At 40.6% G+C, this 51943-nt stretch overlaps 1 protein-coding gene across 1 annotated transcript; it reads left to right on the top strand.

Moving 5' to 3' along the window:
• The first annotated feature begins 334 nt into the window (after positions 1-334).
• Positions 335-46986, top strand: LOC134351555 (F-actin-capping protein subunit alpha-2). The gene is made up of 10 exons (XM_063057855.1): positions 335-429; positions 24079-24142; positions 26650-26701; positions 27142-27205; positions 28984-29190; positions 36109-36188; positions 37726-37804; positions 41073-41144; positions 44072-44134; positions 46038-46986. The coding sequence occupies exons 1-10, from the start codon at positions 391-393 to the stop codon at positions 46176-46178; spliced, it is 861 nt and encodes a 286-aa protein (XP_062913925.1). The 5' UTR covers positions 335-390; the 3' UTR covers positions 46179-46986.
• Positions 46987-51943: the final 4957 nt, after the last annotated feature.

Genomic DNA, 51943 nt, shown 5'->3' with positions numbered 1-51943 from the left:
TATGTGTGGCGTTTGAGATATGGCCCACTTCTGTGGTATCTTGTGCAAAGTTGCAGATGGAGTTAAGAGCAAAATCTGGCACAGAGTGTACTCGGAGTAGAGTAGCATAGGGAATGAATAATTACTAATTGGAGTTAGATATAACGATTGTGACCATGGAAAAGTATACATAATTTCTTTTCGATTGCATTCCCACACCCATTGTGCTACTGGGGCAGTGACATCGAAAGTCTGTAGAGGGCGCGCATGCGCCTCGGCGCGCTCCCCCGCTCCCCCCTCCCAAGTCTGGGCGCGCCCCCGCACCTCCAAGCGCGCCCCCCACCCCCCGGTCTTTCGCCTTACCCATAATGCGCCGCGAGAAGCGTTCAGTTATTTACAGCCCGGCCCAAGATGGCGGATCATGAGGAGCAGGTCTCGGAGGAGGAGAAGGTGAGGGGTAATTTGCTTCATCGGGCTGCTCTAAGGGTCTAACTACGGGTGTAGGCACTGCGCTAGCTTTGCCGGCGTCTACCCTGCCGGTTGACGACCGGAACGTCGTGAGCGCCGGCTGTGCCCGGGGCGTCTCGGCCCTGCCCTGCCCGGTGCTAGTGCAGGGCCGCTTTATTTTTAGCTCGGTGCAAACCGCCCGCAGTCCTTGTAGGGTCGTCGAATGGCGGGTGCCCAAAAAGAGCCGAGCGTGCCGCCCGCACCCTCGGGCGGGGGGTGGGTGCCAGAGCTCGGGCGGGGCCAGGGCTGAGACTGGGGCGGGGTCCCGGACTCCCCTCGCCTCTCGTTCCCCTTTGGTTCCGGCTGCTTTCGCCGTTTCAGCTTCGGCCGACGACCTGACACTGCTGCTGGAGCCGGGGAGGACAGAGCGCGGAACAGTACAGCTCCCCACCGATGGCCGGTGTCCTCCTACCCGGTCGCCGCTGCCCTTTCCCTATGCCGCAACACTCACTTTGTAGGAATTGTGTATCCAAACACCTCCCCGAGGCTGCTATACCAGCTTCTATGTGTTAGTTTAAGCGTTGGGGAGAGAGAGAATATCCAGGCTGCATTTCTCATTATCTTTCTCCTCTATGTTTTAAGGCATTTCCTGTTGGTAAAGATGGCAAAGTTAGGATCTGTTCCCGAGTCTCTGTAGGTTTCGCGTCTTTTGTTCATTGCTGCTAGAAATAAATTGCTTAAAATCGTCTCCTTCAGTAAGCAGTCTACATTTGAATCATGTTAACTTTCTAAGGAGTGCCGTGCCAATCAGCCTGTAATCACACATTTCATTCTGTGAAAACAGAACTTTTGTAATTTTGTTTGAACTTGATATGAATTAGTGTTTTACTCAAAACTCGTCCTTGTAAGTTTCAAAACAACTAGGAGCACAAAGTAATTTTCGAAGGTTCTTTCTATTGGGTCCAGTGCATCAGTTATTTTGATTTTAAATACTTTGTGATTTCTTTTAGTTTTAACATTACCGTATACTTCGCTCTGCTGTCTACCGGGAAGTCATTTCAGTTCCATCTTCACTGTTTAACATTGATCACTACAGTAATATTTTCTTGGAATTTGATGCAAATTATTTCAGGCCTACACAAATATTGTCAGGGCAGCTAATACATTTTTTCTTAAGCTGCTCTCATAATTTAGAATTTTAATCAGTCTGTACTCTTATTCCTGTTACATGATGTAAAAGAGAATAATGAATTTCACATAACAGGCCTCCATTTTGTTCAAAGTAGATTGAGCGTACTAAAGTTAATTTATTATACGTCTGAAGAAGGTACAGTTTCATGACTTTTGATCTGCAAAGTGGGTTAATTTAATTGGCAGTTTTCTTGATAGTTTGGGAGGAAACTAGACAACAGTAGATGGACCAAGCTGTTTAAAAGGACTACTTGATTAACAGGTTGGCTAAGATAAATATTTGGCTGCTTTCAGTATGTTTTTGAAAATCATGAATGTTTAGGTGTTAATTGATTTGCTACTTTGTTAGACAAATCGAGGCAGGTGTAGTAATTGATTTTGATGTCTATTAATCAACGGTGTTGATTGAGTGTTGGAGTGCAAGAGTAAGGGAGCTGAGTTGCAGTTCTACATGGCTTTGCTGAAAATGCACGTGGAGTACTATTTGAACTTTCATTCTCTATCTTGAGGCTATTCATGATTTGGAGGTAGTGTAACAAAGATTCATTTAATTGGTTACTGCAGTTGTGCATTTTTATAACAGTACAGATATTGAACAAGATGGCAATGCAGTACTGGAGAGCAGGTCAGACAGCATCTTTGGAAAGGAATAAACAGTCGATATTTGGGACAAAGATCCTTCATTTGGACTGGGGGGTGGGGGGAAGATAAGTCAGAGTAAGAAGGTGGGGGGGAGGGGAGGAAGTAGTACAGAGTAGTAGGTGATGGGTGAACCGAGGGGATGAGGGGTGAAGTAAAGAGCTGGGAAATAGAATGGTGAAGGAGATAAAGGGGTAGAAGAGAGGGAATCTGATAGAGGGTAGAGCACCATGGAAGAAAGGGAAGGAGGAAGAGCACCAGAGGGGAGGTGATGAGCCCATAAGGAAATGGGTGAGATGGGGAAATGGGAATAGTGAGGGGAGGGGGAATTACCAGAAGTTTGAGAAATTGATGCTCATGCCATCTTGGCCTGAAACATCAACTGATTATTCATTTCTAGAGATGCTGCCTGACCTGCTGAGTTCTTCCAGCATTTTGTGTGTGTTGCCTTGGATTTCCAGCATCTGCAGATTTTCTCATGTTTGTGATTAAATTGCCTATTTCATGCAAATTGAGTCTTTGAGATCTTGTTGACATGTGCAGTTGAGGGATTAAATGGCTGTTATCCCTGTCTGCAAAGAACCTGGAAGCTGATGCAGGGTCAGCTATTTAGAGCACAAGTTTTGAGCTCTGATTTTCCCATGACTATATTCAAAGTTGAGGTGGATAGATTTCTAGACTTTCAAGGAAATCAGTGGAATAAAACTGAGTATTCTGAAAATACATCTTTGGATACGGAAAACATTTGCGGTTTCAGGTTAGTGTATTTGTTATCACTCATGGCAGTTGCGCAGGATTGGGGATCTCAATAAATGGTTGAACAACCTTAAGAGACTGTAGCTTGTTATTTCTCTTGTTCTTCTGAGATGCCACTTTACAACTTCATTGAGGTTTGTTACTTGTACCTCTAAATTTGTGACTCAGTACGATGTCGTCTACAGTGGAATTCTGGTTAACTGGGACACATTCAAACCAGTACATTTTAGTCCAATTAAGCAGCTGTCCCAATTAACCAAAGTTTCATGGAAATGGTTAAAAAGCCAAACTGCCATGTAACTAACAATTTGTGTGTTTAAAAGAATATAGAACATATCAGAACACTAATACCTCTACAGTACTATATAACTGTATTAGTTCCTAATAGTTATGGACAGAAGAATTCATCTGCCATGTTATTTTGATTGTAAATGAACAAATCAGCGCAGACACATAGTGCAGTTAACAGACTGCATCCTCCACATTTTCATTGTAACATTCAAGATGATTATCATGCCTTCAAATTCTTTGTAATTCCTAATTTGTTGAAGTAGTGAAATTGTTTCATTTTCACTCCCAGCTGTTTCTGGAATCTCCAAATTGAATGCTGAAACTTTAGTGAGCAAAATGGTTCCAAATTGTCTTCCTGTTTATTTCTCCAACTACCAGGGAATCCCAGTTATTCTCTCAATTTTTATTTTTCCTTAAGAGTTATGCAAATAAATGGCTGCCCCGGTTGAACAATTAACTGAAATCCACTGCATATGCCAAAAACCTGTAAAGGATGTTTGTTTTAATTAACATACGTATTCATAGGTTTGTTTTGTGATAGGAATGTAGTTATTTAGAAATTTTAAAATTAAATGCTAGTCTAGAGGTTATAACATTTGTGTGAATATTCAGGATGGGTTTTGAACAGAGTAGGTTATCCTGGAAATTTGGTAAACAGAAGCAACTGTTTATCAATTTAGAAGGTTTTATAGATGCCACTCATCCTCTTCAGTCTGAAATACACTTTTGTGCAAATGAAGTGAGTTTACTTGCATTCTCTAGCTATACTACATTTTAATCGTTACGTACGAGTTTTTCTGAATGACGTTGTAACTTCTGCCTCACCAAACTGTCACTACCGCTAGAAAGTTGCATTAATCTACAATTGTTATTTTTTAAGTCCGTCCGAGCATTTGTACTTTGTACCAAAGTTAGGTTTAATGCACAAATTAATCTGTGTAATGAATTCAGTAAGGTGATAAGATGATTAGCTGATTTGAAAGTGTATGGATATTTCATTTGTGTTTTAAATGTCAGATATTGTGGGTTTAGATGTCATCTGAATGAAAATGCTGGTATAGATGTTGGAATGGGATGCTACAAGATTATTTATAGACTTGAGGATAAAATAGCTTTAAGTTACATCTTTGTTTTCTTAGGCCCAGTTAGATCCTTCCATGTCATTTGCTACTCCAGTAAGCCTAGATTCCAACACAGCCTCTCCTAATATCCTTCACACACATTTTTCTCAAGGAAGCAAAAAGCTTTTGTTCTTGGTGATATTTTTATGGGAAGGGGAGGGGTGTGTGGAATTTTGCACTGCCTCACACCCAGAGTTTTCCATAGATTGATTTTTGTGTTTCAAGAGACAAATTAAATAAATCTTGTCTGCACTGAAGTTGATTTCCTACACACTGACCAAAATTAGGGTGGTCTGTGATTGCTGACAGGTAACTGTTTGGAATATAATACATTCATTCATTCATTCATTATTTTTAAAATCATTTGTTTTTAAAATGAAATAGTAACAGAATAATTGTTTTTTTTTAACCTCCATCCATCTATGTACTTTTCATAAAGACTAGCTTTAAAAAAATACTACTGTAATTAATTTGATAATTGCTATCGGGTTTGTAGTAGAAGTATTCTGTGTCTAGTCTGGTATATATCATGTGACATTTATAGTCCTTCTGAGCATAGTTGACCCAATTGCTGAAAAATATAGACATTTATTGTAAATTTCTAGATCTTATAGTCAATTATATATATCAAAACTAACAATATAATAATTGAATGGGCAGTATTTCTTTATAGCATGTCCTTTTTCAATTATTAACAATTACACCAGTGAACGAGAATAAGGATTAAATATTAGCGATGCAGCTAGAAATGCAGTAGTTAAGGAGGACTAGCTGTTTTTCTGGTACAGTCTGACCTGGATGCTTTGTTGTCTTTGTGCTTAGGAATAGACAAGTGGTGGGGGGGGGTGGAAATGTGGGGGTACAAGAGCATGTTGCTCATTATTACAGTAAAGTTTTCAGAAAAGCAAGTGGATCCTGTAAGATAAGAATTAAGTTTTGCCTCTGGTTGCATCTTAACTATTTGTTTTCAACAAAGCAGGACAGTTTAGAAATTGATCTATGGCTGTGGGTGGTGGCACCTGTTTTTTAACAGGAAATTGAACATTTTCTTTATGAAAGGAATTAACTAAGAATCTAAACTAAGTGGGATGGGGTTGCTAAATGAATACAACTATCCTATAGGTAACAGATTTAAGGATAATCATCCAGGATAATTTATCTGGCAGGAAAACCTGTCATAAATATAGGCAGTGAGATTATATGTGAGGAAAAGTCACTTGTAAAACACAGGGAAAGGAATACTTATAAAGTAAGAGGCTAAGATTTAACTCATGTGGCTCTGCACGTGGGCAGCTCTGGTCTTTAAGGGGACCTTCTCTTTCCCTAGTCACCCTCTTACATTCATATAACTGAAGAATCTCTTAGGATTTTTTTTAATCAAGTTTGCCAAATTCATTCTTGCCCTCTTGTTTTCCCTCTAAGCTTAGTCTTAAACTTTTTATATTCATCAAGGGATTCATTCATATCTAGCTGCCTAAGCATAATATAGGTTTCCTACTTTTTGCTTACCAGAGTCTCAATGTCTGCAGTCATTCAGGAGTCCCTGAATTTGGTGTGCCTACACAGTGACACTGTTAGTGGAGCTGTATCCTGAGGGCTTCAGCATTCTTCATTCAATATGCAACATTCTCCTGTGAGGAGTTTACTTTGGATTCTCCAATTTCCTCCTGAAGATATGGCCCTTGTGTTAATGAGAATGAGGGATGAATATAATAGGATTAATTTAGAAGGGTGCTTTATGGTCAGCCTGGACTAGTTGACCATGTTTGTTTCTTTGCTGTATAATTTGGCAGCTCTAAAACAGGTTGAGTACCCCTTATCTGAAATACAAAAATACAAAAATCGAAAAAAGTGAAATTCATTTTGTTTACTAATATGACATCATGAATGGGAAATTGTGTAAGGCGGTGGGAAGATCAGAATTGGGTTTGTTATCACTGGCAGCAGTTCAATGCTATACATTATATTGAAGAAGGAAAAAAGAAAAATAAATTGCATTATGTATAATGAATAGATTAAAATCGTGCAAAAACACAAAATATATATTTTAAAAAGTGGAGTAGTGTTCACGGGATCATTGTCCATTTAGGAATTGGATGGCAGAGTGGAAGAAGCTGTTCCTGAATTGCTGAATGTGTGCCTTGGGGCTTCTGTACCTCCTACCTGATAGTAACAGTTGCTGGGGGTCCTTTATAATGGACACTGCTCCTTGAAGATATCCTGGGTACTTTGTAGGTTAGTACCTGGGATGGAGCCGACTAAATTTACAACCCTCTGCAGCTTCTTTTGATCGTGTGCATTAGCCTGCCCACCTACCTCACCTACCCCCCCCCCCCATACCAGACAGTTTCTGCAGCCTGTCTGAATGCTCTCCATGGTACACCAATAGAAGTTTTCGAGTGTTTTTGTTGACATACCAAATCTCTTCAAACTCCTAAGGTCAAACTTCATTCTAGATGTTGTCTTGTTGACGTTGTAGCTGCATCGGTGTTGGGACCAGGTTAGGTCCTCAGATCTTGAAACCCAGGAACTTGAAACTGCTCAATCTCCACTTCTGATCCCTCTGAGGATTGGTATGTGTTCCTTCATCTTGTCCTTCCTGAAGTCCACAATCAGCTCTCTTCATCTTACTGATGTTGAGTGCAAGGTTGTTGCTGTAAAACCACTCCACTAGTTGGCATACCTCGCTCCTATGCGCCCTCTCATCTCTATCTGTGATTCTACCAACAATGGTATCATCAGCAATTTTATAGATGGTATTTGAGCTATGCCTAGCCACACAGTCATGGGTATAGAGAGTGTAGAGCAGTGGGCTAAGCACAAACGCTGAGGTGTACTAGTGTTGATCGTCAGTGAGGAGGATATGTTATCACTAATCCGCACAGATTGCAGGCAATATGCAGATCCTTGCACATCACGCTGTTCTGAGAAGTGACCTTGCATGTGTGTTGAATAGAAGTTAATGAAAAATACAAAACTGTTGTATAAAGTGAAAAATGAAGATCTCGATTGTGTATTGAAGGAATACATTTGTCTGTCGGAATGAACATATGCCACTTTAACAGTATGCTGATCATGAAACAAGGAAAGATTTATTCTGACAAACTGGAAATTGAAAGTAATTGTGAATATTCTGCAGACTGGTTGCAGAAATTTAAGAAAAGGCACTGCATTGCATTTTTTTTAAAGTAAAATACAAATGATGCACTGTAACCTTTTAGTCATAGCATGACATTGTAGGTGATACTGAAATCTGGTTTTTTTTAAATTGCTGTTCAACATCTGATTCAGGTATTCTTCTGATGCTGCTGTGCTGCTTTTACCCTGCACACATTATATTTCATTATAATAATGGTAAGTACAGGTCAGCCTTCACTAATCTAGCACCACTGGGACCTGAGGAGTGCCCAATTAGTGAAAATGCCGAATTACAGAATGATCACATTAAGCATAATCAGTGCCGGAGTATCGAAGGAACCGGATTATAGGTAGTCAGATTAGTGAAGGTCGACCTGTAATAATTTTTACTGTTAAATGCATACATGTGATGAACAAGTGTAAGACTAATACTGCTTACTGGTAGTACAAAAATTCAGAGTTGGGAATTATGGTGATCCCAAGCTATCTCATTACATATTCCAAAATCCAAAACATTTCTGGCCCCAAGCATTTAGGATAAGGGGTACTCAACCTGTAGCGGGAACATTGCAACAATGAAATGATAGAAGTAGACTTTGTGACTGTACTTTTGTAATATTGGGTAAGGTAGGATTTGAAACACAGAACCAGTGAAAGTTGTGTGGTCTATACCAAGTTTTGTACTACATTTCTGTGAAATATGGTGAATCACCAAAACCCATTGATGTAATGCCCACTTTATATATTTCTGGTAATTCTCTGGTCTGCCAGATAATTAAATATTAATCCTTCACTATGGTTGTCAAATTGTATTATTCCCAGAATCATTATTGGTGTTCCTTAAGATTATTTGTGTTATTGGTTCTGGATTGCACTTGCTATAGTGATCAAAATACAGTGGAGCATCTTCATTCAATTCCCTGCCCACCACTCAGTTTATTATTTTTAGTTACAGTTGAATTAGTAATTGAACTGCACAGTTGAATTACAGTTGAACTTCTAATACAAACTCTTTAAAAACTTGGGATGCATGGCAATAAGAATGAACTGATTTGATCATTGGAGCTGATGTCATGGGTAACTTCATGATTTGCCTCCTTGGACATTGTTTCCTTCCTTAAAACTGTATTGATAGAACTCAGACATAATGTGTTGGCTGTTACATTCTCAAGATTAGATTTTTTTCCTCATTTAAGTTATTAAACAGCATGAATCCTAGGATGGATATCATGTTGCAGTGAATATTTGGCAGAACTGTTCCTGCACACACAATTTTTGGGAATGGTGCCCAAGAAATGATAAATGACTAATGTGAACGTACATGTCCAAGGACCAGCAGCAAAAGACATGGAATGCTCTCTCAGATCATTTTATGAGGAAAGTACTTAAAAGGCTCAAATTCCAAGAGGACAACCCAGTCAACTTTATTAGTCTTTGTTGGAGTAATAGAGAATAAATCAAGGTAATATAATGTTATGTTTTTTTTCAAAAAATGTCTAATGAAGACTCCATAGAGTTGCAGTTGTAGCCAAAACCTGTGTAGTCAGAAAACCAATAGCAGAATGAATATGAAACTAACAGTATAGTTAAGATTAGCTGCAGATGACCCAGTGATGCTAAAGATCGGTACTGCAACCATACTTATTCTCCATTACATAAATGAGTGAAAGGTTAAGTGTAAGATTTACATCACGTGCTGGATGTGGTCAATAAGACAAACTTATGGAATGCAAGTGTAGTTGATAGCCTTCTGTTTCTCATTTGAGGTGTATTTTACTAAGAGGGAATCCATGCTATTCTTTACAATAATATGGGCTAGAAAGCAAAGGGACCTTGAATATTGGTACTCATGGTGAAGTGAAAACAGTTTAATAAAGCCATTCTTAAAAGAGCAACAAAGTAATACTGAAGCTGAAGTTCTAAAATTACAAGAGTTTGATACTGTAAACAAAGTTCTGTCAATAGGACATGAGATCTGTTGATAAATTTAATAGGGACTTGAGTAATATATTTATCCAAAGAAATTGGAATGTGGAACTGTGCCACAGGAAATAATTGAGCCAGATAAGATGTATTCAAGGTTAACTTAGGAAGGCATATGGAGAAAGAAGATGGTTTGCTAGTTAAATGAAAAAGTGTAGGTGTGTAAACACTCAGAACTGGTGTTTAGAATTTTATGTAACTTCAGATCAGTCGTTGACATCAGATTGTCTCAACAGAAATTTCATAGTTGACTGATTAAATAGAAATTGCCCTCAAGTATTCATCTTTTCTTTGGTTCATCTGCTTGGTAAAGGTTTTAATATATTACAACAGACTGGGCGGGGGAGGAAGAGTATCATCAAGATCATTTATTTCTGAAGATCTTGGCCGGAGTTAATGCTCCATGTCAACTTCTGTCTTTCATCAGCGCAACAAATTGTGATCCAGCTTCTCAAGTACCTTCATGTAATCCACCTCAACAACAACCTGTGACAGCAGTATGGAATGGAAGGGTTTACTTATGCTTTGTTTGTATTTAGAAATTGCCTTTGTATGAAACAAGGGAAGAGAGATGATGATCTTGGAAGGTCTCTTAATAAAGGGTACTAAATAGAGGTTAATGGAATGCTACAAGACTGAGCTTCATGGGGATCTACTGGATTGATAAGTAGATAAGTGTTGTCCTTCAAGCTGAAGAGGATTTTGTTCATTATAGAGATGTGGACTTGAAAATTAATTCTTTGCCTGAACAAAATAACAAATTATGCAGGAGCAATTTCATTATTTACCATCATTAATTAAAATATTGATCCTAAATCAGTTGGTTTGTTAGATATGTCGTATTGATTGAACAAGTATCATGCAGTCAACTCCCAGTATTCAGTAAGAATTCTCTATTTAATCTTCGGGTATGGCAATTATTCACCTCAGTAATAGAAAAAGTATTTTTTGAGATCATGGTCACACTCAATATTGGAAGATTTCTTTGAGTCAAACTTTGACAGAAGAGTTAGTGCAGTTTTGGCGAAGGTAGAATGTAGCTCATAAGTTGATTTTGATGAATTACAAATATGAAAATGAGAGTGCAAGGGCTTGAGTGACAGTTTTTTGGAGTTAGAACTAATGAAGGGGGCAAGAATGTGTTAGGAAATATAAAATGTTTTATAGGGCAATCAGTGGAAGTATTGGATAACTAGTAGATTAAAAAACTTCCACTCAAGTTATCAGGACATCATTGAATTTGTATGAGCAATATGGTCAGCAGTGTTCCTGGACTATGCATTGTATGTTGCTGATTAAATACTCTGATTGCATTGATGTAGTTAAATGAACTGAAATTGGAAGTATCTGTTTAGATTTTGCATGAAATGTCAAATAGATCCTTTCTACAACATCTAATGGGAAAAGGCAATTTAGTGAAGAGTTGGGGGGGGAACACTTGTCCATGTTCAGGGCAATTATTGTCTCAGGCATACCATTAGTTGTTTTCTCATTGCTGATTAAGGTCTTGTTGGGTGCAACTTATTCCATTTCCGCACATCAAAATTGTGACTGTGTTTCAAAATACTTGATGGAAACATTGAGGATACTGAACATGTTCTGTAATTTTAGATTCATTTTAACATCTGGCTGTGGGATATTTTAGAATTGGGTATATCCAAGTAATAAAAATGCTGGGTTTAGAAATGTTAAATTTAACCTGAACTTATTTACAGCTGTTTCCTTTTTAAGTTCTTAACCCCTTACAAATAAGCCGTGAGTAGACACATCCTGCTACGTTTGGTGAGCTAGATAGTTATAATTTCTTCAGTATCCTCAATTTTTTAATTGTAATAGCATAGGAGGTATCCTCCCAGGTTTTTCCTTGCTGGTTGACCTTTTTGAATTTTTTGTACTTGCGAAGCAAACTGATCTGGATTGATTGTTTTTTTTTCTAAAATTAATTTTATTTCTATACTTTTGAAGTGATAAGGCAACAAATACAAATAGTTTAAAGACAGTTGTAATGAAGGTGGTATAGGATTGTATACAAATTCAAGTATTGAGACTTAATTGAAAACAATCCCCTTGGACTAGAATTTAGATTAGATTATGAGGACACTCAGTCCTTGTTTATGGGCATTTAGAAATGCATGCAGTAAAAAATGATACAACATTCCTCCAAAATGATATCACAAGAAAACACAGGACAAACCAAGACTAAAACTGGCAAAACCACATAATTATAACATACAGTTACAACAGTGGAAAGCAATACTGTGGCGACCCACTTTCTGGCACCCACGAACCGGCTCACGAAACAGCGCGCGCAGGCAGAGGGCCGGCAGCAAAAAGGGCGCCAGGCCATCTTCACCAGCAGGGGGAAAATCCCGCGCACAGAAAGGGTCTGGAAATATGCATTCCCCACAGTAGTCCCGCCCAGGGAGGGCGGGAACAGGAAGGCTTTAAAGCGGGCCGCGAAGTTTGAATAAATCTCTTTCATCGCAACTCTAACTCACCGACTCCGTGTGGTTATTCTAACGCTGTGTGTAGCACATCGCTACAATTGGTGACCCCGACGGCCCAAACGATATTTGGACCAGAGATGACCGACGCTGCATCTGTTCACGCAGTTTCGTTAAAACTGCCAAGCTTCTGGACGCTGTGACTCCATTTATGGTTCGAACAAGCAGAAGCACAATTCCACATTCGGCAGATAACCTCGGAGTCCGCTCGCTACTACTACGTGCTGAGCTCCCTCGACCAGGAGACTGCTGCACAAGTTGAGGAGTTTATACAGTTGCCCCCGGAGGACGGCAAATACACAGCATTCAAAGCCCTGCTCATAAGGACTTTCGGACTCTCAGGGCGCGAGCGAGCACACCGCTTAATGCACCTGGATGGTTTGGGAGACAGGCCGCCGTCAGCATTAATGAACGAGGTGCTGGCCCTGGCTGAAGGACACAAACCCTGCCTCATGTTTGAGCAGGCATTCCTAGAGCAACTGCCCGAGGACATATGCCTGCTGCTGTCCGACGCAGATTTCAGCAACCCCTGGGAGGTGGCGGCCCGAGCAGATGTGCTGTGGAATGCCAGGAAAGAGAGAGGGGCATCCGTCGCACAGATCACCAAGCCGCGAGCCCAACGAACAATGGTGTTTCTACCACCAGCGGTGGGGCACGGAGGCCCGCCCTGCAAATTCCCGGGAAACGCCAGGGCCAGCCGCCGCTGATGGCTACGGCGGCTGGCCATCAGGACAGCCTCCTGTACGTCTGGGACAAGCAGTCGGGACGCCGCTTTTTGGTCGACACCGGAGCGGAGATCAGCGTCTTACCTCCAACGAGTTACGACACCCGCAACAGAGAACCGGGACTCACCCTGAGGGCCGCTAATGGCAGCACAATATGAACCTACGGCACCCGCACGGTGCGGCTACAGTTCAGCTCCAGCCGGTTCACGTGGGACTTCACACTGGCCGCCGTGGCCCAACCACTGCTGGGGGCAGATTTTCTACGAGCCCACAGCCTGCTGGTCGACTTGCAAGGGAAGCGATTAGTCCACGCCAAGACTTTTCAAACGTTCTCCCTGGGTGAAGCACAGTTGCCAGCCCCACACCTGGACTCCATCACGCTGTCCGACGATGAATTCGCCAGGGTCCTGGCGGATTTCCCATCAGTACTGACACCGCAGTTCACGGCAGCCATGCCCAGACACAGAGTTCAGCACCACATCCCGACCCAGGGATCACCCCTCCACGCCCGTGCTCGAAGGCTTCCCCCGGACAAGCTCCGACTGGCGAAGGAGGAGTTCAAGAAGATGGAGGAATTAGGGATCATATGACGGTCCGACAGCCCATGGGCCTCCCCCCTTCACATGGTGCCCAAGGCAACGGGGGGCTGAAGACCATGCGGTGACTACCGCAGACTGAACGAGGCTACAACGCCAGACCGCTACCCTGTGCCGCACATTCAAGACTTCGCAGCAAACCTACACGGCGCAAGGATCTTTTCCAAGGTAGACCTCGTCCAGGGATACCATCAAATCCCTGTACATCCGGACGACATCCCCAAAACAGCACTTATCACCCCGTTCGGACTTTTCGAATTCCTCCGAATGCCGTTTGGTCTAAAGAATGCCGCACAGACTTTCCAGCGGCTAATGGACGCGGTGAGATGCGACCTGGACTTTGCATTCATCTATTTGGACGACATCCTCATAGCCAGCAGTAGTCGGCAGGAGCATCTGTCCCACCTCCGCCAGCTCTACTCCCGCCTGAGTGAATTCGGCCTTACAATCAATCCAGCCAAATGCCAGTTCGGACTCGACACCATCGACTTCCTGGGCCACAGGATTACTAAAGATGGGTCAACCCCGCTGCCCGCCAAGGTAGACGCGGTCCGCCATTTCCCCCGACCCAACACAATCAAAGGCTTGCAGGAATTCGTGGGTATGGTGAATTTCTACCACCGTTTCCTCCCCTCAGCAGCCCGAACCATGCGCCCCTTGTTCACTCTAATGTCGGGTAAGGGCAAGGACATTACCTGGAACGAAGAGGCCGCAACCGCTTTCGTTAAAACCAAAGAAGCCTTGGCAAACGCCGCGATGCTAGTGCACCCCAGAACGGACGTTCCTACTGCCTTCACGGTGGACGCATCCAACACAGCAGTCGGTGGAGTGCTGGAACAACTCATCGAGGGTCGCTGGCAACCCCTGGCGTTCTTCAGCAAACACCTACGACCACCCGAACTCAAATACAGTGCTTTCGACCGGGAGCTATTGGCACTATACTTGGCAATCCGGCATTTCAGGTACTTCTTAGAAGGTAGGCCCTTCACCGTGTTCACAGACCACAAACCGCTTACCTTTGCGTTCACTAAGGTGTCCGACCGCTGGTCATCCCTCCAGCAGCGACATCTGTCCTACATCTCCGAGTACACGACGGACATCCGGCATGTCTCTGAAAAGAACAATGTCGTGGCAGACGCACTTTCCAGACCTACCATACAGGCCCTGTCCCAGGGGGTGGACTATGCAGCGCTGGCAGAGGCACAGCAGGCAGACGCTGAGATCCCCAGTTACAGGACTGCAGTCTCCGGTTTGCAGCTCCAAGACCTCCCCGTAGACCCAGGTGAGAGGACCCTACTGTGTGACATAGCTACCGGCCAACCCCGCCCCGTTGTCCCAGCAGCCTGGCGCCGGCGGGTGTTCGAATCCATTCACAACTTAGCGCACCCCTCCATCAGGACAACTGTCCGGCTGGTCTCCAACAGGTTCGTGTGGCATGGACTTCGTAAACAGGTCAGTGAATGGGCCAAAACGTGTATGCAGTGCCAAACGGCCAAGGTGCAGCGACACACCAAGGCTCCACCGCAGCGGTTCAAACCCACCCGCCGGAGGTTCGACCACATCCATGTGGATATCGTGGGGCCCCTGCCAGTGTCACGAGGAGCACGGTACCTCCCAACTATGATAGACCGGTTCACCAGATGGCCAGAGGCAGTCCCGCTCAGCGACACCACCTCCGAATCCTGCGCCCGAGCACTGATCGCAACCTGGGTAGCACGCTTTGGGGTACCGGCCCACATTACCTCCGACAGGGGCGCCCAGTTCACCTCCAGCCTGTGGTCGGCTATGGCCAGACTTTTAGGAACACAGCTACACCACACAACTGCCTACCACCCACAGTCGAATGGATTAGTGGAGCGCTTCCACCGTCACCTGAAATCGGCTCTCATGGCCCGCCTGGAGGGGCCTAACTGGGTGGACGAACTTCCCTGGGTCCTGCTCGGAATCCGCACGGCGCCCAAAGAGGATCTACACACCTCGTCGGCCGAGTTGGTGTACGGCGCGCCCCTGGTCGTCCCAGGAGAGTTCATACCAGCCCCAAGGGGGCAAGAGGAAGAACCCACAGCAGTCCTGGACAGACTACGGGAGAGGCTCGGTAACCTGGCCCCCATACCCACTTCACAGCACGGACAGAGCCCGACCTGCGTACCCAAAGACCTGCTGAACTGTAAGTTTCTTTTTGTACAACGGGGTGGACACCGGGCACCGCTACAGCGGCCCTACGAGGGGCCGTTTAAGGTGATCAGGAACAACGGGTCCACGTTCGTGCTGGACATTGGGGGGAGAAAGGAGGTTTTCACGGTGGACCGACTCAAACCAGCCCATGTGGACTTGGCGCAACCGGTCCAGGCTCAGGCACCGCGGCGCAGGGGCAGACCTCCCAAACAGAGGCCGATCCAGACTGTGGACATTGGGGGAGGTATCGCCGGTTCTGCGGGGGGGGCGGTTATGTGGCGACCCACTTTCTGGTACCCACGAACCGGCTCACGAAACAGCGCGCGCAGGCAGAGGGCCGGCAGCAAAAAGGGCGCCAGGCCATCTTCACCAGCAGGGGGAAAATTCCGCGCGCAGAAAGGGTCTGGGAATATGCATTCCCCACAGTAGTCCCGCCCAGGGAGGGCAGGAACGGGAAGGCTTTAAAGCGGGCCGCGAAGTTTGAATAAATCTCTTTCATCGCAACTCTAACTCACCGACTCCGTGTGGTTATTCTAACGCTGTGTGTAGCACATCACTACAATACCATAATTTGATTAAAGAGCAGACCATGGGCACGGTAAAAAAAAAGCCTCAAAGTCCTGACAGACTCCTCATCCCACGCAGGTGGCAGGAGGGAGGAACTCTCCCTGCCATGAACTTCCAAGCGCCGCCAACTTGCCGATGCTGCAGCATTGGAAGCATCCGACCGCAGCAGACTCTTGAGTCCGTCCGAAAACTTCAAGCCTCCAACCAGCCTCTCTGAGCACCATCCTCTGCCGAGTGCTTCGACCCCACCCCAGCTGCCGAGCAACAAGCAAAGCCGAGGACTCGGGGCCTTCTCCGGAGATTCTGGACCACACGGTAGCAGCAGCAGCGAAGCAGGCATTTCAGAAGTTTCACCAGATGTTCCTCTGTGCTCTCACATCCGTCTCCATCAAATCAGGATTGTGCACAGCACCCTACTTGACAAATAACAGACATCACTGGAGTGGCTGCTGCGAGCTGCATCGCTCTGCCATCTTCTCCTCCCTCTATAGATTTATAAATTAATACAAAAATTACTCCAAAATGTTGTTTATCAGGCATTTTTTGATCTAGAATTGTTGAATGAAATAAAATCATCTTTGGTATTTTGAGATACTACCAACCAGAGATAGACTAGGGTAATAAGTTTTGCCAAGACAGGAAAGGGGATTCTTAAGTTAATGGAAAATTCCTTTGTATTCCTTTATCAAAGAGCCAGTAATAGACAAAAAGATACCAAATTTGATTAGACATACAAGTGGCAGAGTTTTCACTGCTGGAAAAGGGCATAGTTACAATATAACTTTTAACTATTTAAAACAGGTAACTTGTTTAAAATGGGTGTGCCACGGTGTTCCCTCAAATTTTTTTTACATCTGCACATTCCAGCCATTACTCATAAGCGTGGAATTTTACACCGCCTGAAAACTGCCTGGCACTTTAAATGTTCTTGTAATATTCACATAAACCACGACTCACAACACAAACGATGTCAGGCAGTCAAAACAACTGACAGGTACAGTGGGGAAAGTAAATGTTTTGACTAGATGGCATTAGTGTTCAGCTGGTCAGTGGTTTATTACCGTTGAGCTACCGACTTCCATTCTGTGTTTATCATTACAATTTGTAATAGTGTTGTAACTTGAAATGCTAACACTGTAAATATGTTGAAGCTCCAAGATCTTTCAAAGTAAAGATTATGGCACATTTATTTAGAAAATTTATGGATTATATTCATTTAATACAATTATAGGGAATTCCGAAACTAGATTTCAGAATTGACACAAAATTCCAGCTATGCAGCAGCAAAGGCTATGTGCATGGGAGCATTTCAGTTTCTTGTCGCCATGCACTTACGCAGCTTAGAGGGATCTGTGGTGTGCATAGGAATTTCTTTTTGGAGCAGCTAGTGAATCTCTGGAATTCTGTACTCTGGAGGGTTGTGGAGGTTAGGTCATTAGCTGTAATTAAGTGGATGCAGGTACATTTGTGAAAGATCAGAGAATTGAGGACTGTAAGCAACTAGCGCATGAGGAGTAGAGACTAATGAGCCTTTTGAAGCCTGCATCACTATTCATTTTAACGATCATACTCGTAGTGAATGGTAAGGCACACATCAGAGGCCACCTAGCCACTTCTGTATTTACTTTATGACCTCACACATCATGACCTTGGAGATCCTTGTCCTGGAACTCAGTGAGCCAGGTAACAAATATAGAAAATTAGTACCATCGACATTTTGGGCTGTCTGGCTGCTGAGTTCCTCCAGCATTTTGTATGTGTTGCTTGGATTTCCAGCATCTGCAGATTTTCTCTTGTTTGAGGCTGGTCCTCGCTAGCCTCCCACCCCTGGTCAGATCAGCTCTTGATCCCCTGCAGTTTACCTACCAGGAGCACATTGGTGTATATGGTATCAGCTGCCTGCTGAACAGAGCTTGCTCCCAGGGCAGCACTGTGAGGATTGTGTTTTTATTTTGAGCGCCTTCAGTACCGTACCACCCTCATTGTTGGGCGGGAAAGCTCCGTCCATTGTTTCCTGGATAATGAACTACCTGACCGGCAGACCGCAGTTTGTGTGGCCTCAGCTGTGTGTCAGACATGGCTATAGGTAGCACTCAGGTCCCACAGGGGACTGTATTGGCTCCCTTCCTGTATCCTGTAATCTTGATTTTGAAATGCTTGATAACGAAAGCTAGAAAAGTTCTGAATAACTTCCTTCATTTCTGTCATAGAGGGGACAATTTAGCTAATCTGGAAAGAGATAGAGACCAGTGGTTCCCAAACCTTTTTTTTAACTGTCTGGTCATCAAATAAAAACTATAAAGAATTTTGATTTGTAATGCACTTTGAAAGAAAATAGGAGCTGTGAATTCAAAGCTGACAAATAATTGCAGAAATTATTTAAGTCTATTTAAAGATAGAAATAAAACTATTTACACATTAAATATGTAATTAATGAACACATACCAATCCTCAAAGGGATTAGAAGTGGAGAGAATAAGCAATTTCAAGTAACACACACAAAATGCTGGTGGAACACAGCAGGCCAGGCAGCATCCATAGGAAGAAGCACAGGCGACATTTCAGGTGGAGACTATCTCTTTCAGTTAGTCCTGATGAATGGTCTCGGCCTGAAACTTCAACTGTTGTTCTTCCTATGGATGCTGTCTGGCCTGCTGCTTTCCACCAGCATTTTGTGTGTGTTGCTTGAACTTCCAGCATCTGCAGATTTCCTCGTGTTTGAGCAGTTCCAAGTTCCTGGGTGTCAAGATCTTTGAGGATCTAACCTGATCCCAACACATTGATGTAGTTATAAAGAAGGCAAGACAGCGGCTATACTTTAATAGGAGTTTGAAGTGATTTGGCATGTCAACAAATACACGCAAAAACTTTTATAGTTGTACTGTGGAGAGCATTCTGACAGTCTGCATCACTATCTGGTATGGAGGGGCTACTGCACAGGATTGAAAGAAGTTGCAGAAGTTTGCAAATCTAGTCAGCCCCATCTTGAGTACTAGCCTACAAAGTACCCAGGACATCTTTAGGGAGCGCTGTCTCAGAAAGGCAGCGTCCATTATTAAGGACCTCCAGCACCCAGGGCGTGCCCTTTTCTCACTGTTACCATCCGGTAGGAGATACAGAAGCCTGAAGGCACACATTCAGCGATTCAGGAACAGCTTCTTCCCCTCCGCCATCTGATTCCTGAATGGCCTTAGAAGCTTTGGACACTACCTCACTTTTTTAATGTACAATATTTCTGTTTTTGCACATTTTTTAATAATCTATTCAATGTGTAATTTTGTTTTATTTTTTTTGTCTCTGCTAGATTATGTATTGCATTGAATTGCTGCTGTTAAGTTAACAAATTTCACGTCACATGCCGGTGATAATAAACCTGGGTGCTGGAGGTCCTTAATAATGGATGCTGCCTTTCTGAGAGCTTCCTCCCACATAACATATAATAGCTTAGGAAATTAAGAATTAAGTCTTCAAATGAATTGAGCGTAGATAATGTAAAATGCAGAAATTAAATATTGTAGGGTGCATACAAATTACCGGTGATGCTTCAAATGCGATGCGGCAGGGAGTTCAGAAGCTTAATGGCCTGGGGAGTGGGAGGAAGCTGTTTCGCATCTTGACCATTCTTCTCTCTATCGAGTTTCCTATCTGATGATGGAATGTCAGAGGATGCAGGGTGGATGGGTGGTATTCATTAATAATACTAAGGCCTCTACATACACAGTGCTCCTGGTAAAAGTCCCCAGTGGATGATAGGGAGACCCCTATGATCCTTCGGACATTCTCACAGTTTTCTGTAGGGACTTCTGCTCCAATACTTTGCTTCCATACCAGATGGAGATGCAGTTTGTAAGGTTGCTCTCAAGGTGCTTCTGTAAAATTAGGTTAAGGTGGGGGGGGGGTTGTGTCGTGGAGACAACTGCTTGTGCCACCTTATTCAGGGAAGTGACATAGAGGGCCAGATGAGGACATCCGTGATGTGAACTCACAGGAACTTGGTGCACTTAACTCCCTACAGAGGAGCCATGTATGTGCAAAGGGGGATGGTTCATCTGCACCTTCCTAAAGTCTACAATCATTTCCGTGATCTTCATGTTCGGACTTAAGTTGCTTTTCTCACACCAGTCTACCATCTGCTCTGTTTCCTCTCTGTACTCTGACTCCTGATCGTTGTTGATGAAGCCAACCACAGTTGTGTCATCTGTAAACGTGATAGATTTGAGCTGAATCCTGAGACACGATCGTGTGTGACCAGTGTGAACAGCAGCAGGCTGTGCACAGCCCTGGGAAGCATTAGTGCTCGGCATGGAAACATTGCTACCCACGTGGACTGACTGAGGCCTTAAGTCCAGGTTCCAGAGGCGGGGCGTTGAGACTCAGCGAGGACAGTTTCAGTTGATTACTGAATGAAGCATTCAACTCTTCAAAGAATTTTACCACAGTTTCAAAATGCACATAAAAGCTTCTTGGCTAGTTTCCTTTTAAGAGACGTATAGCCACAGATGTTCATCACTGTTCATCATTTTCAATACAAAGCTCTTGAAAAAATTAAGACTTAAGAGCATGGGTCTTGATTTTTTTCTACTGCTGTGATAACAGGATTTAATTATTTGTGCCGTCGATCATTTTTTGCACAGGATGTCTCTGAATTACCTTGTTCAAGAATGGTGGCATCCTGGCATTGACGGTGCCCTATTTGTTAGTGAGCAAAATGTACTTCTCTTTGAAAAGTTGGTCAACAACCTGAAATATTGACACCCCTTCATATCTGTTTCTAGTCCCCTTGGAAATAACTCTTAAGTCGTGCTTTCATCTTTCATGAAGTAAACATAAAAAAAAAAGCAAGATTTGTTGCCTGGCAAAGTTGACTCGTCCAACTGCATAGCAAGTTATGTTGTCCAATGGTCTTCAATATTCTTGTACCTTCCATCTGTCCACTTTTGAACAGAGTTATTGCTGAACAGAATCACTTTAATTATTTGGTCTGATGCAACTTGTACTCAAAACCTCAGTTTCTGCTGACAGAATCGGTACTTCAATTGTATGGGGCTTTCCAGATTTAGCTGTGAGCAATGAAATGTTGCATGAAGCACACAAACCATCGCTGTTTCGGCAAGTGCCGGCAAACATGTTTCAGTATTTTGTTTAAGTTTTCACGTAGTGACTGTAAGTATGGTTCTTGTTTGCTTTATCAGTGTATTCTCTTCAAATGTTCAAGGAGTCTGGATGGTTTCATTGCCTCATTTTCCACACACGTTGCTTGGTGCTGGTATTTCAGATGCTCCACACTGTACTGACTATTTTTTGGTCTGCTTCTGCCATTTTCATTATGGATTAATGACCGCAGTCAATCACCTATTGTTTACGCCCAACCTCGAGCACTGATCAGTAAAGGGGAGTGTTATGACATCATCATGGCTCAGGTAAAACCTTACTTTGCCTGAAGGTACATAAAGTGGGGCAGCAATATTTCGGTTGGGCTGTGGGCTAGAGAGATGTGGTCAAGGCCATCAGAAAGGGCATAACTTTATACTACTACAGTAGTGAATGGCAATATGAGGGCTAGGTCTGGAAATAAGTTCAGTCCAGATTTCCAGTGAGGTGCCAAATACAGAGGTGTCACATTGCTTTTCAACAGCTATAACATGCTTTGGTGCTAATAATTGATTACAAAGGTGATTGTGATCTTTGTAATCAATTATTAGCATTTGATCCTCAGTGCCTCATAATTGGTAATTCATTTCTTAATTTAAGGCTGTAATCTCTCAGCTGCACCCCTTGCTGCTGAGCGTTTTCCCCCTTAGAAACTCCCACTGCCTCAGGGACAGTATCACCCACTTTGGGAACCACTAAGCTTGATGGTATGCTTATTACATAGTTTCCATCACTGTCAGCACAGTACATCCAAGATTTTTGTGCAAACAATTTTGCATCAGTAGACCATTTGGGTCTCGTGCAAATCTATTCTGTTTCAAAACAAAACTAGTCAATGAAACTGTTCGGGAAAACTTTTGATGGTTGACTGAAAGGTGACATAATAAAAGTGATTAAAATCCTGAGTGATGTAGATAGATGAGGGAAAGATTTAAAAGGAACCTGAGGTGCAGCTGTTTCCATAGTGGTGAGTATATGCAATGAGTCACCAAAAGAAACTGTAGAAGCAGATGTATTTACAGTATTTAAGACACTTAAACATGTACTTGCATAAAGAAGCATTTAAAGGGATATGGCCCCCATGGGCATCTTGGTTGGCACAGTTGAGCTGGGCTGAAGCATCTGTTCTGTGCTGTGCTTTATGCCAAAGCAACATCAACAACATTGTCAAAATTTTAAAGCTTTTGGAATGTTTTTGAATCCTCCTGATATTTGGAAGCAATCAACAACTCTTAAAAACAAAAAGTTGGTCACGTGTAGTGTAGCATAGTAATGGATGAATCACTTGGAACCTATCAGAATTGTTAAGATTCCAACACTTGGTGCATGTATCAGTCCTGAGCAACAAGATTAAGGCCAAAATGAATATTAGCAACATCTGTTGTGTTCAAGTTACACTGTAATTGTAAATCAAACATCTGGAATTCTTTTGAAGATTTAATTGAACAAATCATTTTTAATCTGAGGATTGTTTAAATATACTTCTACTAATCTGTGTGCAATTGGAGCCTGTCATTTATATTCTGATGTGTCTTTGGACTGACTGATCTGGTGCTTTTGCTATCTCTGAGGGAATTTGGCATGTTTGAGAACGGAGTTGTGGCCTAATAGAGTGTGAATCCATGATCAGCTCCATTTCTTGCTGATCTTTCCGATTAAAGCATCAAGCAAGATTGAAATTAGCAAGGATGAGAGTGGGTGTTCAATGCCATCTGCCTGCATTTAACCAGTCTCCCTCCTTCTCACTCAATGTTGCCGGAAGAAAGTACAGGAGTATTGTGTCTTGGGCACGGTATGATAGGCACACTTTGTGGATTGAACGCATTTTTAAAGGACTCTGCAGTTCATGTTATGTGTTTCTAGTTACTCTCAATTGCTATTTGGTGCGATTCTGATAGGCAGACTAGCTACGTGGCTTGCAGTCAACGGAAGAGAGCGCTAAATTGAACTAAACATTCCTTGACTGTTTCAATGACACTGCAATTTGATGTTTAATGTTGTGTTTGCTCATTTTTTTTATCATTTGAACAATTTTTTTTGAGTTGGATATTTGATGTTTTCTTGAGTTCTATGGTGTTTCTTTACTCAGTGCCTGTTTGTTTTCCAGGAAAACGGTGTAATTTATTAGCTGTAAGGCACTGCAGGTTTTCTTATTTGTGTAAGCAATGTTGCCACCATCTAACCAACAGTAGCACTGTAGTAGTGCAGTTCTATCAACTGGAAATGCCAAATAGTTGCTCTATTCCTCTGTCAGCTAAATATCTAACTGACAATTTCTCTTACTATTTTTAACTCCAACTCTGATTTCAAAAAAGAGAACTAATATCAATAATGGAATAGAACAGCATATAGAAATGCATTGCTTAAAATTAAAAACTACTGCAAAACTTTGAATTTCAATCAAGGCCAAATTTTGTAGATAATTTGCAATGTTTATGCCATAGCAGAGCAATGATTCTATTAATTGCATTGTCTTCAGTCTGTTTTGGACACTTAAGAAAATATAGGTCCTTTTGGGGTGTAGTATTGCCTTGTACTTTTTATCCTGCATGAAGATGAGCAGTATTTTCAACATTGAAATCTCTAATTTACACCTCTAAATTAAATCTGATTCAATTTCCTCTTTCTTTTGGTACTCTGCATATAATTTGCTGAAGTTTGTGAAATGATAAATAGCCACTTATTCAAAGTAGTTGTTTTAATGGAATTTTCTTTTCCAATTAAAGCAACATTCCACATTTAAATTTGTCGAAGGGTAAAGAGCTATTTTCGACCTTGAGATGAAAATTAATTAGAAACGCTCTTTTAATTACAGGTGCGCATAGCAGCAAACTTCATTATTCATGCTCCACCAGGAGAATTCAATGAAGTTTTTAATGGTAAGTTCTGTTAAATTGCTAATAATGTAACTTCTTTTCCTCTTTGGGTCCTAATTTAAAAATCTGATCATTGTCGTTTAATTATGATCAAGTGGTAAGGAATTACAGCATGGTTATTCAATATTTACAGCAAGGAAAGCTTGTAGGGTGGGGTTTGGTGGCGAGAAGAGGACATAGTGTTTAGTTTGCAGACAGAAGACACTGCAGATACTGGAATTAGGAGCAAAAATCAGTGTTGAAAGAGCTCGGCATGACTGGTAGCATCGATGGAGAAATAGACAATCAACATTTTTGCATCAAGGCTATTGATCTGGATTTAGTTCTCGCACTGCAGTGTGTAATTATACATTTGAGGGCAAAATCCTGTACTCCCAGAAAGAGAACAAGGATTATGTTCTGATCGGAAAAGAAATATTGCACATTTCGGGATGGGTGTTCTTTTGCTTTGATCAAACTGTGTTCTTTCATTCAATCTTTAGTTTGAATTTAGTTGCCCAAGCATATTGGAAAAATTGGTATATTAGTTTCTAGAAAGTTGAAAGAGTTCATTGCTAGTATCTGGCTTTTGTTTTGGTCTTTTGCATGGGAAGAGAAATATTTGCTCATGTACGTCAACAACTCTGACTGTTGAAAGCTTGTCAAGATCACCATAAATGTCATTCATTTCAGTTTCCTGTAAGTTATTAATTTCCCTTAAGAGTTTCCATTTTATCTTTATATAACCCTATTAATATAGAGGCATTCACTGCAAAAATCTGATGGAGATGTTTATTTTAAGATACTTTGAAAGTGCAGTTCTACAAGGCCCAGGGCAGGTTCAGATGCAAACTTAATCAGGAAGAGATGCAAGCAGCTGTCAAGTAAGGTGTGCCATCAGGATGGTAGGAATGGGTCGGCAGAGAGTTTGGACAAAGTGGGAGTGTGCACTGAAGCAGAAGATCTCCTGGTCCAGCAACTAGCAAGCAGAACCCAAATGCATCAAGTTCATGATCCAGGCTGTGTATGTCCTCCTATCCAGTCCAGTGAACCTTTTTGCTTGAGGTACCATCATGTCCTGCCCTGGAAGAGAGACTCCGGAACACAACTACCCAGAAGTCTAGGGGATGCTGCTGCTGGCTGCATGACCAGGCGCTGAAGGCAGTGGCCGAAAGTATCCCCTCAGCCATTAACAAAGATAGGCACCTCTGCCTTTGTCAAAGCTGGAGACCAACCACAGCTTCAGCCCAGATCAGCAGCAGGCCTCATCGACAAGGCATCTGACTGGCAACTAGAAGTCTATCTTGGCAAGCAGTTAGTTTAGTCATAGTCGTACTTTATTGATCCAGGGGGAAATTGGTTTTCGTTACAGTTGCACCATAAATAATGAATAGTAATAACACCATAAATAGTTAAATAGTAATATGTAAATTATGCCAGTGAATTATGAAATAAGTCCAGGACCAGCCTATTGGCTCAGGGTGTCTGACCCTCCAAGGGAGGAGTTGTAAAGTTTGATGGCCACAGGCAGGAATGACTTCCTATGACGCTCTGTGTTGCATCTCGGTGGAATGAGTCTCTGGCTGAATCTATTCCTGTGCTCAACCAGTACATTATGTAGTGGATGGGAGACATTGTCCAAGATGGCATGCAACTTGTACAGCATCCTCTTTTCAGACACCACCGTCAAGAGAGTCCAGTTCCATCCCCACAACATCACTGGCCTTACAAATGAGTTTGTTGATTCTGTTGGTGTCTGCTACCCTCAGCCTGCTGCCCCAGCACACAACAGCAAACATGATAGCACTGGCCACCACAGACTCGTAGAATCCTCAGCATCGTTTCCTGACTTCATTACAACATTATCAATCCCTGAGGCTTGACATGGTCATTCTATGAGAAAACTCAAAGCAGGTGGTGGTAGAATTGATAGCTCCTTGGGAGGACCACATTGAGATGGTGTTTGAGTATAAGGAAGTCAAATACCAGGGGTTGGTGCCGGAGACAGGTAGAGGGTACAATGCAAGCCTGTAGAGGGTGTAGAGGTTTTGCTGGCTGCTTGCTGTGCAGAACCTGCTCTCTCCTTGGCATTATGGGGACTGCCAAGAAGAGAGTCATCAAGGCCATCACAGAGGCTGCTGAGTGAGCCTCCTGATAGCTATGGATCAAGAGGTGTGACCTGCGGACCAACGTTGCTGGGATACAAGCCACGGCCTGATCAACCCTGGCTGGGTCACCTAGGTGAGAGTGCCTGATGTTGAAAGACCCAAACACCCGATGACCTTGGGTTACTTCTCTAATGATATGACCCAGGGCATCCTTGGACGTATCTCAGCAACATGAAAGTGCAGCTCTAGGCAATACATACTTGAAATAGTGAAAACAAAAATTAGTCTGTTTAATTGCACAGTACAAATTTGAAAGCTTATTACAGCTATAAATGCAGTCAGTTCGCTTAACTTGCCTGTTATATTTGAATGTCTTTTTGTGCTCACTAATGAATGTATCACGTCTATTAAATTTTCCTCCAGATGTGCGGTTGCTGCTCAATGAGGACAATCTTCTTAGGGAGGGTACAGCACAGTAAGTACAATTATGGTTTAGTCATTTAAATAAACCTACATTAATTACAGCAATTTTGTTTTTGGCAAAGTGTAATCATCTACACTAAAGACCCACAATTTGCATTAAATCACCTTCAATTTTGCTTTATATATTTCCTGATAACACTGAAATCAGTGCATGTAGTGTTGTGGTAGTAAACATTTGATTTTTTTTGGTTATTTGTTTGGAGACATGTAAACATCAACAAGTTTAGTTCAGCAAATTCTTTGCAGCAAGTCAGAATAATGCAAAGTTTTTAGTAATTTTAATGCATTTGGTAGAAATTGCCTGTGCTGTACACGGGATTAAAGTTTTTTAATTAGATTCTTTCCCATCAACAGAATTTATAAAGGTATGGAACCTTAGCTGTATTTGGGAATTTTGGACTTTCTGTAATCTTCCTTTTCTTCTGATTTCAGTGCCTTTGCACAGTATAATGTGGACCAGTTTACTCCAGCAAAAATTGATGGTTATGATGATCAGGTATGAAATAACTTATGGTCTTGCAATTGATGTTAAGTTGACATGACCATGATAATACTTCATATACTCTATGTAAATACAGTGCAGAAGCAGGCTCTTTAGACCACAATGCCCATACTTAATAACTACCGTGCATCTCGAGATACCAACTAATCTCACTTGGTCTAAAGCTATCTATGCCTTAGCAATTCAAATGCTGACCTAAAATCTTAAATGTTGGGAGACTACCAACTAAGTAATATTTCCAATCCCAGCCACCCTCTGAGTGAAAGAGTTGTTCCTCAGAGCCCTGCCCTAACCTTTGCCCTCTAGTTCACACAGTCTCAGCTGTGAGGGAAGTTTTTCCAATATTTGCCCTATGACCCTCATAATTTTGTATATATCTTTATCAAGGGACTCCTTCAACCTCTTCTGTTTCAAGGAAAACCAAATCACCATACTCAATCTTGATGTATGCATGTGCTGTAATTTCCTAAATATACCCTTATAGCAATTAAATTGGTTAGAGTCATTGTGACCTTTTTAGGTTGTATTTGAGCAAGAGTTAGGTACTCGGGTAATATGTTTACAGTTTTTAATTAATTCCCTAACAATATTCATGCTTGGTAATTTAGATGCGTTATTTTGTAAATGTGAACCATATTGTTGTTGTATTAAAATTTATTTACTACTTTTGTGACCATTTTACTTTTAAAAGATGTAAAGTCAACAATTTGCAGTTGAGTAAATAACATGAAATTGTTATTTGAATTTCAGATTCTCCACTTAATTTTTGTTAATATATTGAATTTAAAAACAATTTTTTGAATTTAGAATATTGATAATTACTGACTTCATGTATTTGCTTATGTAGTTTAAAGTAATAAATTAGAATATTTAGGACCTTTTATTACCTGTAAAAGTGCTAAAACTTTGGAAGAAAGTGGCATTAGCAGTAAATTAATGTACTAGGTTTGATATTTTTAATCACTTTTGAAAGGTCAGTGTTGATAAGGCTGCGTTTAACGTGCTCTCATCAGGTACCAGAAAGCCGCCATCTCAAACTGTTGCAGGCTCAGTGGTACAAATGCTCCCATGCGGCAACTACCTAGAGAGCTTTCAATTTCTGATCCAGTGACGATGGAAGGATATAGTTCCAAGTCAGAATGATGTATGAGTGCAAGTGCAGTTTTCAAAGATCTGTTGCCCTCTTACAACTCATCAAGATCACAGGCTTTGTTTGAAGATGATCTAACAAATTTCTGCAGTGTACCCTAATGATGATACCATAGCTACCGTATACTTGTGAAGGTGATTGTCCGGGGCACTCAATGCAGTGATTGCCAAAGCATTTTGCATTTACATGAATGTTTTCAATTTTCTTTAATGTTGTGAACTTAGGTATTTCTGCTTTATGTTATACATTAATGTGTTGTATCTGGATAACTTGCAAAATGCCTTGCTATAGGTCAACATTGACAGGTATGCTCAATTGGGGCATGATATCATTAAAAGGTCTAAATCTTAATAAATGGAATGAAATTTTAACAAAATAACCAGTTTATTTCATAGCAAGCATTTCCTTTGTTTTTAAAAACTCAATTCAAGTTTCCCAAATGCATTGGTGAAATTTGACATTAATCCAGTGCTGATTCTGTAAATATTCAATATATTTTGTTAATGCATGATCTCAGGGATCAATAGTTTCATGATGAAAACGCATTCATGCATAATTAAAGAAAGGAAATACTAGTTTCCTCAGGTGGTCTTAACATTATGCCAATAATATTGCACTACAGGTCTTAATAACAGAACATGGTGATCTTGGCAATGGTAGATTTTTGGATCCCAGGAACAAGATCTCATTTAAATTTGACCATTTACGAAAAGAAGCAAGTGATCCCAAGCCCCATGATGTTGAAAATGCATTGGAATCTTGGCGAAGTGCTGTGGATACTGCTATGAGAGCATATGTAAAAGAACATTATGCAAATGGTGTCTGCACTGTAAGTATTTCATTCAGTACTTGCTCTGAGTTAGTAGTAATGAATTATCTTTATATTACAACCATTTCCTTCTGTCTTCAACTCATTTCTCTACTTGTCCATCTGTCACTTTTGAGTTTTTTTTAGCTGAGGATATGAGATCTATTCGATGTAATCTTGTAATACATCTCAATAAAATGTGTCCTGGATGAGATCATTTCCTTTCAATATTTTATCCAAGAGCTATTTTCTTTTCCAAGATTTTGTGTATGATGTGACAAAGGCTTTCTTCCCTGGGCTGACCTTTTTTATATACCTCCTTATTCTGGTTACTCCCTGTTTGTGCTGTTAACTTTTCATAATTAGTGTTTTTGCTCAACTTACATTGACTATAGATGTTTTACACCACATTAGCTCACCTCTAAACATGTAGCATTCCATTCACAAAGCACAATCCAACATTGCCAATAGGGCCAGTGGTGTTGTATGGTGAAGCTAACCTCTACCTTGAAGTCTGAAAGTCCTCTTTCGTGACACCATATCTGTGTGAACGATGAGCCCACTATTAAGCACAGATTTGTGAACAGTCACTGACCCTGACTCAACTGGAGATACTTCTGCCATAGTATGTAGCCTAATTAATCTCTCAACTACAAGCAGCCTACTTTCACCTTTTCCACCAGGTCAGCGAGTAATCCTGTGCCTATGTTAAGTAGGCACTCAAGATATAAAAAGCTGCCATTAGTAAGCAAGGAACAGCCTACCCTAAAGTCTTTGAAATCATTGTTGGGGACTTTATTCGGGCTTGTTTGAGGAAATCTCTGCTCAGTTATCGTCATAACTTAACGCACCAGGGGCCCTAACACATTCAACCACTGGTATACTACAATTAGGAACGCCTAGATCACCTTTTGGGAAATCTGTTCACTTGGCTTTCCTCCTACCTACGTACAAGCGGAGACTAAAGAGCAAGGCTCCAGATTTGAGGTTAACAGAGGTCATCGTGGGAGGCAAAAAGTGGCTGTAGGATTGCTTCAACCACAAAACGCTGGAGAAACAAAGCAGGTGAGGCAGTATCTACGAAAGAGGGTACAATGGACATTTCAGCCTGAAACGCTGACTGTACTCTTTTTCATAGATGCTACTTGACCTACTGAGTTCCTCCAGCATTTTCTGTGTTGCTTGGATTTCCAGCACCTGTAGATTTTCTTGTTTGTGATAGGATTGCTTCAAGTTGGTCGACTGGGCCATGTTCAAGCACTAATCAGAGGATCTGAATGAATACATTATGAAGTCCACAGTTGTCATGGACTTCATAAAAGCAGTCATAGATGAGTGTATCCCTACAAAATCATTCAGATTCTTTCCCAAACAGAATCACTGAATAAACAATGGGATTCTTAATCTGCTGAGGGCCAGTTCTGGTGACCAAGTAAGATACAAGAAGTCCACATACTATCTTCTGAAAGCCAACTTGCATGCGAACTCTGGACCACCAAACCTTAAATCATTGAAGGATGCTCGCCAGCTGTAGCAGGGATCAAATGCTGTTATCTCTTACAAAATGAAACTAAGTGACATTGGTGACACCAAGGCTTCACACTCAGGTGAACTCAATGCTTTCTGTGCTCACTTTGACCATCAAAACATGGAAGATCCTTCACAATCTCCCACGGCCCCAATGACTCTGTGATTTCATCTGAGGCTAACGTAAGAGCACCCTTCAGGAGGGTGAACCCACAAAAAGCATCCAACCCAGATGGGGTACTTGTGCTGATCAACTGGTTGGAATGTTCATTGATATCTTTAACCTCTCGTTTTGGCAGTCTGCTTCAGGCGGGCTTCAATTATACCAGTGCTTAAGAATGTGGTATCGTGCCTCAGTGATGAACGTCCAGGAGCGTTTTCATGTACTGTGAAGTGCTTTGAGAGGTTGGTGATGAAACATAGTGACTTGGATCTGCTCCAATTTTCCGACTGTCACAGCAGATACCATTTCATTGGCTCTTCACTTAATCCTGGAATATCTGGACAGCAAAGGTGCATACATCAGGATGCTCTTTATCGACTACAGTTCAGTATTTAATACCATCATCCCCTCAAAAATTAATAAGCTTCAAGACCTTGGCCTTAATACCTCAGACAATTAGATCCTCTATTTCCTCAGTTATAGATGCCAGTCAGTTCGGATTGGCTAAAAATATCTCCTCAATTTCAATCAGCACAAATGTACCATAAAACTCTGCTAGTAGCACCCTGCTCTATTTGCTTTATGCTTATGACTGAGGCTCTAATGCTTCGTTTGCTGATGACATCACTATCATTGGCCAAATCAAAGGTAGTGAAGAATCACCATATAGGAGAGAGATTGAAAATCTGGCTGAGTGGTACCACCACGGTGGCCCCTCACTCAATGTCCGCAAGACAAAGGAGCTGATGATTGACTTCAGGAGGAGAAAACCAGAGGTCCATGAGCCAGTCCATCAGTGGATCAGAGGTGGAGAGGGTCAGTAACTTTAAATTCCTTGGTGTTATCATTTCAGAGGACCTGTCCTAGGTCCAGCATATAAGTGTCATTACGAATAAAGCATGGCAGCCCTCTACTTACGAGTTTGCGAAGATTTGGCTTAATAATCTAAAACTTTGACAAACTTCTATAAATGTGTGATGGAGAGTGTATTGGCTGGTTACATCACAGCCTGGTATAGAAGCAGCAATGTCCTTGAGTGGAATATTCTACAAAAAGTATTGGATGCAGTCCAGTCCATCATAAGTAAAGCCCTCTTCACCATTAAGCACATCTGCATGAACCCTTGTTGCAGGAAAGCAGTTCTATCATCAAGGAACCACACCATCCAGAACATGCTCTCTCCTCGCTGCTGTCATCAGGAAGCAGGTACAGGAGCCTCAGGACCCACACCACCAGGTTCGGGAACATTTATCACCCCTCAACCATCAGGCTTTTGAACCAGAAGATATAACTTCACTTAACCCTTCACTGATTTGTTCCCACAAACTATGAACTCACTTTCAAGAATTCCTTCACCTCATATCCTCTATTGCTTATTATAACTTATTTTCTGTTTTGTATTTGTACAGTTGTCTTTGTACATTGGTTGGTTGTCCTGTTGGATGTGGACTTCCATTGATTTTATTGATTCTTGGATTGACTGTATGCCCACAAGAAAATGAATCTCAGGGTTGTATATGGTGACGTATGTACTTCGATAATAAGTTTACTTTGAAGCCTGCTCTCATAGACCCAACACTATCCTTTGTACCCCATTTCCTATTTTGATGCTCTTTACTGCTCTTGCCCAGTCTGTTCCCACTCACATCTGATACCCTTTGCCTTTAAGTTTCCTCTGCAAGCCTCTCATTTTGACAACGTGGCCAGTCACTGTAGATATTTACATTCTCTTCCCAAGCTTCCAGAAGGACTTTTGTCTTCGTCAAAGGCCCATTTTATTTTCCCTATGTCCCTATTGCTACCCTTCTGAACTTGTACTGTATAAATTCTTTCTTGAAAAGTCATTTCCTCTAATTTATGAGTAATGATTTCCTACTGTAACTGCTAGACGTTTGATCAACTTGAGACCCAGCCCTTTTTGGTGCATTGATACTTTCCCTTATCTAAATATTTGTTGCCGATCTCCATCCTGCACCTTTGCATGGGTTATATCCAGCTATTTCATAGAAACTTAGAAAATAGGTGCAGGAGTAGGCCATTCGGCCCTTCGAGCCTGCACCGCCATTTATTATGATCATGGCTGATCATCCAACTCAGAACCCCGCCCCAGCCTTCCCTCCATACCCCCTGACCCCTGTAGCCACAAGGGCCATATCTAACTCCCTCTTAAACATAGCCAATGAACTGGCCTCAACAGTTTGCTGTGGCAGAGAATTCCACAGATTCACCACTCTGTGTGAAGAAGTTTTTCCTAATCTCGGTCCTAAAAGGCTTCCCCTCTATCCTCAAACTGTGACCCCTCGTTCTGGACCTCCCCAACATCGGGAACAATCTTCCTGCATCTAGCCTGTCCAATCCCTTTAGGATCTTATACGTTTCAATCAGATCCCCCCTCAATCTTCTAAATTCCAACGAGTACAAGCCCAGTTCATCCAGTCTTTCTTCATATGAAAGACCTGCCATCCCAGGAATCAATCTGGTGAACCTTCTTTGTACTCCCTCTATGGCAAAGATGTCTTTCCTCAGATTAGGGGACCAAAACTGCTCACAATACTCCAGGTGTGGTCTCACCAAGGCCCTGTACAACTGCAGTAGTACCTCCCTGCTCCTGTACTCGAATCCTCTCGCTATAAATGCCAGCATACCATTCGCCTTTTTCACCGCCTGCTGTACCTGCATGCCCACTTTCAATGACTGGTGTATAATGACACCCAGGTCTCGTTGCACCTCCCCTTTTCCTAATCGGCCACCATTCAGATAATAATCTGTTTTCCTATTTTTGCCACCAAAGTGGATAACTTCACATTTATCCACATTAAATTGCATCTGCCATGAGTTTGCCCACTCACCCAACCTATCCAAGTCACCCTGCGTCCTCTTAGCATCCTCCTCACTGCTAACACTGCCACCCAGCTTCGTGTCATCCGCAAACTTGGAGATGCTGCATTTAATTCCCTGATCCAAGTCATTAATATATATTGTAAACAACTGGGGTCCCAGCACCGAGCCTTGCGGTACCCCACTAGTTACCGCCTGCCATTCTGAAAAGGTCCCGTTTATTCCCACTCTTTGCTTCCTGTCTGCTAACCAATTCTCCACCCACACCAATACCTTACCCCCAATGCCGTGTGCTTTAAGTTTGCACACTAATCTCCTGTGTGGGACCTTGTCAAAAGCCTTTTGAAAATCCAAATATACCACATCCACTGGTTCTCCCCTATCCACTCTACTGGTTACATCCTCAAAAAATTCTGAGATTCGTCAGACATGATTTTCCTTTCACAAATCCATGCTGACTTTGTCCGATCATTTCACCGCTTTCCAAATGTGCTGTTATCACATCCTTGATAACTGACTCCAGCAGTTTCCCCACCACCGACGTTAGGCTAACCGGCCTATAATTCCCCGGTTTCTCTCTCCCTCCTTTTTTAAAAAGTGGGGTTACATTAGCCACCCTCCAATCCTCCGGAACTAGTCCAGAATCTAACGAGTTTTGAAAAATTATCACTAATGCATCCACTATTTCTTGGGCTACTTCCTTAAGCACTCTAGGATGCAGACCATCTGGCCCTGGGGATTTATCTGCCTTCAATCCCTTCAATTTATCTAACACCACTTCCCTACTAACATGTATTTCACTCAGTTCCTCCATCTCACTGGACCCTCTGTCCCTTACTATTTCTGGAAGATTATTTATGTCCTCCTTAGTGAAGACAGAACCAAAGTAATTATTCAATTGGTCTGCCATGTCCTTGCTTCCCATAATCAATTCACCTGTTTCTGTCTGCAGGGGACCTACATTTGTCTTTACCAGTCTTTTCCTTTTTACATATCTATAAAAGCTTTTACAGTCCGTTTTTATGTTCTCTGCCAGTTTTCTCTCATAATCTTTTTTCCCCTTCCTAATTAAGCCCTTACTACTTTACCTCCATTTTTGGGATAAATGAGTGATTGTCCTGCTGAAGGGTTTCAGCCTGAAACATCGACTGTACTCTTTTCCTAGATACTGCCTGGCCTGCTGAGTTCCTCCAGCATTTTGTGTGTGTTGATTGGTACCAATACTGGTCGACTTTCCTCTCTGTTTCTCCCCCCCCACCCCCCAAATACCTTGACTGCAATTTTATAATGATTCCTTGCATTTTCCTATTTTCTGTCTCTGTTTGATCATTCCATTTCATACCTGTGCTTCTGGCCTTATCTTCAGCTGACATCAGGTCTTCACTGTTGACATGGCTCCCAACCATCTGTTATTGCAGTTCATCTGAGAACCAGGATAAAATTGTCTTTCATCTCACCAGATAGTAAATGCAATATTGCTTCCTCTCTATGCAGCTTACAAATTGCCATCCCCTAAGATGATATCCTCTTCCCTTTGTTCCCAAGTAACTGCTTATTCTGCACACTGCTTCCTTCTGCTTTAATGTCGTGTCTTTTATCCACTTCGCTCTCTGTTCAGCTCCAAATGTACCATTTGCCATTGTACCTTTGTCCTTCCCACTGTTTCAGACCTCAACACTTTCTACTTGAAATAGTGATTTATTTTGACAATTCAGCTTTCATTTCCAACTTCTAGCCTCTACTTATTCATGTATTTCAAGTAAAGATTCTGCTTCTCCCACTTCCACATCAGAAGTCCTTTTCTTGGCCAATAACAATTTTCTCCTTTTGCTGCAGTTCCTTTATCACTTAATCTTGCCCTCTTCTAGAAATTATAACCTGTCTTTAGTACTGATGGCAGTCATTGACCTTCAATATTAACTTTTTCTCCATGGGTAGACCCAAACTTCAAAGTATTGTCACCATTTTCTGGAATTGTTCCCTATATGTCTGGTGTAATTTGTATTTCAAATCAACAGCATTTATGATGTTTGGTTTAAGTCTCTAGGTTATCGCTAGGTTCATTCAAAAGTAGGGATTATTTGTACTCAAATTTATGCCTCCAAGGCAAAAACGTTCATCCAGTTTGAAGTCCTTGAATTAAAATTATCAAACACTTTGTGAAGGAAATCTCATTTCTTAATTTGGATGTGTTGCCACTTGCTTTCCTGATCATCAGAGGATATTTTTCCTGGAATGTATCAAAATATATTTGTCAGCAGAAAATTTATTCCAGCAGCTTTGGATTTAGTACTTGATCACCATGCTCACTTAACCATCATGAAAGCCTAGGATTTTAGTAAAACACTTGTTTTGTGTAATATTCACGTTTTATTTAAGCCATTCCAAATACAATTTTGCTCTTTTTCCAGGTATATGGGAAAACGATTGGTGGGCATCAAACTATCATAGTATGCATTGAGAGCCATCAGTTTCAACCCAAAAATTTCTGGTATGTTGAACTTAATCCCACAATGTTTTGTCTAATTCTGACAAAATAGAGGCTATATTTTTTGCAGTCTTACCATAAATGACATCTTGGAAAGCATTGACATTACAGTGATTTGAAGCGTATTCAAACAGCCCTGCATAAGGGGGTATTACGAGAAAATGGGCCATATTAGTCTGTGACATGAAGCTGTTTTAAGGAAATGCCAATTGGAGGAAAAAAAGATTTTTCTGTAAATTTTATAGCAGTGAATTTTATTTCATATCTGAAGATTTTTGTGATCTAGAAATTCTGTGGGGCAAAATGTTCATGTTGTCAATGATCATAGCAGGGGAAGCCTGTAATGCCAAAGAAAAAGATATTTGACCAGAAAAAAATATTTGTATAAATCCTTTCAGTATCTCAGGGTGTCCAAATTTGAGGGGGGGGGGGAGTGGAACTGCTTTATTTAGATTTTGGTGTTATTGCTTTTTACATAAGGTAATAGCACATAGTGGCCACTATTAGGTACACCTGTGCAAATATCCAATCAGCATCTCAGTGCATAAAATCATGCAGTCATAGTCAGGAAGTTCCAGTGTTCGGACTAAACCTCAGAATGGGGAGGAAATATGATCTAAGTAACCTTGACTATGGAATGATTTGTTAATGAGTATCTCAGAATCTGATGTCCTAGGATTTTCACACACCAGTGTCTAAAGTTTACAGAGAATGGTGTGGGGGGATAGAAACATCCAGTGAGCAGCAGTTCTAAGGGGGAAAGGTCTTATTAATTAGAGAGGTTAGAGGAGAATGTCCAAGCTGACAGGAAAGCGACAGTAACTCACATAACGATGTGCAGAAGTGCATCTTTGAACACACGACATATTGAACCTTGAAGTGGATGGGCTACAGCAGCAGAAGACCACAAATATGCACTCAGTGGTCACTTTACAGGAGATACCTAATAAATTAACCTCTTGAGTGTAAGTATTCTTGAGGAAGAATGATGGGGCGATTCTTCTCAATAAAATGCCTTTCTGTTTAAGACAAAATCTGTAGGAATGGTAGAGGATATACTGGGGAACTACATGAGGGAATTTATCTGATCATACAACCACCTGTGAATGCTGTTTAGATTATGCTACAGATTGCATTTTATTTTTTAAGTTTATTGTGCATAAAGCATTTGTAGGCTTTGTGTAGATCATCTAGGGGAAAACAATTAAGTGCTTTATGGCATATTTATACAGAATACTATTTTCATCCCTTTTCAGATGAGTAAGTAGGTCATATAATGAAGGGCATTATTCTCATGCAAGATTGTAAATGAAAGATCATTGTTACAACTGTAAAAATTGTGCTGCATTTTATATATTGTCACTTTTATTGTCTTATTAATTATCCAGTCAACTCTACATTTGAATACTATCTAAATAGTCAAGTTTTTTTACAATAAGTCTGACTTTCTGTATCTCCAAATTGTATTATATATTGACTTCGTAACAGATTGCATGTTTGTGACACTGATGGCATGTTATCTTCATTTCTGTTAATGAAGGAATGGACGTTGGAGATCAGAGTGGAAGTTTACTATCACTTCCTCATCAACTCAGGTGGAAGGCATTTTAAAGATTCAGGTTAGTGATAGCTGTTAAATGGGTCTGGGGCATACATAATCCAAGTAAACTCGAGGTATTTTACTTGAAGGTAAATGTGTTTGTTGCAATAAAGAGGAAAAAACAAATTGCATGCAATCCTGCCATTTCCCCAGATCAAGGGATCAAAACAGGATAATATTTAAAGCTGAAGATGTAAAAATAAGTGCTAAATACCTCCCCATGTTTGTTAAAACTGTTTTCCCATGTTACGTATTAGATTACAGGTTTCCCCCGCCATCCGAAGGTAGAGCGTTCCTATGAAATGGTTCGTAAGCCAGAATGTCATAAAGCAAAGAAGCAATTACCATTAATTTATATGGGAAAAATTTGTGAGCGTTCGCAGACCCAAAAAATAGCCTACCAAATCATGCCAAATAATACAAAACCTAAAATAACAGTAACATATAGTAAAAGCAGGAATGACATGATGAATACACAGCCTATATAAAGTAGAAATACTTTTCCACAATCATTGCCGCACTGTTCTCCGTAGTGAAAATCTCACGCAAGCGCTCTTGGCAGAAACACGGTGCAAGCGCTCTCCAGTAACCTTTAAGCTATGAAGCTGCCAAATCATACCAAATAACACGTAAAAATACATAGCCGATATAAAGTAGAAATGTATGTACAGTATCACTTACTGGAATTGGGACAGCACCGAGCACACTGATGGTGTGTTAGACTGAATCGTCGGAGGTTGGGGTGGTGCAGTAGCCCCCACCCTCCGGGCAGCGAACCGATACCGATCCGCGAAGAATGCAGGGTACCGCAGTAGCCGGGACGCACCCAGCACATCTTTAAGGAAAAAAAGCCGAAATAAACAAGGTAATTAATTAGGCAACGCAATCACCTCTGATCTGGGCTGACATTTATGTGTTGGGGGGCACCTAATTAATTAGCTTGTTTATTTTGGCTTTTTTTTTCTTAAAGATGTGCTGGGTGCGTCCTGGCTACCGCTGCATTCTCAGCAGATTAGTATCTGTCTGCGGCCCGGGGGTTGGGGTGGTGGGACATTAAGGTGTCTCATCGATCAGGGCAGGCCATCTTCTATGTCTGCCTGCCTCGATGTCAAAGATCGAGGTTCGTCGCCTGCTGTGGCTGATGTGGAAGGCTTGCTTGACTGCTTAGCCTCGCGCATTTTTCTATCATACAGTTCTTTGTAAGCACTCAAACCATCTTGCAAATATATTGTAAACCGACGTACCCTTTCAAAATCAAAGTTGTACTTTATCATTGCAGCGAAAACCTCTCGCAGTTGCCTCACATTTAGTTCCTGGACAACTTCACTTTAGGTCTGTTCGCTACTGCATTTGGTTTTGATTGTTGTCCTTTCCTCTTCCAATTGCAGCAGCTCTTCATCTATCAGTTCTTGGTCATGGGATGCTAAAACCTCTTCAATATCATCTTCGTCAACCTCCAGAAGCCAAACTCACTTTGTCCTTACTTCGTTCACCACGATCGAAATGCTTAATTATGTCTAGTTTTACGTTAAGTGTAACACCCTTACGAGCTCTTTCAGGCTTTTCTGATAACTTAGAACTCATCTTGCTAATGGCTGCTCATAGGCACGTGTTTAAGCAATGCTGGCTAGAATGCAGTTCCGAATCCGGGGAGAGCGGCTGCCCAGGGCGCGCGCTGCTTTTCTCCTAACAGTGAAAACACCTTCTGTTAGCGAAAACGGAACTAATGTAGGTCTTTTGTAACAGTGAGGTTTCATAAAGTGAATGTTCGAAAAGTGTGGGACACCTATAAACATCTCAGACCACTTTGCCTTTTGTAATACTTTCATGACCCTAAAGATCCAGATCCACCATGAGGGTGTTCTCACTTCACATTTAATATTTATTATGTTACAAGTAGGCACTTGCATTTATTTGAAAATGTGTATTGTTGCAGCATTGATGGTTTTAGTTATGGTGTTTTCAATACTTCTACAATTTTTGTTCATTCTCCATAAGATTCTACTGCCCTTGTAGTGAAGACTTGCCTTATTTTGATGTTTTAGCTATCAGTATTATATGTAAAGTTTCAGGATGGTTGAAGTGAAGAGGTGGGGGATCAAGTTAGTTATTTGTTTATTTGCCAATCTCAGTTTTCCCCTTTAAAATTTAGACCAGGTCGTCATTGGTGAGATAGGGCTGGAGTCGCTCAGGACTTGATATTGGGCAGTAGGTATTTATGACTCGTGTTCTAATAACTCAAACACTGAAATTTTTTTGCTGAAGACTTTTAAAGGAACCATCGTAATGTTTTTGAATTAATCTGGTTGATGCACTAATTGCATTCGGGCTCTATGTATGACTTTCAAATTAATAAAACTACATATTTTGAATCTCCTTACTCCCGTCTTCCAAATTGATTTGCTACATGGATATGCAGCATTGTAATTTTGCTTTCTTATCTGTATTTCTTAGGTTGTCTTTATATCAAAGTTTATTTTTTATACTTGATCTTCTCAAAGTTTAGTTTTGATATTTTGTCACTGGGATTACGAAAAAGGGAAAACGGTAGGAGTAGATTCTAGCTGTTAGATGGGATATCAAAGCTGAATCAGAATAAGCACTTGTGCTTGCTCTGTTTATTTCTTCTGGTAATAACTGACTAAGAGGGTTATTGATACTGTTTGAAACTAAAATTGAAATTTTAGTTTCTTAATTGGAAGTTTGTGCTTTCATCTATAATACAAAATCACCAGTGTTGTCTATTTCACTTTTTAAAATCAAAGCTTTAATCACAATATACAGCTTTTAAAGTACAGTGAAGGATCCATTTATTCAATTTAGTTTTAAGGTCAAATTGTACTGTGGTCAGGATGTAATTGCAGATAAATCTATACGGAGATTATTTGGCAATGCAAATTAGTGCTTCAGATTGTTTTAAAAGACAGTTTAATTCTTCATAGAAAACAGCAATACAAAAGCAAAATACAGTAAGCAGCAGAAATCTGAAATAGGAAAGACAAAGTACATGGTTCAAACAGTGTTTGTGGATTACAACCCTTCAAGTTGATTAGGGCATTGGCCTGAATTTTTTTCCCTACCGAATATGACATGAATGTTTGCTTTATCTTGTTACTTGGTTTTAACTTCAATTCCTAGGTTACCCTGCAGCTAAATTTATTTATTAGAAAGTTGTATAGTTTTATATGGATTAAAATAGTGGTGGGGGCAGGATGGGAGAAGGTTGATTTTCAATGTTAAATTTTGATATATTAGAATTGAAAATGCAGACTTTTCACGATTTTTAGGTTCATTATTATGAAGATGGCAATGTTCAACTGGTCAGCCATAAAGATGTACAGGAAACTTTGTCTGTCACTGTAAGTAAGACCTTTGTTTAGCATTCTGATGGGGAAAATAAGTTACCTCTTTCTATAGATGCTGCTTGGCCTGCTGCGTTCACCAGCAACTTTGATGTATGTTGCCTTTTTAATCTTGGTTTGCCGGTGTGCTCTTGAGTGTATGTACTGCATATATTGATTATATATGAAGATGCATCATGGCAATTTACCCACCACCAAACCACACATTTTCTTGCTGCTTTTCTCCTTTCACCTTGCTATTTTATTGAATGCACAATCTTATAATCAGCCATTGAGATGCTAACAGATCTCTGAAATCCTGTCCAAGACTGTTAATCATGTGTAAATCTATACAGTGTATTGGCTGAAAGTTTCTACTGGGAAAAACATTGAGGCTCACCCATTTCTATCTCCGTGTGAACATCCCAGTAAAGATTTTTGAATAGCAGATGGAAATTGGAGCTGTAGCTATATATTTTCACTACTTCGTTAGATCAAGAGTAGAGCCCATGTTTAGACCACTAACTCGGTACATCTTACCAAATGGTCTCTATAAAACTTGGGTTATCAGGAATATATTTTAACCTAATCAAACCTTATAAGATCTCTTGGTTTACCAGATCCATGTTAACTGTATTAAAGATCAAGTTAATTCTCCAGAGGATTTTTTTTTAACAGTGGGGTAGAAATAGATGTTTGTCTGCTGAGAACATTAACATTTAGTGAGATCATGAACAGTCCATGCCCCATTTTGTTACTGTTTTTTCCATTTTCCCTAAATATATTTGGTTGTCATGAATAAATCAGTCTGCTTTAAAATAAAAACTAAGTCATTTACTCCTTTGTTCCAGATTTCATCCAACATGTAGAAACATTTCATCTTTGTACTTAACTGGTATCTTGAAACACTGGAACTTCAGTGACTTTCCACTGCTTTAAGTGAGACCTCACGCAAAGGAAGTGTGTGGTAATTGTTGCAGGTTAATCTCAGGATTTTAGGGCCTGCTATCATTGGGTGCTGCTTCTCTGACCACCATTTCACCATTAGGTCAGGAATGGGGCTGTTTATTGAAGATTGCAGCTTTCAGTAATTGCAATTCAAAATTAATCAGATGTCAGCACCTAACACCATTTTGCATAGACTGGCATTGGCTGATAATTGGCGGTAACATTGTCTAACAATAATCATCTCCCATGTTGAATAGCATTCCCATTACCAAGTCCCTCACCATCTGCAAATCAACATCCTAGGTTATTATTGCCCAGAAATGTAGCTGGAGTGACCACAAACATGCTATGGCAAAAAAGTGAGAAGTTGAATTTCCCATGAAGAATGACTCCCTTCTGACTACCAAAGCCATTTTGCCATTTACATGCTTCAAATCAGGAGTGTGTGAAATACTTGGTTAAATGAATGCAGTTCTAGTCAGGCTGCTTCACCCTTTGCACCAAGTCTTTCCCCTGCCAGCAGCACACTGAGGATACATTATGTACCATCTGCAGGATGTGCTATTATTTAACAAGACCATTTCTTGAACCTGTATCCTCTTGACTAGAAGGAAAAAAAAGTTTGCATTATAACAATGACTATTTCTCCACCCCCCCCCCCACCCACATTGCAGCTTGGCCCTACGCAACAACATTATGAATACTTCATTACCTCAGGAGTAATTAAGAATGGGTAATTATGGTATGTCAGTTGTATCAGCATTGCACAAGTGATTTCTTTTTTGGTAAATCAAACTAAACTCCAAGCAACGTGTCCCAGTTTCTATAATCTTGTAATTTAAACCTTATTTATGGTAAATTTGTACTGCATTCATTGTAAGAGCAACATCTACTCAAAGCTTAGTGCCAAGCACCTTGCAAAATCCCTGGTATAGTCTAACTTGGCCTTTGTTTCTGACAAGCTGTGAGTACAAGGGATAGAACTTGTAGTCATAAAGGCTAGCATTCTGTTGACTTTTGTTATTTAACATAATATTGCAATTCATACATATATGTAAAGAGTGGAGGTCCAAAGAAATTTGAGCATTTCTTTGTGATTCGAAGAAAATTACATTATTTTGAGCAACACCTGAAATCCATTAGTTACTGTTCTGCCCATTTTGATTTGCTTACATTTCCTTGAAATATAATTCCATCAGTGCTGTTTGCTCTTTGTTTTGTCTTGCTTGGATATGATTTTTTTTCCTATCATTTAAATGATTTATAAAATGGTGACTAGTTTAGGTTCAATATATTCTTGCAGGACCCCGCCAGTGATGTGTTATAAATTTGAGAGCTACTTATCCCAGTTGTCACTTGTTGATTTCTTAACTGGGTCATTCATTTGTCTTCATTTCCCTGAGGTTCAATTTTAGTTAAGTCTTGCCTCTTTTTTTTTCCCCACTTCTATTCCAATAATTCTTACAAGTTACAACCATAGACATTGTTCTGGCTCCTATTTCAAAGACTTCAAAACAAAAATTAAATTAGCTTTGCCGTTTGTTGGGGGAAAAGTGCTGAAATGTGATTAACTGAAAACTTGTAATATATTCAATAATTGAATTTACAGTATTGGACACAAGTAATATCCTGATAACAGATACTAAGTTCATTGGTATACAATTTCTTGCTTTCCCCTCATCTTAAATAGAAAACGTAAGCTAGCTTTCTTATTCCAGTCTATGTATAATTTCTTCTCTCCAGAGTATTCTCTCCTCCACTCCCAAAGAAATAAAAATGCCTTGACTCAACATTTTTTTTACAAGTTTGGAGTCTGCCTCTTCACAATTGCTACTACATGACTTGTACATGCTTCTCACTACTTTTCCTCCTAAGATTCCCATGTGTTTTATTTTAATCATTCTGTTCCTCTTGTCTTTCTATCAAATCCCTTCAAAGTCGTAATTTTATCCACTAGCTTATTGAAAACATCTAGATTGTTCTGCTTTCTTTCACAGAATGAGGCTCAGATGGCAAAAGAATTTACAAAACTTGTAGAGGCAGTAGAAAATGAATATCAGGTATGAACTCTTTATTGAGTACTTGTTTTTCCCCCCCCCCAGTAAATTTTTGAACTAATTACTTGTATTCCCAGATCTGTATTTGCATTGCCCTGTGGAGATATGTTTGACACCAAAATGTAAATATCAGCAAGAAAATGATATTCTGTCAATTCAGTCAATCAAACCAAAATAGATGTTACAGCTGTCAGGCACACATGTTTGAAATCTCTGGATGTTTAAAATGAGGACTTTGATATGTCCTAAATATTGTCGTTTGTGACTCTAACTGGTTTTCAATTTTTTTCTGGTAAAAGAAGCAATTTACCAGATAACTGAGTAGTCAATTATTTTGATTGACCAGTTTCTCACCAGTCAGGTCACAACTTCAAATTTGAGACCACATTATCTTCACAAACCTGAAATCAATTAGCTGTAAATCTATGGAATGGTACACAAGACAAGCTGATCACTGTATTTTGGTACATGTGAAGGGAATAAACCAATTCTAATTGTTTTCAATATTACTATATAGCTTCAAATTAAATTCAAGATTCAGATTTAAAGTATGGACAACATTTTTTAAACTTGACCTCAACTGGTGATTTGGTAAATTGCTTGATTTATTTTATAATTGGATCTTGTCCAAGAAATTCTCTGAATTTTCAAAACAGTTTACAATTTAATGTGAGCAAGTCATAAAATCTAGTGTATTAAAATGTGTATTTAAATATCACCCTTGCCAACGTCCTGGAATGCTGTACTTTATATTTACATTGAAATCAAACTGGGTATCGGGTTAAAGCTCTAAACGCAGCTCAGAGCTGTTTAAGCCTGGAACCAAAAGGAGAATTCTGGCAAAGTCCAGCAGATTAGGTAATGCCTCTTGGTGACCTAAAAGCACCACTGTTCAGTCTGCAGACAATCCTGAGCTTCCGTTTGCCTGTCACTTTAATTCTCCATCACACCCGTACTAAATTCTTTAGCTGCAGCACCCAAGACTATTCCAGTGAATAGCAATTCATGTTCCATTTGGGCATGTTGCGGTCTTTGGAATTGGATATTGAATTCAGCAATTTCATACAACTTGTTTTATTCTATTTGCATTAGAATTACAGCAGAACTGCCTAGTTACCTATATCAAGAATACAGTGGATTCCAGTTAATTGGGACATATGGGAAGCAGTACCCTTTGGCTCATTCAGCAGTTGTCCCAATTTGCTGATGTTTCATGGAAATGGTTAAAAAGGGTATTACAAATTGGGTATTTAAGTGAAATACAGAACAAATTAGAACACTTTCTTTCACAGAATGAGGCTCAGATGGCAAAAGAATTTACAAAACTTGTAGAGGCAGATAGTGGTTATCTGTCATTATCTGACATTAACAGGAAACCTGTGCAGGAGAGTTTGTTCTGTATTTCATTTAAATACATAAATGGTTGCTCAGTTAAACAATCTGTCTTTTTTATACTTTTTTAACTATTTCCATGAAATTTCAGCTAATTGGGGCAGCTGCTTAATTGGGCCAGAATGTACTGGTGCTGATGTGTCCCAGTTAACAAAAACTGAGGATGAAATAGTCACACGACTTTCAGATGAATAAGTTGAGCGTTGTCAGCCATCCTTCAGTTCATGTTTTTGTGAGTCACATTTGGATTCAGTGCTAAGTTGAGTGAGCAAAGTTCAGATATATCAATATCTGACCTTCAGCTCATTCCTGATTTCTACGCCTATATGTTGCAATATAAGAAGGCAGACGTGCATAACTTGCAAACTGGTTAACTGCTAGTACTGATCAGAAGTTCAGGTTTTGATGCATTCTGATGTTCATTTGTACTTAATTTGTAAATGCCCTGACAATTTATTGTGTTGTTGGTCTAAATTTTTATTCAGAGAATCTTAAATCTGTTTGCTTTTTATAGACTGCTATCAATGAAAACTATCAGACCATGTCAGATACTACATTTAAAGCCTTGCGTCGACAACTGCCAGTCACCCGCACCAAAATCGACTGGAATAAAATCCTGAGCTACAAGATTGGCAAAGAAATGCAAAATCTTTAAGAGGAAGTTTCGCATGACTGGATAATTTTCGTGTCTGTTTTAAAAAGGTCTGGTCTCACAAGTGTGAAATTGTTGAACTACATTTATAAATAATTTGGGAAATTGCCTCATAACTTTTTTCTTTAATACACTTTCAGTTGAACACCATTAGCGCTCATGATAGATTTACTGTGCACGAAGCACATGGCTTTCAATGCAGCATTTCCCTTTCTAACATTCATGTGACTGTTTTCATTTTTTAATGTATGTTCCCTTTCTAAAACATTCAGTACAACCATCATGTTTAGTTGCCATATTTGTTTACAGTACCAGGGTGAGACCATGCCTTTTTTAGATTTTTTTTGATTTCTGCTTCATATTATGTTGCTGATGATTGAAGCAAATTTTAACAGTTTGGGCCTATTTCTTCCCATTACCTTTATTTAGGTGAACGGTTATTGATCATTTATATCTACGATGTATCCCTTCATAGATTGCAGTTATTTCCACATTAATTTCCAATCTTGCCTTTATTCTCCATAGAGATGTACTGTTCAAGGGGTAAATGACATGGGACAGAAAATACTGAATTAATGGGTAAATAATTCAATATGGTTAGTAATGTTTATGCTTTACTGACATGCACTGTCTCAGATGTAGTTAATATTTCTTGCAAAAATATACATAAAATGCAGATACTGCTTTGTGCCCACATAAACTCCTCCTTCAATGAGCTGTGTATTAAAAGTTACCCATGAGTTATTTTTTATGAAGCAGACACAACTGTACCAGAACAAGACACATTGTAATATAAACCTGTATTCATTAATTTGTGTGCCAGCCTGTTTTATTTACTCCTTCCAATGACATAACATTTAATCCTTAAATGTACGTTGTATATAATTCATTTGTAAATGACAATTGTCATTTGATAAATCTAGGATACATTTCTGAAAGAAATGCATAAACGTGGTAACAATTGCAGTGTGAAGTACCCTTTCCTCAGTTTGTTATAGTTTGATGTAAATATTACTTTAGCAATCTAGAAGCTAAGGCTGGAGTTGTACTCTGTTTTCGAAGAGTTTAGGGTGCACCTTTACATCTTTTAATAAAATGGGCAAGTTGTCCCAATATTACTTGAGTAATTTTCAGCTAAGTGGCAAAAGAAAACTTCCTACAGAAGTTTGCAACAGAGCTTGGTTTACACACTACCAGTTTATTCTAGAATGAAGTTTTAGATCTAAAGAGCTATTCTCAAATCTGTCAAAAGATTCAAGTGGTGTTGAAGTTGTAAATACAGTGGCATGCAAAAGATTGGGCACCCCGGTCAAAATTTCTGTTACTGTAAATAGTTAAGTGAGTTGAAGTTGAACTGATCTCCAAAAGTCATAAAGATGAAACATTCTTTTCAGCATTTTAAGCAAGATTACTGTATCTTTGTTTTGTACAATTTTAGAATGGGGGGGGAAGAAAGGAGCATCATGCAAAAGTTTGGGCACCCCAGGAGATTTGAGTTCTCATAACTTTTACCAAGGTCTCAGACCTTAATTAGCTTGTTGGGGCTATGGCTTGTTTGCAGGCATCATTAAGAAAGGCCAGGTGATGCAAATTTCAAATCTTTATAAATATCCTGACTCCTCAAACCTTGTCCCAACAATCAGTGGCCATGGGCTCCTCTAAGCAGCTGCCTAGCACTCTGAAAATTAAAATAAATGATGCCCACAAAGCAGGAGAAGGCTATAAGAAGATAGCAAAGTGTTTTCAGGTAGCCGTTTTCTCAGTTCGTAATGTAATTAAGAAATGGCTGTTGACAGGAACAGTGGAGGTCAAGTTGAGGTCTGGAAGACCAAGAAAACTTTTCGAGAGAACTGCTCATAGGATTGCTAGAAAGACAAATCAAAACCCCCGCTTGACTGCAAAAAATATTCAGGAAGATTTAGCAGACTCTGGAGTGGTGGTGCACTGTTCTACTGTGCAGCCACACCTGCACAAATATCGACCTTCATGGAAGAGTCATCAGAAGAAAAGTTTTCCTGCGTCCTCACCACATAAGTTCAGCGTCAGAAGTTTGCAAAGAACATCTAAACAAGCCTGATGCATTTTGGAAACAAGTCCTGTGGACTGATGAAGTTAAAATAGGACTTCTTGGTAGCAATGAGTAAAGGTATGCTTGAAGAAAAAAGGGTGCAGAATTTTGTGAAAAGAACATCTCTCCAACTGTTAAGCACGGGTGGATCGATTATGCTTTGGGCTTGTTTTGCAGCCAGTGGCACAGGGAACATTTCACTGGTAGAGGGGAGAATGAATTCAATTAAATACCAGCAAATTCTGGAAGCAAACATCACACCATCAAAATCCGCAATGGACTACCTCAAGAGTTGCAAGCTGAAGGTTTTGCCACAGCCCTCACAGTCCCCCGAGCTAAACATTGTCGAGAATCTGTGGATAGACCTCGAGTAGTGCATGCAAGACAGCCCAAGAATCTCTCAGAACTTAGAAACCTTTTGCAAAGAAGAATGGGTGAAAATCCCCCAAACAAGAATTGAAAGACACTTAGCTGGCTACAAAAGGCACTTACAAGCTGTGATGCTTGCCAAAGGGGGTGTTACTAAGTATTGACCATGCAGGATGCCCAAACTTTTGCGGAGGCCCTTTTCCTTTTTTGTTATTTTGAAACTCTAAAAGATGGAAATAAAAAAAAGTAATCTTGCTTAAAATATTAAATGTGTCATCTTTAACGTTATGCCTTTTGGAAATCAGGTCATCTTTTACTTAGCTATTCACAGTAACAGAAATTTTGACCAGGGGCGCCCAAACTTTTGCATACCACAAAGTTTATACCTGTTACTTGCCAACATATGAAAAGGCTCCAGCATTGTAACTTTACATGTAATACCCATGTACAGAATGCATTCATGGCAGGGATAAATGGTTCATGGTTAAGAGTATACTTGTGACTTTCTGTCTAGTGGTCAAAACCAATGGTACAAAAGCAGCTTGGGTATTGCATTAATACTGGCCTGCAGCAATAAACTACACAATAGCAAAATAAGGAAATAATGAAAATTAAATGCTATTTGGGTCAATATTAGGTCACTTTTTAATCTTTCACTTTGCATTTTTACCAGATTTTCAGTTTTAATGTAAATAGACACAAAGGACAGCATGAATCTCATTCTATTTTTAACTACGGAATTTGTTCAAAAGAAATTTACAAAACAAATTTGAGCCTGGGTAAAGAATATTGGAAGCAAAAAAAAATACAAATTGCAAACTGTGACTTTTAATTGTTCAAACCCATTAATTACTTAGAGTGATGCAATACAATTAATATGGTGTAATATTTTTGGGTGAAAGAAATGGCTGTGTGAAACTGCAAACAACAGGAATTCTGCAGATGCTGGAAATTCAAGCAACATACATCAAAGTTGCTGGTGAACGCAGCAGGCCAAGCAGCATCTATAGGAAGAGGCGCAGTCGACGTTTCAGGCCGAGACCCTTCGTCAGGATTAACTGAAGGAAGAGTGAGTAAGGGATTTGAAAGCTGGAGGGGGAGGGGGAGATGCAAAATGATAGGAGAAGACAGGAGGGGGAGGGATAGAGCCGAGAGCTGGACAGGTGATAGGCAAAAGGGGATACGAGAGGATCATGGGACAGGAGGTCCGGGAAGAAAGACGGGGGGTGGGGTGATCCTCTCGTATCCCCTTTTGCCTATCACCTGTCCAGCTCTCGGCTCTATCCCTCCCCCTCCTGTCTTCTATCATTTTGCATCTCCCCCTCCCCCTCCAGCTTTCAAATCCCTTACTCACTCTTCCTTCAGTTAGTCCTGACGAAGGGTCTCGGCCTGAAACGTCGACTGCGCCTCTTCCTATAGATGCTGCTTGGCCTGCTGCGTTCACCAGCAACTTTGATGTATGTTGCTGTGTGAAACTGACCTATTTATCTTATCTCTATCCAAGGGTTAGTATTTCCTCCATTCCACAAATGATAGGGTAATGTGTAAACTTGTGCAATAGCTTCGCAGAACTGGGTTTCACAGTAAAGAGCTGTCTCCTCCAGGGTTGGATAAAATAAATTTCGCACAATACTATGGCCACAAGGGGAGGAGGAGGATTGCAATTTAAGTAGAGAGATGATGCTGAGGTAGAGAAGAGGTCTTGGGGAGGGGTGGAATGGGGAAAGGGAGGAGAACAAAATACTGCATCAGGCCATATCCATCAAACTCAGTATTCAAAAATATACCTTGAGTTCTATGTGCTTTAGAAAGTAATGACATTAAAATTTTGAAAAATGCTTTTCAAAACCAATACTTGATTTATTTGATAATGGTAGAATTGACACAATCGATTTGTCCCTGTTATAGAATTCACTTTCTGGTGAATAGATTTGAGATTGGATGGGGGTGGAAAAATCCATTGTATAATAGTCATTTTCAAAAGATGGGATTTGACATGATTATAAAGGTCTTTGTTGTTTTTTTTAAATAAGCTGACATGCTCATTTAAATCACAAACAAAAAATCTGCAGGTGCTGAAAATCCAATCAACACACAGAAAATGCTGGAGGAACTTCGCAACCCTTCGGCAGGAGTCAGCCCAAAATGTCAACTGTACTTTTTTCGATAGATGTTGCCTGGCCTGCTGAGTTGCTCCATTTTGTGTGATGCTTCTTAAAGTGGCCCTTTCCTGTTCCTAAAAATAAAGTGATTTTATTGCCTATCTGACTCCTAAGTTGTATATGACAGGTTTAACCCACCCATTGCTCCATTTGTTGAAAAAATGTCATTTTATCGTCCTTTCCTTTCAAATGCACAATTCATTAAAGTTATTATAAATCAAAAGGTCTTATAAAACCTGACCAGCCAGATTATGGTTTCTTTAGTGTATGAAGATCCTATTTTCACTTAACCTTGTTAGTTTTCAAAATAGCAATATTTTCCTTTTTGTGTGCCTTCATTTTTGTCAATTCTACTGTAGAGTTCTGTCAGTCTTTAAGAATTGAAGTTTTGCTTTTATTGGATTTGAGAAGTACAATTCCCTGCCATTTCTTTCTTAGCTTGGTAAATTAAAAATTGTGTTTCTGGGAACTGTAGAGTGAGCAACTTGCTACTACCAAGGATATCTTCTAGAAACACATTCGGAAATGGGCAGATGCTGACAAAAGCTTTTTGCAAAAGAAAAAAGCTGTGAGATGAAGTATAATGTTCCAAAGTGCAAAGGTGTTGTTAATGTCCCGTGGAATTAGCTTTACTGTACAAATTTTGTTTACTTGGCAAAGATTTCTTTCAATAAATGAGTTTTTTTTCCTGCAGCCTCTTGTGCCTCCAACACAAGAATGGCAATGGTTGAGGAAAAATAAATATTTTGAATGTGTTTGTGGCTGTTTTCACATAACATTTGCAAACAACTCGGTAATTTAATGAGGAAACCCACTGCCCATGGGAGATCACAGATCCTTCATTCACATGGACGACAGCCTGGCTAATGCAGCATTTCTAGGACCCTTCTCATATTGCCTGCCTTTTGCAGATGTTAACCCTACCCGTGGACCCGATAACCAAAGTGTTAGCAATCAAATGTCTAATTGCTATTTTTCTTTTTATTTCTTGGAAGCTGTGATACACTGAGAGACATTGGTACAGTATATTTAGAAACCTAGAAGCTGCTGAACTAAAAGGTATGAAGGCCCATCTGGTTTGTATTCTGCCATCTGCCATGATGCAATAAAGCTTGACTATTCATGACCATCAATCTCTAGTAATATAGGCAGAAGTCCAAAGTCACCTG

Source organism: Mobula hypostoma, chromosome 9, assembly GCF_963921235.1.
Source record: "Mobula hypostoma chromosome 9, sMobHyp1.1, whole genome shotgun sequence".
In the NCBI taxonomy this organism is placed as follows: Eukaryota; Metazoa; Chordata; class Chondrichthyes; order Myliobatiformes; family Myliobatidae; genus Mobula; species Mobula hypostoma.
The sequence above is the reverse complement of the archived record's forward strand: the minus strand, read 5'-3'. Positions and strand labels throughout refer to the sequence as shown.

What these genes read in the sequence shown, in the direction of transcription:
- LOC134351555 (XM_063057855.1), top strand. Translation starts at nt 391, where the DNA reads ATGGCGGATCATGAGGAGCAGGTCTCGGAGGAGGAGAAG. An exon ending in TTGATGGTTATGATGATCAG is followed by an intron (nt 27,206 to 28,983) that starts GTATGAAATAAC and finishes ATTGCACTACAG; the next exon opens with GTCTTAATAACAGAACATGG. An exon ending in TTTCAACCCAAAAATTTCTG is followed by an intron (nt 36,189 to 37,725) that starts GTATGTTGAACT and finishes CTGTTAATGAAG; the next exon opens with GAATGGACGTTGGAGATCAG.